At 36.7% G+C, this 72089-nt stretch overlaps 2 non-coding genes across 2 annotated transcripts; both read left to right on the top strand.

The window, feature by feature from the left end:
* Positions 1-10548: 10548 nt before the first annotated feature.
* Positions 10549-10655, top strand: LOC141597965 (small nucleolar RNA R71). Its single transcript, XR_012523171.1, has one exon. It is a non-coding gene; the product is annotated as a small nucleolar RNA R71 (small nucleolar RNA).
* A 33371-nt stretch (positions 10656-44026) lies between these two features.
* On the top strand, positions 44027-44133 carry LOC141597955 (small nucleolar RNA R71). Its single transcript, XR_012523162.1, has one exon. It is a non-coding gene; the product is annotated as a small nucleolar RNA R71 (small nucleolar RNA).
* Positions 44134-72089: the final 27956 nt, after the last annotated feature.

Genomic DNA, 72089 nt, shown 5'->3' with positions numbered 1-72089 from the left:
GAACAACTAAATGGGATTCAAATGCAAAAACAATGCAATTTAACATCATTGTTATTTAATTCACCAAGACTCGACCTAAGATAAAGGAAAAACATGTTTTTGTATTTTGAGATTTATAATTTTTATGGATTTTTGATATAAATTGCACACAACGGAAATAAAGGCACACAACAGTAATTAAATCATACAACATATTTAAACTCTCCCCCAAACCTAAATGTCACAATATCCTCATTGCGACGCCTACAACATAGCAATCACACAACAAATAGTTTTAGCAACCTAAAGGACACAACTAACAAAAGGAATGTAAAAGAAACAGATAATACAATTAAAGAAGGTACAAGGGAAGACAATACCGGGTAAGAGCGTAGGAGTTCCCTCAAACCAGCTACAAAAATAAGGGAGAAAGATCAACTGCGCAATTCCTATCATCATCTGGCTACGTACGAAACCCAAAACACGTGGGTACTCGATCGAGCCTGCCAGCACTCGATCGAGTACTCATCTGGCGAGCACAAATTCCGCATTTAAAAGAAATGCCCACACAAACCACAATCAATAAAGCGCATAATAGTAAATCAAAAAGTAGCATATGTGCTACACACAAGCATAAGTAGCACCAATAAAATGTCCAAGAGAAAATAAATGACGAATAAACTATTGCTCATCAAACTCAAAGTCTAATATAAAATATGAGCAATGTTCATCGTTCTTCAAGTCATCATCACTTGGTAGGAGATATGGCACTTCATCCGTCATAAAAGCTTCATCAAAAACTTTGACTGGCTCCTCTCTGAAAATCTCAGCTTCTAAAGCATCCTACTCGACTTCTATGACAACATTCTCAGCACAGTTGTAAACCATCTTAGGAGGAGGCTCATCTCCATATATCAACTTCTCTATTTTATCCACCTCCTTGCTCCATAGATATGACGCAACAACAGGGGCGTCAGATGGATTCATGTCAAAACAATAAGAAAAGGAATCATGAATAGTGGGATCAAGAGTATTAATCATATGATAAGAAGCTTTTAAATCAGGAGGACGTTATGCTTTGTCAAGACCAAAAGTGATAGTATCATCTCCAATATTAAACGTAAGACTCGCATGCCTAACATCTATAACCGCCCCTGCTGTATGCAAGAATGGTCGCCCTAGAGTAATAGGAACAAGAGAATCTTTAGCTATGTCTATCACTACAAAGTCGACTGGAATGAAAAATTTACCTATTATAACTGGCACATCTTCTAAAATACCCATAGGGTGCTTAATAGACCTGTCAGCCAACTGAATAGTCATGTTAGTACATTTAAGCTTAGTCATGTTTAATTGATTGCAAATTTTATACGACATTACACTGACGCTTGCTCCTAAATCACATAAAGCATTGTCAATAGTTAAAGGGCCTATAGTACAAGGAATAGAAAAACTCCCTAGATCCTTAAGCTTAGGTGGATAATTGGCTTATAATACGGCGTAGCATTCATGAGTGAATGCGACAGTCTCCACTTCATCAAAATACCGCTTCTTTGACAAAATTTCTCTCAAAAACTTAGCATAAGCCGGCACTTGAGTTACCAATTCAGTAAATGGCATTGTCACTTGAAGATTCTTTACTACCTTCATGAACCTTCCAAACTCTTGTTCAAGTTTAGATTTCAGCAATCGTTGAGAAAAAGGTAGTTGAATTTTAATCGGCTCGGCTTCTTTCGCATTAGAAACAACTTTGGAAGCATTATCGTCAGTTACAGGAGTGACTCGATCGAGACTAATGGTTACTCGATCGAGTCTAGGTTGTACTCGATCGAGGATCCTACTTTTGTCAAATGCCGTAGTTGAAACACGCGAAATTTCATCAATAGGGGGTTCCTCGATCGAGCCCGAGTGAACTCGATCGAGTACAGGTGATCCTCGATCGAGCCCGTGTTTACTCGATCGAGGAACCATGCTTTGCATCCTTTTTTTGCTTTTCGTCCTTTCCCGTGTTTGATCTTTGTAAATTTCTTTCTCGTCATCGTTCGACTCGAGATTGCGCAATCCCTTAGGATGCATATAGGGAACTTGATCATCATTAATGGACACGTCCGGACTTTGATAAGTGGTACCGCTCCTCAAAGAAATAGTATTAACTTGCTCATGTGCTTGCTTACCTTGAGGAGGAAGACCGGTCTGTTTTGATGGATTTTGAGCCGCCATTTGAGCAACTTAAGTATCCAACATCTTGTTGTGAGCCATATGTTAGGAAATCTGAGCCATTTGCTTTTGTTGAATCAATAAACTTTGTTGCAAGAGAGCTTTCATCTGGGCCATCTCATTACTTGGAGCTTGAGGAGGAGGTTGCATCTGTTGAAAACCTCCTTGAGGTTCTTTGTGGTTGGTTACCACGATTTGGAGAAATATTATAAGCATATTATGGAGAAGTTTGCGCAAAAGCATTCTGACTCCTTTCAGGTAAGAAGTTAGAATATGAAGTACCTTGCTTGAAAGATTGGAAGGCATGAACTTGTTCAATGGTACTCATACACTTGGTCGCAGTGTGGCCATCTATCCCACATCTCTCGCAGGACACTACTTGTTGAACCATGTGAACCGTTTCTTCCTTACTACCCAAAGACCGAATAGTCTTTAATTTGGCTATTTGAGCCGTTAATGCCTCCAGCTGCTCTGCAATAGCATTGTCTGAACCACTTCCTCTCTTATTTCCTCTAGGGTTACTATGCTCAACTGTGTGAGTAGCTATCTGATCAATCAACTTCCAAGCATTACCGTCATTAGTATTATCCTGGAATCTCCCAATAGCAGCTGAATCAAGCAAGGCTCTATGATCGTCATACAACCCGTTGTAAAACTGATTGCAAAGGAACCAAATCTGAAAACCATGGTGAGGGACGGATCGAACTAGCCGTTTGAAACGAACCGAAGCTTCATTAAAATCTTCTGTGGGACCATGCTTAAAACTTTTAATCTGGCTTCTAAGAGCATTAGTTTTCTGTGGTGGAAAATACCTCTTGTAGAATACAAGAGCTAATGAAGTCCAGTTAGTAATTGCGTCGGTCTCCATATCCAAGTCACAAAGCCACTCAACTTCATCATCTCTTAAACAGAAAGGAAATAAGGTCTGTTTGACTTGATCTTGAGTCACCCCAGCTGTCAAAGGAATAGAACAACAATATGTAACAAATTTCTCCATGTGCTTTGCGGGGTCCTCTCCAACTTTTCCTCCAAACATATTTCTCTCTACTAAGCTTATATAGGAAGGCTTGATATCAAAAGTCCCCTTATCAGTGGTAGGGAGCTTGAAGCCTTTAGGAATAGAATCAACCGTGGCTTCGGAATGACTTGCCAAGGTCGACATCTTTGATGTTGGAGAAACCACAGCTGCAGAAATAAGTGTGTCCTCTTCTAAGGACGAATCTTCTGCAAAAGTATATCGCTCATAGTCAAGTGTACTCAAGTCTTCCACCTGACTTACTTCTTTTTGAAATTTTCGTTTGTACCGAAAAGTCTTTTCTGGCTCGGGATCAAAAGGTATAATCTCTAACCTGTTAGACCTGGGCATACACGAAAACAACAAGAAAAGATAAAACCGTCTCAAGGAACTGATGCTCCCTGAGACAAAAGACAAAAATAAATAAAAACAAACAGAAAACTTGTTGCCTCTCCGGCAGCGACGCCAAATTTGATAAGGTTATTTTAAGTCGTTTGGCCTCAAAACAAAATAAATCCTATAATACTACTAACAAATCGCTAGTGGTAAGTAAGGTATCGTATCCATAGGGAGGCGAGATAATTAATCTAGTTTGTTTATATTTAGATCGTCTTAAAGTAACCAATTTTATGGGGGTTTTCTTTGTTTGATATCTAACAACTAATTGCAATGTAAATAAAAGATGAATTCAAATATATTAAAAGAGTCTAGAGATCAGGTTCACTAGGTAGTCATCCAAGGGTAAGGTTTAATTCATTGATTGAACAATTTATATTGTTCAAAGTCATATGATCGGTCGATTCTAATATGTCTTTTTAGATCTAATCTTAACATGCAATCGCTATTATTAAGTCGGTCAAATTCAATTATCGTGGCCTATACTAGTCTTAACCCTATCAGTGAAAATCCTAGTTTATGTAAGACTAATTAATCAATTCTGATAAGTAATTAATCAACTAGATTTAAGACTATAATTAAACAACAATCAAAAGCAATTTAACAATCAATTCATAAGTAACCCTTTTCTAACCACCTAAATCCCCTTTCACCCTAGAAAATAAATTTAGCTACTCATAATAAAGGGAATAACAATAATAGCAATAATAAGAAACATGATAAACAATAATAAAAGATGAATAACGATTGAATTGTAATTATTGAAGAAAGATTAGAAACAATACCGTAATTAAAGGGCAGTAGATCGGAAGCGAAAAATAAATAAACTAAATAAGACTATTCTAAGAGAGTTTTTAGATACGTTCTACGAAACTAAGGAAAATAAGCCGTAAAAATAAACTAGGTTACGATTTAGGTATTTATAATAAAACATAACCGACTTAAGGAAAATTGCGGAAAATATAGAAACTAATGGTTTCTCGATCGAACCTCGAAGTACTCGATCGAGTACATGCTTCCTCGATCGAGCCCCTTTACACTTGATCGAGAATCTCCCCTGCTTCAGCTCCTTTCTTCGTGTTATCTTCTTAACTTCTCTTCCTTCATTCTTATGGATTCCCATGCCATGCTTCGTGTATTCCTTCATGCCCACTCTGCGATGCCCATTTCATTTCTTTGCTCCTCAAATGCATCATTCCTGCATTAAACATCAAATAGCGAAAGTATCATCGTTCTAACATAAAAGGCATGTAAATGATATAATCTAGCACGAAAACCGTATCAAAAGCAACTAAGGGGAGGCATAAATATGTATATAATTATGACTCATCAACGTGTTTTCCTCTTTCAAATCGACGCATCATGTCGGGATTTTGGCCAATTGACTGTTATGCTTGTGTTCCTCATCGAATTCTTGGTCTTCTTCCAAGTGACTACCCATCACCAACTCAAATTGTGCCAAGTACGATGGTTTCAAATTCTCCCATTTTCTACCTACATGTATGCTATTTACAAAAAATGGTGGTTCTTGAGGAACTCCCTCAAACCTATCATTTGAAGTTGCTTTCAATCCGACTCCTCCTCGGGGAGTGGGTCCCCGAGGTAGAGCACTTCAATTGTTCCTTTCTCATCTCCATTATAGTACCGTTTCACCCTTTTGCCATTGACTTTGACGCTACCACCATCCTCGCCCCATAGCTCGAATGTGCCACAAGGGGAAACATGAGTCACTTTGAATGGCCCCGACCAACGGGATCGAATCTTTCCCGGAAATACCTTGACTTTCAAATTTAAAAGGAGCCCTAGGTCTCCTACACTCACATCCTTTTTTACAACCATGGCATTATGTCATTTATTTGTTTGGTCCTTTAAGATTCTAAAACTTTATTATGCTTCCATCCTCAATTCTTCAAGCTCGTTCATTTGGAGAAACCGTATTTCATCAGCCGCATCAAATTTAAAGTTTATTTCCTTCAAGGCCCGCCATGCTTTATGTTCTAGCTCCACCGGACAAGTGGCAAGCTTTCTCATAAACAAGTTTGTAGGGTGTAGTGCCAAGAGGTGTCTTAAATGCCGTTCTCAAAACCCACAATACATCCGGTAGATTTTGACACCAATCCTTGCGACTTTAATTGGTCACTTTATCCAAAATAGCCTTGATTTGGCGGTTAGAAACCTCCACTTGTCCACTCATTTGGGGGTGGTAGGCAAGTGCGGTTTTGTGCCGCACCCCATGTGTCTCTAGCAAAGCCTTGAATGTGCTCTTACGAAAGTGAGATCCACCATCACTTATCACTACCCTTGGGGTTCCAAACCATGGAAAGATGGTACCTTTGAAAAGATTCATCACAACCTTGCTATCATTTGTTGGGGAAGCCACCGCCTCGATCCATTTGAATACATAGTCCACCGCAACTAGGATGTACTCATTTCCTCAAGAGTTTGGAAAATGGCCCATAAAATCTATACCTCAACAATCGAAAAGCTCGACTTCTAAGATGTTTGTGAGTGGAATCTCATTTCGCTTTCCGATATGGCTGGACCTTTGACATGAATCGCAATATTTCACCACCATATGAATGTCCATAAACATATAAGGCCAATAAAACCAGCCTTGCAACACTTTGGCAATGGTTCTTAAAGTAGCCAAATGTCCATCATAGGCTGAGTTATGTACCCTATCAACAATCTTAAGTACTTATTCTTTGGACACACATCTCCTAAACATACCATCCCCACACTTTAGGAACAAGTGAGGATCTTCCCAAAAGTATCTCTTCGCATCATGATTCAATTTTCTTCTTTCCCTTGCTTCCATTTCATCGGGAATGAAGCCACTAACCACATAGTTTGCCAAATTCGCAAACCACGGTACCTTGATACACACTTCCATTAAGGAATCTTCTCTTAGCCATTCATCAATTGGTCCACTCTTATCAACTATCCTATGGTCATCTACTGTAAGCCTTGACAAATGATCCGCCACCACATGTTCGGCCCCGGTTATATCTCTTATTTTGAGATTGAATTATTGAAGCAATAGAACCCATCGCAATAGTCTAGGCTTGGCATAATTTTTTACCATTAGTTGTCTCAAGGCGGTGTGGTCGGTGTAAACCACCACCTTGGACCCCATAAGATATTGCCAAAATTTCTCGATGGCATGAACTATGGCTATCATCTCTTTCTTCATTGTTGAGTAGTTGCTTTGAGCTTGGTCCAAGGTCTTTCTAGAATAGTAGATGATGATTCCTGTCAACCACTAGACCAAGTTCCGCTCCCACAGCATAATCTGATGTATCACACATTACTTCGAACGGGCGACTCCAATCCAGAGCCCGGATGATTGGAGTCGTGGTGAGAGAAAGCTTTAACCTATCAAAGGACTCAAGGCAAACATCATCAAATATAAAGAGGGCGTCTTTCAGAAGGAGTGAAGTCAATGGTTTTGCTATTTTTGAAAAATCTTTAATGAATCGCCTATAAAAGCCGGCATGTCCTAGGAAACTCTTCACTCCCTTCACATTTGTGGGGGGTGACAAGTTTTCTATGACTGAGACTTTAGCACCATCAACTTGAATCCCCCTCTTTGGGACAATGTCACCAAGTACAACTCCCTCTTCCACCATAAAGGCGCATTTTTCCCAATTGAGGACTAAGTTGTGCTCCTCACACTGTCTCAAGACGTTAGAAAGATTAACCAATCCATGATCAAATGAATCTCCATGGACACTAAAGTCGTCCATGTAGACCTCCATGCACTTTTAATAAAATTCGCAAAGATAGCCATCATGGACCTTTGAAAGGTGCCGGGTGGATTGGTACTTGGAAAAACCAGGAATAACCAGGAAAAACCTATGGTAAGCATAAACACCAACGGGACACGTGAAAGTTGTTTTTTCTTGGTCTTCCGGGTGAATTGGTACTTGGAAAAACCAGGAATAACCATCCAAAAAACAATAGTACGCGAGTTCCGACAACCTTTCAAGCATTTGGTCATGAATAAAAGGGATGAGGAATTAGTCTTTAAGGGTTGGGGAGTTTAGCTTCCGATAATATATGCACATACGTCACCCAGTGACCGGGCGTGTAGCCACACAAGTTTCGTCCGCTTGCTCTACCATGGTCACTCCACCCTTTTTGGGAACCACGTGAACGGGACTCACCCATTTACTATCGGTGATTTCATAGATGCTTCCCGCTTTAAGTAATTTAAAGACTTCATTCTTGACCACCTCGACCATTTTGGGGTTCAACCTTCATTGACCCTCAACCGATGGCCGACTCCCCTCTTCAAGGTTTATGCGGTGCATACAAATTTGGGCTTAGTCCTTTGATATCATCAATTTTATATCCTAGAGAGGCCTTGTGAGATTTAAGAACCTTTAAGAGTTTTTGTTCTTGGTCTTCACTAAGATTAGTATTGATTATGACCGGATAAGTCTCTCCCTCACCTAAAAAAGCATACTTAAGTAAGGGAGGAAGGGTTTTGAATTGTACCTTTGGAGGGAGCAATCCCTCAACTTTCTTTAAGAGCTCATCATAAACCTCGTGGTCTTCCTTCATTTCTTCATCATGGAGGGAGATTTGGAATACCTCCTCCATCTCCGACTCTTCCTTTGCAACTTCATTAACAACTTCCTCAATCGTTTCAACCGTGCAAGCTTGATTGAACTTTGTTCCTTTCACCAGATTAGGAAGGTTAAATTCAACCTTGTCACCCTCGATCCTAAGAGTTAGCCTCCCATCTCTAACATCAAATAAGACTCCCCCGGTAGCCAAAAATGGTATACCTAGGATGATGCAGGTATGGCTATCTTCCGGGATGTCAAGGATGACAAAGTCCGCGAAGATTATATACTTGCCAACTTTGACGGGTACATCTTCAAGCACCCCCTAGGGGCGTTTCACGGACTATCCGCCAATTGGAGGGTCATATTTGTCGGAATTAAATCACAAATAACAATTTTCTTGGCAACCTTTAGGGGAAGCACACTTACACTTGCCCCTAAACCACACAAAGCTCATGATATTGGGACACCACCAACCACAAAAGGAATGGAAAAGCTCCTCGGGTCACCAAGTTTATTTGGCATTTTGTTTAGCAGTAGAGCACTATACTCTTCCTCCATTGCCATCATTTGTTGGTCACCCAAGATTCTCTTCTTTGTTAAGATGCTTTCTAAAAACTTGGAATAGGTTGGCATGTTCAATATTATTTCGGTAAAGGGTAGGGTCACTTCAAGTTTTTCCAAAATTTCACAAAACGTGGTTTACTTGAAGTTTTCCGTGGACTTTAAGGCTCTTGTGGGATGGGGAATTCTAGTGACAAGTTGAGATTTAGAGGATACCTTGGGAGAAGTAGGCATGTTTGTTACCTTGGTATAAGGTTGAAGAAGGACTTCTTCACCCACCTCCTCGTCATAGGGGAGGTCTTCAACCAAAGCATTCTCATTGCTCTCTAGAGGAGCTTTTTCCTTTGATGTCCCCTCACTTGTAGTCTTCCCCTTCTTGGCCTCACTAACCCTTGTCGATGGAGTCATTGGTGGGCTTTCCCCACCACCATCCATTTCCAACCGCTTCCTCTTGGGATCTTCATCCACTTCAGTTTTAAGGTCCTTGTAAGGGTCTTCAAGCTCAACACCACTCCTTAAGATTACCTTTAAATTTTATCGAATACTCTAACTGAACATGGTTCCACCTTTTAGTCAAGAATAATAATCGAACTGGAGGAGCTTGCTAGGATGGCGCTCATTTTAAAATTTCTTCTTTGTTATTCTCATGGGCTTAGTGGTTTGACGAGGCATCTTTTAAACTTTGGCCTTAGGCAAGGAAACCACCCGACGGCTTTTGAGGGTTTACAAGTGCTTGTGATGCCAATTGAATTTCCATGTCCCTCTTCATGTTGCTAAGTTCTTGTTGGTGTGAAACTTGCATGGTCTTTACCACCTTCATCAAGTCACAAAGTTGAGATGCCAACGTTGGATCTTGATGCGGTTGGTTAGTTAAGGGTAAAGGGAACCCATAGTCTTGTCGGGTGCAGGGACCTTCATTGTTTTTGTTGTTGTGTCTCCCTTGGTAGTTCCCTTAGGACCTTGGTTGTTGAAATTGGACCCTTGCCCTTGCTCTTAAAAACCTTGGACAAAGCCTTGGCTAAACCCTTGATTTGCTTGATTACATTGGTTGAAGCTTTGACTATCTTGATTACCCCCAAAATCTTGGTATCATTGAGGTTGGTTCCCAAAGTTTCGGTTTCGATTGCCAGAATTGTTACTTGGATTTTGATATCCACCCCTAGGTTGAGCAAACCCGGGTGGATTGGTGTTTTGCACTTGTGGTTGGATGTGTTGAGGATTTTGCACATTCGTACTCTTGTATCTTAGAAGTGGGCTATTTCTCATGTCCGGATGATAGAAGTTGGAGTTGGGATTGTAATTTCCTTGGTTGTTATAGGGTTGCCTCGGTGGCCTCATATTGTTGTTGTTATAACTTTGAAAAGCGTTAACATCTTGAACATTGTCGTCAAACCCCACATTAAAAGCATTATTGGCACACACTTCGAAAGTATGTCCATTTCCCCCAACACAATTCGCAAGAAGGGTTAGGAATGACCTCTTCCATGGGTGGTCCATGGGAGGCACTAGCTCGGTACACTTGATTCCTTTGCATTTGCACAAGTTTCTTGGTGAGAATATCAAGTTTAGCATTGGTTTCAGCAATTGCGATAGAAGAGTTCTCTTGAGGATACCGGCTATTTCTTCTCAATGTGTTACCTCTCGAACCATAGTTAGCTTCCGACTCGACCATCTTTTTTATAAGGGCCGACCCTTCTTCATCCCCTAAATGGTCGAATCTCCCCTCCCCTCGCGGAGTCATTCACCATTTCGTTCATTTGCGGTAACAAGGTTTGAAAGAAAGTTTAGGCTATGTACCGCACCGGGATCCCATGGTGAGGACAAATCAAGATTAACTCTTAATACCTATCCCATGCCTCCCCTAAGGATTCCCCATCCTCTTGTTGGAAGGTGTGAATTTTGTTTCGGAGCAAGGCAATTTTTGATGATGGGTAATAATTGGCTAGGAACGCCTTGGCTATCTAAGGCATCCTATGTAGTAAATGTGTTTGGAGCATGCACATTCAACCAACGATCCGCTTTATCTCGTAAGGAAAAGGGAAACAACGTCAATCACAATGTTTCTTCGGACACCCCGTTCCATTTCATCATGGCAGCCTTGTTTTTGAACTTCCTTAGATGTGCATGCGCATCTTCATCAATATGTCCACCGAAACTATCCTTTTCAATCAAGCTAACTTGAGCCGGATGCATTTCGAACTTGTTTGGGGCCAAGGTGCCAAAGTTAATCGGATTGCAAGTGTCATTGTCATTTGGGCAGTTGTGGTCGCGTAGAGCCGCCATTTGTGGTTTTGGAATTGGTATATATGGAGGTGGTGTATTTGAATTTTGGAGATCGTGAAATGGGTTTTCTAGTAGAGGATAAACGGCGTTGTTTGGTTGTTGAGGTGTTGTGTTTTCAATGAAAAGTTGGGTGGGTGAATTTGATTGGTTCAAAGTAGCTTGAGAAGAGGTTCTAACCCTTGCAATGGTCCTATTCCTTAAGGCTCTAAAAACCTTTCGGGATCGGAGTCAAAGAGCAAATCTTGGTGATTCCTCTTAGACATGCAACTTCAGAAACCGTAAGGCTCCTGCTTTTACACACTAGGGTAAGGCAAAAATCACACACTATACAAGAAGCACACAACTACTCAAACAAACAAACAATTAAACTAAGACTAAAGCTATGACCTTGACAAACTAGCTAAACTCTACAGCCATCTCTGATAACAGCGCCATTTTGATGACCGAAATTAAGTCGTCGATTTCCGCACCAAAAGTTAACCTAACTATAGTAGTATAATAGGGGTCGAACCACAAGGATGGGGTGAATTTGCACCTAAATTGTCTAAGTCTAAGTCTAGTCGAAAAAATAAGTAGGTTGGTGTAATCGATTAAGCTATAACCAAAGCAATTAAAAGCAAGTAAACTAGGTTAGTAAGATGTAAAATATTGTTAAAGGATAGGGTTGTCGGGTTCCCCTAAGTAGGCTAAGATCAGTATGGGTACTAAGGAGTAGCGGGTAATTTTTTGCCAAGGGAGCTAATCTCTTAGATTCTCCTAAAGGCGGACACAAAGTTCTCACAAGGCATCCGAATTCAATGTAAACATGCTATCAAGTATCCATATAAACTTTCATTCAACAAGACAGTAAGCATAAGTTGTAGAAAGACATAAACTCTCATTCATACATTTCTACAAACACCTTCTATGCATGTTAACAAAAGCCGAACAATTTACCCATTACCAACATTAACAACCCACTATTAACCCTTGAGTCTTACTTAGGTTCCCCCTAAACCCTAGGGTGTCACTACTCATACATACTTAGAAGACAAATGTAAACAATTGGAGAAAAGCAAGCAAACATAGTGATAAACAAGATATAAAATGAAATAACAACTAATTAGGAGATGGAAATGTACAGAAATGAAAATTAAAACTAAAACTTGTACCAACCAAAGGAAAGATTGAATCTTTGATTGATATATGGAAGAGGTTCTTCAACAAACTTGAATTACAAACCAAGTACCCAAATGCAAACTATTAAAACTAAGTAGATCTATGCTAATTAAGTAAGTAATTAAGCCTAAATTATGAAAAAATTAAAGCTTTGATTAAGGAATGTTGCAAAATTTAGGGAGTATTTTCAGATCTAGGGTTGTGTGTCGAAATGATTAAGATAGGGAGTATTTATAGTTTACAAGGAAAGTAGGTCAAAAATTACAAAGGAAGTCAAAATTGAAATGTGTGTCCCAGTTGGTGGCTCGGCCGCCAGTAGGCTGCCCGACTGAGAGTCTTCTGATAGTTGGCACTTGATTTTGGCTCATCAGGTGTGCACAGTCGACGGTGGGGTGCCGACTGGGAGCTCACTGTAACCCTTCTTTCCTTTTCTACCTTTTCTTCCTTCTTCCTGTTTCCTCGGCCGTTGCACCGGCTGCCAGGAGGCTGCCCGGCTGGGAAATTCTTGTAAATAGTTCTAAAATCTTCAAGTCTTCAAGGGGTGGGGTTCCTAGCCGGCGGACCGGCTGGCGGCCTACCGACTGGGTACGCACTCTCAGCTTTTTCTTCTTGCCCCTCCACCATGCTAGCTTCTAATCCCGTCTTTCTTGCTCCCATTCCAACGTTTCCCTCTCAAATCGTGCAAGGCAAGGCACGAGTACATAGGATAGGGAATCGGGAGACAAAATACAAGCAAAGACATGGAAAACCATCTCAAATGGAGTCAAAATGCATGAGAATGAAGAGGGAAAATGGCCGAATAAACGCGTATAAGTACATATTAAAGAAATGTAGTCTAGTAAAAGTACAAGGGAAAATGACGAAATAAGATAGATTATAAACACGAGAAAAAGGTTGTTGTATATAAAGGAGCACCGCTTTGGAGACAAAAGGACGTACGTTTCAGCTAAGTTACTGCTTCCCCGGGGAGGTTGGGATTACTATCCCTGATCGGGGATGTAGCCATCTCAGTTGGGGCTTGAAATTTGCGTGCTTCAGCTAAGAGAATGCCACTCTGGGCTGGGCTGATCTGTTTTTGGATTCTCCACGCCACGGCCCCTGTACTCACCATGCACATCCATTTTTGCTTAGCTTCTTTGGCTCGGGCTTGTAACTAGCATCAACATGGCACAATCCTGTCATTTCAGTGTGAAAACCCGTCCCAATTGCGCTTTGTTACTTGCCTTTATTTGACCTTAAAACATGGAAATGCGCATGGTTCCTCCAATACTTAAGATTGAAACCCCGCTTCATAATTTCAACATGTAAACTTGTCTTTATAATAGCATTAAAACATCGTTGCAGCAGATGGCCATTGTAATTTCGTCGCTAGTTATTTCTTTGAACTTGAAATGGCATGAAACTCGTTTCCCTTGAGTTGGGACTTGTAAATTAACATGGCAAGCCAAATTAAGCTCCTTTACTCGTAACTTAGCTCGACCATACTCGGGATTCTTCTAAGTGTTAGGAAATAACGGAAAACCCACTACAAATCCTACATAAGACATTAAAGCACAAGAATACCCTACAAGAAGATATTAACTCATAAAGTCGATCCTAAGAGCGGATAATAAATTTAAAACCAAGCTAAAATGAGGATAATTAATGTATAAGGATCAAGTGAGTCCTTCTATATATTTTGAGTCCCTAAGCTAGACCTTCTATGAGCCCGGGAATGGTGAAGACGGATGGCTGAGATGAATCCACCAAAAAGGCGTTTAATGGGCTAATTAACACACTCTCTCTTACTCTCACTAATACCCCTAATTAATCACTAATTCACTATATATGTTTTTTCCTCTCACTCACTTCCCTCTCATCACACACATTTCACTCCACTTTTCTCTCAAAAACCCAAAAAAATCAAAAAATCAAAAACTCCAAAAAACCAAATAAATCAAAAACTCAATAAACCCAAATAAATATCTCACGAGTCTCTTCTTCATTCACAACCACCACCCACCGCCACCCCACCCGCCACCACAACCCACCACTACTACCATCACCGTCGCCGCCGCCTACAACACCACCACAGAGTATTTTTTTTTCGTTCTTTTTTTTTCAAATTTGGTGTTTATTTTTTATGTTTGGGGTCGGTTTTTTGTTTTGTTATTTTTTGTTGGTCTTTATTTTATTCATATATGTTATTTTTTTCGTCTTGCTATTTTTTTTCATCTTGTTTTTTGTTATTTATTTTCTCAAATCTTGTCTTCTCATACATTTTTTTTTCAGATTTCTGGTTTTTCAAATTTAGTTTTTTTTTTTGTAAGATCCTTTTATTTTGACTCTAGATCTAGTAAAATAGATCTCATATAATGCGTTGCTTTTAATCCTAGATCTACTAAATAAAAAATAGTTTTTTGAAAAGTTATTATAATTAAAAATTTTTATATAAAAATGACTTAATATGACTAAAGTTACACCGTCTTGAAATAAAGTTCTACTATCATGTACTAAATTTACATTAAGACTAAAATTATATAAACTTGTCTTAAAATTACATAAGTTACATTTAATTTATCAAAAAGGACTAAAGTTACAGTATTATGGACTAAAGTTACACTGTCAGTGGACTAAAGTTACAATCAGAAAAAACTAGAGTTACATAAATCAAAATAATGTATAAAATGGACTATACGACTGAAGTTATAGTATTAATGATTAAAGTTACATCCTTAAAACATTAAAGTTACATGATTTTGAATATATAAAATTGAATTTATATAATTTTAAGTCCATTTGATGTAACTTATGAGTTTGACGACTGTAACTTTAATGCAAATTTGTATAACTTTTTTATTTCATAGGTGAAACTTTAGTTCTTAAGAGTTAGTTTGATACCTTTATGTTATATAAACTCAAAATAATGAATTTAAATCAAGGAGATTTGAAAATAAAATAACCAATAAAAAATGACTTAATATGACTAATGTTACACCGTCGTGGACTAAAGTTATACTATCATGGACTAAAGTTACACCAAGACTAAAGTTACACCGTCATGGACTAAAGTTATACTATAAATTTGATATAACTTTTGAGTTTGACGGGTGTAACTTTAGTACAAATTGATATAACTTTTGTATTTAGTTCTTGACAGTTAATTTTAAACCTCTGTGTTATATAAACTCAAAATAATGTATAAATACTATACGACATAAGTTATAGTATTAATGACTAAAGTTACACTTTTAAAGCATTAGAGTTACATGATTTTGAATATATAAAATTGAATTTATACAATTTTAAGTTAATTTGATGTAAGTTTTGAGATTGACGAGTGTAACTTTAGTACAAATTGATATAACTTTTAAAGTTACTTAACTAGTTTTGTTTCCCGTGATATTCACGTGTCATTTAAGTTTTATTGAAGAAGACAATTTTTTTTCTTTGACAGTTTAGTTTAGCATTACTGTACCCTATTTTACCTTGACTCAAGTTTATTATATTATAAAAGTGGTCCTTGTTTTAATAAAAGAAATGGCCAGAACAAAATGAATTATTTAGATAAATTATTTCTTAACACCCATCACTGCGACATACATTCAAACTATTAAATATTACACAAATACAAATGTGTCCTGATTTTCGCAGTACACATTTTACTTATCTCAGTACAATGTTGACAATTATACCCCTTTCATTTCTTCCGTTATTTTCCCTCTCTAACTTCTCTCTATTGTATTCTCCCTTATTTCCAACCTTCATCCCCTCTAATTTTACAAACCCACTATTTTAAACCTACATTCCGCTCTAATTTCAAGCCTTATTAGATCGTCGGCGGTGTAGCAATGTGTACTACATCACTACTTTACTACATACGACATACATATGCACTACTTATTCAAATCGAACGGATGTTAGTAATATGTTTAATTTATATATTAGGTTGTATTGCATACTAGATACATATGCACTAATGCTCTGTATATGTTTGCCGGCGTGTGTACTACATTGTTTCTTGACTACTTTGATTTTATTTTTATTTTTTAAATGTACTACTTATATATGCCTTTTGAACGGAATCCGGCGACCACCGTAGTCCTTATCGCGGGCGACATCCGACTAGACTAATATCCCCATCATCCCACACCGGCCAATTAACAATAATTAATTTGAGCATAAACCCTAATTAAAAAATACCAAACTATAACAAAGAGTCGATATGTCAGTTTGATTATTAGTATTGGATTAGTGAATAATTTGACGAAAGTTTAAGAAAGTTAAGGATGAAACAATAGACTAATAGAGAGAAGGTAGAGAGAATTAGGTTGATATTTTTCAATCAAGGGTAGAAAAATTGAAAGATTAGAATAAAATGTACTGAGATGAGTAAAATGTGTACTGCGAAAATAAACTACGATACAAATACACCTTATTACGAGATATTTGGCTTGAAAAAATAAAATCGCTACCGTTTTTTGATCTCATAACTAATAAAAGTAATGATGAGTCCAAAATTTAATTTTTCATGAAAATACTTTTCTAGGTGTTATATAATACGAAATACACCTCACATATATTAAACAAACGTATGAAATCAAACCGAGAGAAGGAAGTAATAATAAATGATCGAAACCGAGGAATATGATTCATGTCTTTTAAATGTATGCCTACAAAATTGACAGGCTAAAATCGATCGGGTATAATATATATAAATCTATTAATAAGAGTATAAAAATTCTTATCAAACTTCAATTTGTGACAATGTTGAACCATATAGCTTATATGTTTATGTTTTGATGATGTCAAGGTGTTTTATATATATACTTGTTGCGTGTAATCGTTTGTCAAAGTGTTTTAGAATCAACTTATTACAAACAAGCAACAAAGAAGATTGTGACAATTGTATGAAAAGTTCAAGCCTTCATTCAAAGATCAAATAGTTTAAAGATTCATTCAAGAATTATGTTAAGACGAAGTTTGTCTAAAGATTAAAGAAGCTTGGATGATGATGTAGCCTATACTCGAAGATCTCCTTGAAGATTAGAATAGTATAGGTGGTAATCTCTTAACGGTAATCAAGAATGAGTTTCTTGATTTGGTAAAGTTATAGCTTTGCAGCTATAACATTACTAATAAAAGAACTCAATGTTATAGCTCTCCTACTATAACATTGAGATGCTGAGTTTTATACACGACTTTTATAGTTTCGAAAATTGTTTAAAGTTTATTTTAAATGTTTAATAAAAGTATTTATATAATAAAGCTTGGTTTAGTGCGGAGTTTGGTTTTATGTTGGACGTGGACTAGTAGCTATTTTGGATCAACTTATGAGTTGGACCATGCTACTAATTAGGGTTTCAACATAACCTCTCTTAAAACCTAAATTCTAACCCATATGTTAAGACTAGGTTTTGCACGAGTCACGAGGCATATGAGCCGTGACATCTCGTGTTACCTAGGGTATGTTTGGTAAAGATTTTATTCTATAATAAAATCTTTACATATCTTATATATCCTACTTAATATATTTGTTTATGATAAAAGATATTCTTGTTTTAGAAAATCTTATCATAATCTTGGAATTTATAGTAAAGATAATATTTGAATAGATTATATTCTATCTCTTGGAATATTCTTTATTATCTTTTAAGGCTTTTAGGAAAGAGATAATAAGAAGATATGATTTGCTTACATATCTTATGATTTCGGCTATTAGGGTTTGTGCAAAACCGTGTGGCCTACTCTTTCCTTCCCTATAAATACTTTGCTATTTACAACATCTAAAATAGAGACCTTAAGCATAAAAATTGATTTTAATTTTACAAAGCAAATCGTGTGTTTTCACAGAAAAACCGATTTGTTATTTTGAAAGGTCGTGTGTTTTAAAACTCGCATACTTGTTCTTATTTTATCGTTATAAGGTAATAGTGCTTAGTTGATTTCTTAACTTGTTCATTAACGTGAACCTTTGTTAGAATCATTAGTGCTTTCTTATTAGCGTAAGTTAGTCACTCGAGTATTTAATGGTACTCATTGAGTTACAGCTAGAGTTAGTTGTACGAGTTGGGTTAGTAAATTTGTAATCCGTAGAAAGGTACTAAATTTATTAATCGAGAATAGTGGACGTAGGTTTCGACTTGTGAAACTGAACCACTTCAAAAACCGTGTGTCTCTTCGTTCTTTCGTTTGTTTCGTTTATCCTGTTTACTTTCATTAGTTGATTAGTTAAAGTTTAATCAATAAACTTTAAATAATCAATTACATACGCATAATCGAAAAAGCTTTAAAAAGTTTTAAATCCTCGATTCACCCCCCCCCCCCCCTCTTGAGTATTTTGGATCAATAGACTCTTCAATTGGTATCAGAGCCTCGTGCTCTTGATTGCCTAACCGGAAAGAGGCTGATCTATCTTGTTTTTCATTTATCTTATCGTTTTATATTCCGCTGCCTATCACGTGATAAATGGATTCCAAATATCTCAAGTGTTCCGTCTTTGATGGGAAGAATTATGGATTGTGGAAAAACATGATGACTCACTATGTGAAAGGTCACGATTGGGAGTGCTGGAGGATTATTCAAAACGGACCGCACAAAATTCTTGTGGCATCCGAGGAAGGCACTACCTATGAAAAGAAAGAAGAGGACTATGTCGAGGCCGACAACAAGAAGGCCGAAAAGAACTCCAAAGCAATAAGTCTCCTGCAAAATGGAATGACTTCTACTGAGTTTGATCGGTTCTCTTCATGTTCCACGGCCAAGGAGATATGGGATGGGCTTGATTTAGCTTATGAGGGTACTTCCATTGTTAGGAAGCATCGAATAGTTTTGCTTATGCAAAAATATGAGCTATTCATTATGGAGCCTAATGAGTCCTTAGATAGCATGTCTGCAAGGTTTTCAAGCATCATAAACGAACTGAAAAACCTAGGTAGGAAATTCAGTACTGAGGACATTGCTAGAAAGTTTCTTAGGAGCTTTACTAAGAAGTGGCGTGCTAAGGTCACTGCAATGGAGGAATCACGAGATCTTGAAACCCTATCCTATCAAGAACTCATTGGTGCTCTCATGGCCCATGAAATTAATCTTAACAAAGATGACGCTGAACCAAGCCGCAATAAGAGTATGGCCTTAAAGAGCGAAGAAGTTGACTCTGAACTAGAGGATGAAACTGTTCTGTTTGCACGCCGTTTCAAAAATAATATATTTCGAAATAAACAAACAAAATCATCCTATAACAACAATAACAACAAGTCATTCAAAAAAAAGGTTACTGACTCAAAGTCGTCCTTCGCAAATAGAGGTTGCTTTAAGTGTGGAGAGTCTGGTCATATGATCAAAGATTGTCCAACATGGGAGAAGATAAAGGACAAGACAAAACGTGAGAAGACAAAAAGAGAATTCAAACAAGTTATGATGGCGTCGTGTTGGGGAGACCTTGACTCAGAAGATGACGAGGAATCTGAAGACGACGAAGTAGCAAACCTTTGTCTCAGCAGTGTTAGTCTTGGTGACGATGAAAGCACAATTTCTCACTCAAACTATTGCTTTCTTGGAGAATCAGACGAAGATGACGATGAAGAGGTAAGTTATCTTGAGCTTAAAAAACGTGTTAAGAAATTATCTAAAAGTGCTTTAATTGAATTCTTTGAACAATCTCTTGATAAGTGTCACGAACAGGACTTGGAATTAAAAGATCTGAAGGAACAGATTCTCGAAATCGCAGAAGAGAATCATACTCTCAAGGCCAAAGCTAAGAAGTTGAAATCTAAGGTTATAGTTGAGAAAGCAACAACGTTAGATTCGACTATGGCTTAAAAGAAGGAATTAGAGTCCAAAGTTATAGCTAATGAAGCTATAACTTCAGACCTAAAGCTTAACATCAAGCACCTTCAAGCCAAAGTTATAGCTAATGAAGCTATAACTTTAGAACTTAGAAAAGCCAGAGAACTTTTGAAAACTAAGGTCACATCTGATGAAGCAGTGATCTTAGACCAACAGAAAGAGATAGATTCTCTTTCTAAGCAATTAAAGGAATCTAAGACCGATATGATCAATGTTAAGAAACAACACACCGATGTTGTGTTCATTCTTAACAAACGATTCCAAGACTTTCGTGATAACTTTAAAAAGGACAATGATGTAGGTCACACGAAATGTCAAGAGGAAATTAAAAACCTAAAAGACTTACTTCTACACGCTAGAAAGGTCCATGATAAGTGGGAAGGTAGCACAAAAGTCCTAAACTTCCTAACCGAACAATCTGACAATAATATGAAGATAGGGTTAGGACATGAGTGCTACAGCCGTAGAGATCACTCTAAATGCAAATCAACACCTTCGGATTTCGATTTCAGAAAAAGGAAGTATGCTGATCTTCCTGAATACCTGATTTGCAATTACTGTGGTCATACGGGTCACATTCGAATCAACTGTGTCAAAAAGGCTCATGACATACGAAAAAATGTCGACCATGCTAAAACCGCTGACACGGTTGACGAGAATAATGAAAACCCCATTAAAGAACCTAACGAAGAAAGGAACAATAAATTTCGTTGGTTCTATGACATGGCCTTCGATTATAGCAAGAAACCTAGCACCTCACAAAACCTTTGTCGATCTCAACCTAGTAAACCTATTCACAAGGGAAATAGTCATGAAAGACCTAGAGAAATTCCTAGACCAAGAGAAAACCCAAACCCTAGAACTCCTCCCAAGCCAAATAAACCAAGGGTTAGAAAAACGGTTATTAGACGAGTTTGGGTTCGAAAGGATTTAGTTTATAGAGTAACTAATCACAAGGGACCCAACTTAGCTTGGGTACCTAAAAACTGTATCTAATCCTTTCTGCAGGAAGAAGTGAAAGAAAACAATCAATGGTATCTTGATAGTGGATGCTCAAGACACATGACCGGAGATAAGAATCTGTTTCTTTCACTCAAGCCCTTCAACGTAGGAAAAGTAACGTTCGGGGACAACAAAAAAGGAAAAGTTATTGGTGCTGGTAAAATCAGAATTTCTAAGTCTCACGCAATCAGTGATGTTTATCTCGTGGATGGTCTAAAACATAACTTGCTAAGCATATCTCAACTATGCGACAAAGGTAACAAAGTAGTTTTTCATACTAATAGTTGTCGCATTATTATTGAAGTAACTAGCAATGTTATTCTAGAAGGCCACAAGAAAAAAAATGTTTATATGGTAGATTTAAATGCTGTGCCTACTAACTCTTTTTCATGCATGAAAGTTACTCTTGATGATCCTTGTTTATGGCATAAACGGTTTGGTCACATTAGCTCACTAACCTTAGACAAACTCAAGAAGTGGGACTTGGTAGAAGGATTACCTAAGATCAAGTTCGACCAAGAAAAGATGTGTGACACGTATGCAAGGTGCAAACAAGTAAGATCATCGTTCAAACCGAAAAGAGTAGTAAGCACAAATCAAGCCTTGGAATTAGTACACATGGATTTATGCGGACCAATGAAGGTAAGGAGTAGAGGAGGATCCAGGTTCGTCTTCGCTCTTGTAGACGATTACTCAAGGTATGTATGGCCTATCTTTCTTCATTCAAAAGACGAAACTTTTGATGAATTTGAGTGTCTTATGAAACGTGTTCAAAACAAATATAAGACTAATATTGTATCTATTCGTACGGATCATGACACCGAATTTGACAATCAAGCTTTTATAGAATATTGTAGAGTTAATGGTGTAGGGCATAACTTTTCTGCACCAAGAACTCCTCAACAAAACGGTGTCGTTGAACGTATGAATAGAACTCTAGAAGATATGGCTCGTACAATGCTTTTGTGTAGTGAGTTACGTCGTAATATTTGGGCTGAAGCCATTAGTACTTCTTGCTACATCCATAATCGTGCTATGATTCGACCTATTCTTAAGAAAACTCCCTACGAACTCCTTAGAGGTCGAAAACCTAATATCTCCCATCTTCGTTGCTTTGGGAGCAAGTGCTTTGTTCATAATAACGGTAAAAACCGTTTAAGTAAATTCGACCCTAGGAGTGATGAGGCAATTTTCATAGGATACTCAGATCATAGCAAGGCTTACAAAGTCTTCAATAAGAGAACTCTATGTATTGAAGAAAGTGTCCACGTTATTTTTGATGAAGATAACGTGTTTGATAAGCCTTTACAGGATGAGGAAGAAGACTTGGATGAACCCGACTTTCGTCTCTCAAGAGACGATCCCCCGGAATTGGAATTAGAGGACAATGAGATTGAGGGAATAAGTGATGAACTTAATCGTTCCTCAAAAGATAAAAAGGAGAAAGCCAAAGTTATAGTTGATGATACTATAACATTGACTCAAAATAAGGACTCCCAAACTAATGTTATAGGTGATGTTACTATAACATCGAATCCAAATCAAGGTGTAGAATCCGAGGTTATAATCAGCTCTAGTACAACACCCGGATTAGATTCAGGGGGAACTTCCTCTAATTCCGAACCAAATGAAGTTGGGTCAAGCTCAAATAACGATGAAGAACCAAGCACTTCAACAAAGTGGAAGTACAAGAGCTCACATCCCATGGACAATATTCTAGGGAATATTAAGAAGGGTGTTCAGACTAGACGTTCCTTGAATAACTTCTGCTCTTTGTACTCTTTCCTATCCATGATCGAACCAAAGAATATCAATGAAGCTCTTGCTGAATCTGATTGGATTATAGCTATGCAAGAAGAGCTACAACAGTTCGAAAGAAACAAGGTTTGACATTTAGTTCCTAGACCAAAAGATCGTTCAGTCATTGGAACAAGGTGGGTCTTTAGGAACAAATTAGATGATGCCGGAGTCATTGTCAGAAACAAAGTAAGATTGGTGGTCCAGGGTTATAATCAACAAGAAGGAATAGATTATGACGAGACTTTCGCACCTGTCGCTCGTCTTGAAGCTATTAGACTTCTAATAGCCTTCGCTGCACACAAAGGGATGAAGCTCTTCCAGATGGACGTAAAAACAACATTCTTAAATGGATATTTACAAGAAGAAGTCTTCGTTGAACAACCTCCCGGTTTTAAGAATATCAAATTTGAGGATCACGTTTTCAAATTAGATAAAGCCCTATACGGATTGAAGCAAGCTCCTAGGGCATGGTATGATAGATTATCTAAATTTCTACTTGACAGTGGATTTAGTAGAGGATCCGTCGACAAAAGCCTATTTCTAAAAACTGAGGGTTCTGACCTTTTGGTTGTTCAAATTTACGTCGATGACATTATCTGTGGATCGACCAATTGAAGCCTATGTAAATATTTTTCCGAGTTGATGACTTCCGAGTTCGAGATGAGTATGATGGGAGAACTGAAATTCTTTTTAGGTCTACAAATACAACAAACTGAAGAAGGCATTAAAATCCATCAACAGAAATATATTAAAGAGTTAATTCGGAAATTTGGGATGGAAAACTCTCATGCAATGCCTACTCCAATGGTCGAGACAAGAAATTGACATTGGATGAAAACGGTAAATCAGTTGATGAAACTACTTACCGTGGGATGATTGGGTCATTGTTATATTTGACCGCAAGTAGACCCGATATTATGTTTAGTGTGTGCGTTTGTGCGAGATATCAATCATCTCCCAAAGAATCGCATATGACGGCCGTAAAACGAATTTTACGATACTTGATTGGAACGGCCAACTTATATTTGTGGTATCCAATGGAGTGTAATTTTGATCTAGTCGGTTATTCTGATACCGACTACGTAGGATGTTCTCTAGACAGAAAAAGCACGTCGGGTGTCGCCACATTTGTCGGACCATGTATCATTACGTGGGGTTCGAAGAAACAAAATTCGATGCTCTCTCAACTGCTGAAGCCGAATATATTGCTGCAGGACTGGTATGTACTCAACTTTTATGGCTTAAGCAACAATTACGTGATTATGGTATTGATGTAGGATGTATTCCTATTTTATGTGATAATACTATTGCAATAATTATTTCTAAAAATCCGGCACAACATTCACGTACCAAACACATTGAAATAAGACATCATTTTATTCGAGACCATGTTGATAAGGGGAATATAAAACTTGAATTATGTAGTACTGAAAAACAATGGGATGACATTTTGACAAAATCATTAGCTAGAGAACGATTTGAGACTTTACGGTTGGAAATTGGTTTAATCAGTGGTACCTAAGTTTCTATATACGTTCATTTTCCCTATGACTGACTAGTTAAGATAAGATTGTATGACTGTGTCCGTATATTGCGTTACATGAATAATTTCGTTATTGGAATATATATTTGTTATAAATTTCTAATTGTTATTTAGAGTTTTATTATTTATACAAACTTAATTCCTTTTAAGATAAATATGGCACACCATATCTTTTATATTTCCAATTTACAAAAATCTTTCCTAAATTGCTATTCTTGGTACACGGCTAAATACACTCCTCATACAATTCTATTTCCTAATTCTTATCCTTTACCTTATTAATTATATCACTTAATTTCCTATACCTACCATAACTCCTATTCCTAATTGACACTTACCATAATTGCTTTCCACTTGCTAAACTTAGACCTAGACTACTCCTATATCTACCCCTCCCTTCCATGTAACCCGTCCAAACAACCCCACTTGCATACTTTTTATCCTCTCAAACATTTACCATCATCACAATCTCCTTCTTTACACAACCATCACCTCCTTTTTCAACTATCACCATCATCATGAATCCAATCCATGCAAAAATCACCCGATCATCAACACATCACCACCAAAACCGTCACTTTCATAACCAATCTTCACCACTACCACCACATGATCCCAATTCCACTGATTTTCATTCACCTCAACCAAACCCAACTACGCCCCTGTTTCGTGGTCGGGACGAGTCGATGTCCGAAGGTAAAAGACGTCGTCTTTTCAAAGGAAAAAATAAGGTAGTTGTCGATGAAAGTGAAGCTGTGGAGGAACCTGAGGTTATAGTTCGGAATGGTGTTGCTCGTACCTTGCTTCGGGATGTTTCGAAAGCCGCGGCCAAGGAAGGGTTAAATCGTGTTCGGCTTACTCATGACGAAAGCATCCTAGTTAATCGAGTTTTGAGGTATTCTATTCATGGTGGAAGGTACTATCAGAAATCTTGGTTGATTAATGTTCCCGCTCTTAAATTCTTTGTTGATTTTCTTCATTTTCAAGGGTGGAGTCACATTAGTCAGTTTTCGGGTCCTATTTATACAGTTGAGGTGGTTCAATTCTTTGCTAGTGTATCAGTTAAGAAAGGAGTCTTGCATGCGGTTGTTAATGGGGTTGGTGTGACGGTCTCTATTTCGGATTTTTGCTCTGCTTTTTCGGTTCCCGATGACGGAATCGAAGTAAATTCGAGTCTTGAATGGTCTAATGTGGTGAGCGAAAAAGGGTTGTTAATTAAAAGGTATTTTGAGGAGGTTGGGACGGATGGAGGTAATTTTGTGGTTCGTCCTCTCTCGGCAAAAATCAAGTTCCTCTTGAACTTTTTGTGGAACACGGTTGTGCCGAGGAGAGGAGGTCGTGATAAGATGTCGAGTTATGAAGCTATCATGGTTTATTCTTGGTTGGAGGGACAGAAAGTGAATTTGGGTAGTGTCGTGTTGCACCGTATAATCCAAACAAGTCTCACGGTAACAAAAGAGAAGTTGAGTACAACAATCGATTTACCATATGGGATGTGGGTGTCTCGGTTGTTGGAGATAAAGCGAGTGGTGGGACAAGATAGTTACGGTGTGAGTCACGAGATTGCATGTGTGATAGGTTGATCAAGCTTATGGGTCTTGTTGTTGATGGACCCGAGTTACTTGTTGTTAAGGATGTTGAGAAAACCCCGGGTGATTCGGGTTTGGGAGCTATGGAGGCGAAATTAGAAGGTTTTATGAGTGGTTTAATGGAGAAGTTTGAGTAGCATTCAACAAATTTGGCTACGGTATTGTCACGGGTTGGACCCTGTCGGTCTTTAGACTCGGGTTTGGATGCTTCTCGGGTGTATTCTTGGATGGAGGAAGTGGATAAGAGGTTAGCGGGTTTTGAAAGGGAATTGAAGGCAATTCGTGGGGAAGTGTTCCCACACGGTGATTGTCTTACTTTCCTTACGAGTCAAGGTGGAGCATTGGTCATGCACGGGAAGGCTATGGCAAGTGATCAATCGCTTACATTGGAGGCCACGAAAGCTCTCTCCCTTAAAGTGCTTAACTTTGAAAGGAGTATCCAGACTCTTTCTCAGCTTGTGCGGATTTCTTTCGATCGTCTTGATGCTTTAGAGCATCGTACTCGGCCCGACTATGTGAACCCGTACCGTACCCGCAACATTTGATCTCTCTCTGCCTTACCATATCTAGTCCTTACCTTATTTAGCTTTCTTTTTATTTTCTATTGGTGTGTTCAAACTCCTCATTCGGCCCACTTTGGCAATGCACTTGTGGTTATGGCCCAAGTGTTTCTCTAAACATGCGTACTATTCGGCCCATCGGCTTTATGCGTGTTTTCTTAAGTTTGTTTAATTATTAAACTTCTCGATGCTTTTAGTTATGCATAATAATTTTAATTTCTATGACGTTTTATCTCTTGTCTCGTCTTATATTATTCTAGTCATTTTTGATTTGTTCTTAGCTTTTCGATGATGTCAAGAGGGGGAAAGAACATCTATAGTAAGCATCTACCTAAGCTTGCTCCTTGTCAAGACCGATTGTCTCTTAAAGTCCTTAAAGTTTCGGTTTTTGATAAATCGTTTTGATCTTGCGTTGATCTTTATTATTAAGATGACGGTGTTATATTGAGGGGGAACTACATACTTAGTCACAATTTTAGGAGGCTTTCCATCATCAAAAAGGGGGAATTTGTTAAACCATATAGCTTATATGTTTATGTTTTGATGATGTCAAGGTGTTTTATATATATACTTGTTGCGTGTAATCGTTTGTCAAAGTGTTTTAGAATCAACTTATTACAAACAAGCAACAAAGAAGATTGTGACAATTGTATGAAAAGTTCAAGCCTTCATTCAAAGATCAAATAGTTTAAAGATTCATTCAAGAATTATGTGAAGACGAAGTCCGTATAAAGATTAATCAAGCTTGGATGATGACGTAGCCTATACTCGAAGATCTCCTTGAAGATTAGAATAGTATAGGTGATTATCTCTTAACGGTAATCAAGAATGAGTTTCTTGATTTGGTAAAGTTATAGCTTTGCAGCTATAACATTACTAATAAAAGAACTCAATGTTATAGCTCTCCTACTATAACATTGCGATGCTGAGTTTTATACACGACTTTTATTGTTTCGAAAATTGTTTTGGAAATTGTTTAAAGTTTATTTTAAATGTTTAATAAAAGTATTTATATAATAAAGCCTGGTTTAGTGCGGAGTTTGGTTTTATGTTGGACGTGGACTAGTAGCTATTTTGGACCAACTTATGAATTGGACCATGCTACTATTTCAACATAGCCTCTCTTAAAACCTAAATTCTAACCCATATGTTAAGACTAGGGTTTGCACGAGTCACGAGACATATGAGCCGTGACATCTCGTGTTACCTAGGGTATGTTTGGTAAAGATTTTATTCTATAATAAAATCTTTACATATCTTATATATCCTACTTAATATATTTGTTTATGATAAAAGATATTCTTGTTTTATAAAATCTTATCATAATCTTGGAATTTATAGTAAAGATAATATTTGAATAGATTATATTCTATCTCTTGGAATATTCTTCATTATCCTTTAAGGCTTTTAGGAAAGAGATAATAAGAAGATATGATTTGCTTACATACTCTTTCCTTCCCTATAAATACTTTGCTATTTACAACATCTAAAATAGAGACCTTAAGCATAAAAATTGATTTTAATTTTACAAAGCAAATCGTGTGTTTTCACAGAAAAACGAATTTGTTATTTTGAAAGGTCGTGTGTTTTAAAACTCACATACTTGTTCTTATTTTATCGTTATAAGATAATAGTGCTTAGTTGATTTCTTAACTTGTTCATTAACGTGAACCTTTGTTAGAATCATTAGTGCTTTCTTATTAGCGTAAGTTAGTCACTCGAGTATTTAACGGTACTCATTGAGTTACAGCTAGAGTTAGTTGTACGAGTTGGGTTAGTAAATTTGTAATCCGTAGAAAGGTACTAAATTTATTAATCGAGAATAGTGGACGTAGGTTTCGACTTTTGAAACTGAACCACTTCAAAAACCGTGTGTCTCTTCGTTCTTTCGTTTGTTTCGTTTATCCTGTTTACTTTCATTAGTTGATTAGTTAAAGTTTAATCAATAAACTTTAAATAATCAATTACATACGCATAATCGAAAAAGCTTTAAAAAGTTTTAAATCCTCAATTCACCCCCCCCCCCCCTCTTGAGTATTTTGGATCAATAGACTCTTCAGACAATAATATACTTCTCATTCAACCATCAATATGCTTAGATAACATTATATAAAAAGTGAAGAAAAAAACACCTACCATACAATAATAAAATTGTAGGGGATTAAATGTTTAAATACACATAATATTAAAACGGGAGATATCAAGATAGGGATAAGATGAGAAAACAAAGAGAGGCAGAGAGGAGAAATTTAATATCTAGTCATTGCCCGCCATAGAATTACTAGATTTGAACTCGTGGTAGGCAAAGGGATATGGTGGTGTAACTGTTAGTTATTTAGACCATATTAATACTCATCTTATGATATTAAAATTACAAATTAATTTAATATGGTATAAATCTACATGCATGCAAATAAAAACAAGAAAAATGGTATTAAACCATCTTAAGACAAGAAAATCCTTACATTGTATAAGGAAAGTTTTGGGCACAACTCAAGGACTCCTTCCTTGATGTTGTTCTTGAGCTATGAAAATGGATGATCCTCCTAGACAACTAACCACCAAAATAGATGGTCTCCTAAGGAAGCACCCAAGAATCAACCCAAAATACTACTAAAATACTAACTAGGTATATGTAGTAGTAAACCTTGTTTATTGTATATTTGATGTAATAGATAATATTATTAGTTTATTTTATATGTGTTTTAAATGTTTTAAGATGAACAAAATAAGAAGAAAAATGGTCTTTAAAAGCTCCAAGTGAGCCTTCCAAAACAACAAGAAAAGATCAATTTTTCTTCTAATTTTTCCAACAAAAAAAAATGGTGGAGTTTGGTGGTATTTATAGGCAATTTGGGGGGGGGGGGGGACAATTATTATGGAAAATGCCACCAAATGAACACTTGTAATGCCCTAAAAAATCCGTCCATATGGACCATTTTGGGTCCATTTCGATTTTCGACATTTGTCCCACAAATGCTTATAAGTCTTATATTTAATTATCTTACATAATTAAATATTAATTTTATTATTTAACACTTAAATAATACAAATTAACTACTAATGACTACTTAACTATTAAGTGGTCATAAGACTATTTTATCAACATACAATGTGTCAATATTATCCCACATAGCTAATTTTACAACCTCTTGTAAAATTTAATAGCTAATTAATTCCACGTTAAAACATATACACATATGGTATAAAATTAATTAATTAACTATTAATTAATAAATTTTAATTCATTTATTTATTATTTAATATCACATAATTAAATAATAAATCTCCTTTTCCCGAGTTCGTAACCCGTCATCAAATAATAAATTTATGTGACTAACTAAGTCAAATAATACAAGGAATTAGTTATCTCGTATCTCATACAAATAATTAATTCATTCTATTTGGGCGTCATCCTATAGGTGTGACCTAAAAGGATCAGCTGATCACCGCCGTCACATGACAGTAATGTCAAACTTTAGTCAGCCAATCATTACCGATTAACGATGACCAGCTGACAAATAAAAAGATAAATCCCTGATATTCCTTTTACGAGATTTTATATGTAAACGCACTCATTGTGGAGGACACTACTCCAACAATCTCCCACTTGTCTGACACAAGTGTGCGTTACCAATTCTCTTGTCCAATAATATCTCCCACTCAATGCAAGATGTCTTTCAGGTCGTTCTTGCACGTGGTCATATCATAAAGTGGTTTCCTCGATCAGGAGAATGACTTTCTGACCGGATAATCTACTATAGACCGAATCCGAGCGTGGCCACGCATTCACAGTCATCTCTCCTCGAGTGGCCTTGAGATAAATATGACTTAAAAGGACAATTCCGTTGACCTATTTTCTTCATTCGATACAGATCACAATGACCCAGTAAATGCTCATCGGCCTCCTTTTACGGTGCGACCTAGAACAAAAACCAAAGCCACCGGAAAACCGTACCAACTCAAAAAAATAGTCACCAGTCTAAAGAATTGACTCAACGGAATAAATAGAAATCCTTGCCACAACCTAGCAACAAAAGGACTTTATAAACGGTCACTGTCCGACAAATTGTCTCACAATATGCCTATGTAATCTACCAGTCATCACTATGACCATACGACAGTCGAACCTGTCATCTATCGCCTTACAATCTAGTCACTCCGAGATGTCACCTCATTAAGTAACTAGGGACAAAATACAATGTTAGTCCAGTTCACTTATTAGAGTTCGACATTGTCTTTACAACCTATTTGGAGAAAACAAAGTATATAAATTCAGACATAAAATAAAATATAATGATAAATGCAACTTATCATATATGAAATAATAAATACAATATTTTGATTATTACATATCATATAATTAACAACAGTTCTGGCATTCGTCTCAACCCCATCGAAACTACATGACTATCATGTTTAGCTTGAGACAAAGGTTTGGTTAAAGGATCAACGATGTTGTCAGCTGTCCCAACCTTACAAACTGTAATTTCCTTCCTTTCGATTAAATCTCTAATTACATGAAATTTCCTAAGTACATGTCTAGATTTGTTACTAGACTTGGGCTCTTTTGCTTGAAAAATTATCCCACTATTATCACAATACAAAGTGATAGGATCCTCGGCGGTAGGAACTACCTTCAGTCCCTCTAAAAATTGCCTAATCCAAACAGCTTTCTTTGCAGCTTCAGAGGCTGCAATGTACTCAGCTTCCGTTGTAGAATTAGCAGTCACATACTCCTTGAAACTTCTCCAGCAAACCGCCCCTCCGTTCAACAAAAAGACAAAACCAGCCCGGGATTTCAAATCATCCCTATCGGTTTGGAAACTGGCATCCGTATAACCTCTTATACGTAATTCAAATTCTCCTCCAAACACTAAGAATGAATCTTTAGTCCTTCTCATGTACTTTAGAATATTCTTGACGGCTATCCAGTGACTCTCACCTGGAGTTTTCTGAAAACGACTCGTCATACTCAAAGCATACGAGACGTCAGGACGAGAACACATCATAGCATACATGATCGATCCAACAGCGGAAGCATAGCGAATCGATTTCATGCGTTCGATATCCTTAGGCTCAGTAGGACACTGTGACTTACTCAAAGTGATCCCACTGCCCATAGGTAGAAAACCTCTCTTGGAGTTTTTCATATTGAATCGGTCAAGAATCTTATCGATATAGGCTTCTTGACTCAATGCTAATATCCTTTTGGATCTATCCCTATAGATCCGGATACCCAAGATGCGCTGAGCTTCTCCCAAATCTTTCATTTGGAAGTGATTTCCCAACCACTTCTTAACAGAAGCAAGCATATCAACATCATTCCCAATGTGCAATATGTCGTCCACATAAAGAAGCTAAGTAAGAAAACAACTCCACTCCCACTAAACTTCATGTATAAAAATGGTTCCTCAACACTTCGAGAAAAACCATTCTGTTTAATAACATGATCAAAATGATGATTCCAACTCCTTGACGCTTGCTTAAGACCATAAATGGATCTCTTAAGTTTGCATACTTTGTTAGGAGTTTTAGGATCCACAAAACCCTCAGGTTGTGTCATGAACGCTTCCTCTTCCAGAAACCCGTTCAGGAAAGCGGTTTTGACATCCATTTGCCATATCTCATAATCATAAAATGCAGCAATCGCTAACATTATCCGAACAGATCTAAGCATAGCAACTGGTGCAAAAGTTTCATCATAGTGTAAACCATGAACCTGAGTGAAACCATTTGCCACCAATCTAGCTTTTTAGACATCCTTATGTCCATCCATGCCGATTTTAATCTTGAATATCCACTTACACTGAAGAGGTCGGACATCTTTAGGTAAATCAACCAGGTCCTATACCTGAATATCGTACATGGAATCCATTTCGGATTGCATGGCCTCGAGCCATAGCTTAGAGTCAGAACTCGTAATAGCTGCTTTATAGGTCTTGGGTTCATAACTTTCTAAAAGTAAAACTTCATAGTCACCATCTTCCTCGATAATACCAAGGTATCTATCAGGCTGGCGACTAACCCAACAACTCACTAGCTCGAGATCCTTTTCCTAGAAAAGGTGAACGAGTCATCTTGCCAAGAAGACAAGATTCGCATGTACCAAATGATTCGAAATCAAAAGGTTTAATTATACCAGTCGACACTAGTCTTTTAATGCGTTTCTCATTAATGTGTCCTAATCGACAATGCTATAAATAAGATTGACCAGGATCACCTGTTTTGAGTCTTTTATTATCTAAATGATAAACATCGTTGCAAGTGTCTAGAATATAAATACCATTGATTGAAATAGCTTGACTATATACAATCCCATTAAGGGAAAAAGTACAACACTTGTCTTTAATTACAAAGGAAAACCCTTCTGTGTCTAACACAGATACGGATATTATATTTCTAGATAGCGTTGGTACAAAATAACAATTATTAAGATGCAACTCCAACCCTGAAGCTAAACTAAGTACATAAGTTCCTACTGAGACGGCAGCTACTTTAGACTCGTTTCCCATTCGGGGATCGACATCACCCTTGTTTAGCTTTCTTATGCTTTTTAGGCCCTGCAAATGATTGCACAAATGAGAACCACAACCAGTATCTAAAAACCCAAGTTGTATTTGAAGCATAATTTATGTCTATCATAAAAGATTCGGTTAATAAATTACATGTTGGCTTCACAATGCCAGCTTTGATGTCATCCAAGTATTTCGTGCAATTACGCCTCCAATGTCTCTTGTTATTACAATAATTACAAGTATCTTTAAGAGGATTACCCTTTATAGGTTTTCGCTTGGTAGAGCAATTCACAATTGCTTTACCTTTGCCCTCCACCTGAACGGGCTTCTTACCTGCGTTCCTCTTAAACTTCTTCTTCCCCTTCACGTTAATCGCAAGCACATCTTTCCTTGTACTCCCACTCAATCCCATGTCTTTCTCTGGTTGCACGAGTAGAGAATGGAGCTCATGTAAACTCTTTCTCATATTTGTCATATTATAATTTACCCTAAATTGGGTAAATCCTTTGACGTGAGAGAGAGAGAGAGTGGAGCACTCGGTCCACCACTAGTTCGTCGGGGATCTTACATCCCAACCTCTCTAAAGTTTCCACGTACTTAATCATTTTAAGTACGTGTGAAATTACAGGTTGACCATCTTTGAGGTTAGCCTCAAAGAAACGAACTGTGGTGTCATATTGAATTATTCTCGGGGCTTGAGAAAACATAGTTGAAAGCCTCGAGAATACTTCATGTGCATCACGAAACTTGACACATTGCCTTTGTAAAGCAGGATCCATTGAAAAAATCAAAACATTTTTAATTGCAGCGGATTCTTTTTGATAATTTGAAAAAGCCTCCCTTACATTGGCAGTGGCCCTAGTACTAGGCGAAGGGGGAAAGGGATCGACAAGGTAGCGTAATTTGCCATCACCTGCGGCAGCTAATCAAAGTTGTTCCTCCCAATCTTTAAAATTACTACTGTCGGCTTTTAATACATATTTGTCCATAAAAGAACGTAGCCATGAATCTCTAGCTATGGTGACGGTTTCACTAGTAGAAGTCATCGTGATTACTACAAAGGAAATAAAGGAAAGATTAACATTTATCGTCTAAAATTTTTTTAACTTGTGAAACTATTTTAACAAGTTCCTATTTATATAATGATCTCCCACTGAATTATATAAATGATTCCAAGATCCAATTTTATATAAACACGGGCACGGTGGACCGATTCAACCCATATTTATATAAATTTGGTGAGTCAACATTTTGACTGATTCTACTACTAGAACTCTTGGTTGACGGATTTTCTTAAAATCTATCTTTTTGCCCCAGAATAAATATGGGCACGGTGGACCGATTCAACCCATATTTATCCCGTTGAGTCCAACCAATTTTCACGCGTAATAAATTTTATTACCCTACTTACCCAACGTAAAAAGAGTGTACCTCGGTGATCCGAACCTACCTCTAATGAAGAAGGGATTCATAGGTGCTATTATTTGGTAAGGCTTAATCTCAATTTTAAACAAATGTGAGAGATCTTATCAATTTCATTGTCTATCACCTTTAAGTGAACAAAATTAGTGAATACTAGACGATTAAATCGATAACAACAAAATAAAAACATGTAGTGACGATTTGGCATGAATGCATATAAGAATTAAAACAAACAAGTCCTAATATGGCCACCTAGTTAATCTAATTAACTAAAATTATTACACTTCGGAAACCAACTCTTTGGTCCCTTAAGTCTTCATAAATTGGCCTCCTTCTTTAGGATTTCGTAACGCCTTTCCGAAAACACCGTCTTCATGAAAACTCCGTCTTTAGATGCTTCATCTAATAACTAATAATTAAATTACATAACAATACCCTATTATAAAATTTGTAATAAAATTAAAATAAAAACTATTAATTAATTACAAATTAGGCGATACGAAATCGCAATTAATTTCAAAACAAATCGATATTCCCTTACATTACGGGAAATACCAATTTCTACCTATGGCCATATTAGGAAAAAATACATAATTATAATGCTAAAAATAAATATTCATCTAAATGAATAAGAAAAAATGCATTATGTAAATTATGACATGCCAAATCGTCTTACTTACCAACAATGATCAATTGAGCTTGTTTTGACGGAATTTTTACCAATAAAAATTCATAATCAATTCTTAAAAAAATTTTAAGATATTCTAATGATACTAATCTGGTCTAATATCAAAATAATTATTCTCAACAATTATCTTGAAGTTATATGGGATTTAAAGCATAAATTATGACAAAAAGACATAATAATTCACAATTATTATGGAAAAATTCTATTTAATTATAAAATTAATGGAAAAATAAATTTTAAAATTTTTTACATTCTGGTATTTCACCAAAATGACATGCATGTGAAAATTTTTGATTTTAAAATTTATTTAAAACAATTTCATAATTTACTTGGTAAAACCACAATTTTTACGATTTAATTTTAAATCAAACCATAAAAATAGAAATGACTTAAAATAAATTTTTTTACATTTTGGAACAATTTCCAAGAGCTAAAAATTCAAAAATTTCGAGCCCAAAAATTAAATCAATATTTATTTACAAAATAACCATTATTTACCAATTTTTATCAAATAAAAATCAATAAACTATCTAAATTAATCACATTAACTTAAAGTATCTACTTATCTTATAAATAGAACATGCATGTGGTTATTTATAAATAAATATGCATAAAATTAACATGCAACCCAATTTAATTAACTCTTAATTAATTTTAATGCATTTTTACTCAATTTTATGCCATTTTAAGTTATAAAAAGTGAAAAAATTTAACAAAAATCAAATTTTCATCCCATATCATCCTAAGACCATATTATTTACATGCAAGACCATATTATGTGATAAAACTAATTTTAGTAACATAATATCAATTTTATTAATTTATCTCATAAATTACTAAAATCGTCTTAAGACAACATGCATGTACTTAACAATGCTCTGATACCACTTGTTAGTTATTTAGACCATGTTAATACTCATCTTATGATATTAAAATTACAAATTAATTTAATATGATCTAAATCTACATCCATGCAAATAAAAGCAAGAAAAATGGTATTAAACCATCTTAAGACAAGAAAATCCGTACATTGTATAAGGTAAGTTTTGGGCACAACTCAAGGACTCCTTCCTTGATGTTGTTCTTGAGCTATGAAAATGGATGATCCTCCAAGACAACTAACCACCAAAATAGATGGTCTCCTAAGGAAGCACCCAAGAATCAACCCAAAATACTACTAAAATACTAACTAGGTATATGTAGTAGTAAACCTTGTTTATTGTATATTTGATGTAATAGATAATATTATTAGTTTATTTTATATGTGTTTTAAATGTTTTAAGATGAACAAAATAAGAAGAAAAATGGTCTTTAAATGCTCCAAGTGAGCCTTCCAAAACAACAAGAAAAGACCAATTTTTCTTCCAATTTTTCCAACAACAAAAAATGGTGAAGTTTGGTGGTATTTATAGGCAATTTGGGAGGGACAATTATGAGTGGAAAATGCCACCAAATGAACACTTGGAATGCCCTAAAAAATCAGTCCGTATGGACCATTTTGGGTCCATTTCGATTTTCGACATTTGCCCCACAAATGCTTATAAGTCTAATATTTAATTATCTTATATAATTAAATATTAATTTTATTATTTAACACTTAAATAATACAAATTAACTATCAATGACTACTTAACTATTAAGTGGTCATATGACTATTTTATCAACATACAATGTGTCAATATTATCCCACTTAGCTAATTTTACAACCTCTTGTAGAATTTAATAGCTAATTAATTCCACGTGAAAACATATACAGATATCGTATAAAATTAATTAATTAACTATTAATTAATAAATTTTAATTCATTTCTTTATTATTTAATATCACATAATTAAATAATAAATCTCATTTTCCCGAGTTCGTAAGCCGTCATCAAATAATACATTTATGTGACTAACTAAAAGTTAAATAATACAAGGAATTAATTATCTCGTATCTCATACAAATAATTAATTTATTCTATTTGGGCGTCATCCTATAGGTGTGACCTAAAGGGATCAGCTGATCACCGCCGTCACACAACAGTAATGTCAAACTCTAGTCAGCCAATCATTACCGATTAACGATGACCAGCTGACAAATAAAAATATAAATCCCTGATATTCCTTTTACGAGATTTTATATGTAAACGCACTCATTGTGGAGGACACTACTCCAACAGTAACAATGGAGGAGGAGGGCTCTTCTCTTAGATTTCTTTGTTGTTTGATGATGGTCTCGACTTGCTTAGAAACGGGAATAAGGTGGTTGGTCCGGTGGGTGGAGATGCGACAAATCTTGCTCGGTAAGACAATGGAATTGGCATCCTTGATGAGCCACTCATAGGTATGGTCTAAGTTATATTGCTTGACCCATTGAAACTTGTGAATAAAATTGCGCATGTCAAGAAGGTGCCTTCCTTTAACCGATATATAAGTGTTATCCTTGTTGAAATCCAGGTTAAAATGCCTTGCCAATTTCGTCACCAAGCCTCCATTAACAATGAAAGCCGCTCAATCTTTTCCATTCTCAATATCCAACTATCTCTTGATCAATAGTTGAAGAACATTGTACTCACTTTTGGGCTTCCCACCAACATTTAAGAAGGATTCAAGGTAAACAAAGTCTAACTCTGTCAAGTGATTGGCTTCTTTTCTAACAATCAAAGTGTTTGCCACGAACTTGTGCCAATACCTTATACCCGCATGATGAATGTACAAGGCATGACACTTTTTGAAAGTCGTGAACTCACGACCGGAAATAACTTGCCAAAGTGGTTTGGCATCAAACTCCAAAGGTTTCTTGTTGAATCGATCATGGTTCTTAAGCCCAAACACTTTAACAAAACCACTCTTGTGCATTGTTCTAGTCTTGGTTTCGAGACGGAATTCTACATAATCTCGAGCCTCAATTTTATAATCCCTCAAGGAACTAATGAATTCCAATGTCAAGGAAGGGTATGTCAATTCATTCATTTCAAAGAGGGTTGATAACCCCATGGACTCGAAAAATGCCTTTGTTTGCTCAAGGACACCCAATTTCCTCAAAGCATCTTAACATATAAATTTTGTAGCTAGAGTCTTTTTCTTGGCTAGGGATTCGAATGCAAGCTTATGCTTATCGGATATGAAAGTTACCTCTGAATAATTCTTCAATTGTTCCACCTCCTGGATAGAATTAGTAGCTTCCTCGATAGCATTGACGGTTGATGGAGTTTGCTCCCTTTGTTGAACCAAGACCATTGCTTTGGATGCTAGAGCTTGTTGTCTTTAGGACAATGTTGGTGTTTTTGTTGCCTTGATGCCTCCCTTGGTCCTTGCCATTTCTATTCTCCTTTCAAACTAGTACCAACAAACCAAGTTTATACTTGAATGCTCCTTTCTTCTCCAAGTTTCAATTCAATGCCCAATCAATTTGGGGATTTTGGATTTCTCCTAACCCTAGAAGAATTGATTGATTTTGTGAAGAAATTGTTATTTGAATGGTCTTATTGTTGATAAAGGAGTGATTTGTTTTTTATTTGAGCAAGTTTGGACTTGATTGTGGTGAATTTGGATGGGAAATTGTTGTTTTTGGATAAGGGTTTGAAGGTGGAAGTGAGGGAAAAGTATTGTGTTTGTGTTAGAATGAAATGACATGAAATGAAGAAGAGGTGTTGGTCCCGTGTTTTGTTGGTATAGCAGGTCGGGACGGGCGACTTAAGGTGGAGTCGACCGGATTTTCATCCAGTGGAAAATCAACAATCTGCAACGCTTTGAAGACGGGCGTCATGGAGGCAATTCGGGCGGATTTTCATCTGGCTCGCTCGACTTGAGCTGTAATACCCCGTATTTTTATATAATATAATTAATTAAACGGATATTATTTTATATTAATTATTATACATTTTATATTACAATTATGTCGGGTAAATTGTTTAGTCGATAATTATGTTAAGTTATTTTATTTAACTCGCGTCGTATCGATACAAGTTAATTAAGACGGGTTTTATAAGAAATACGAATTGTGAGCTGACCCATTTAAATTGGCCCAATATATGTTCAGCCCATTAAACCCTAAAGCCCATTTATCCCTTAACCCTAAACCCTAACCCTAAATAGTGCCTAACCCTAACCCTAACAGTCCCCTAACCCGCCTCCCTCCTCTGATTCACTCAACCCGCCTCCCTCCTTCACCAACACCAAAGCTTCAGCCACACGCATAGAGAGAGAGAGAGAGTGGTCGTGGGCATTAACGGAACAGCAAGGAAGGGATAGGGACGAATGTCGACGACCGTGGGTGGCCCTGGTGGCCGTTGTGGTGGCAGGAAAAGGTAAGCACAACTCCTCCTCCTCTGTTTTTCGAATTTCAGTCGGGTTTTTGGGGGTTGTCCGTGCCCTGTTGAGGCTTTGTTAATGGTTGTTGTCAGGTTATATGAGTAGTATGGTGAGTGGCGAGTGTCGTGGTGGTGGTTAGGGTAGTTCTTGGTGGTGTTAGTAATAGTAAAGGGCGGCAGCGATATGGGTGGTCAAACGAGTTTATAATCTGGGTTTTCAGGGTGTTTGTGACGGGTAGGTTGGGGTGGCACCACTGTGGACTCGGGGGAGGTCGAAACAGTGGTGCCATGACATCTGGGTTCGTGGTCTGATGGCGAGCAAGGCGGTGGTGGTTTGGCAGGGGCTAAGTGTCAGCTGCGGTGGTGGTGTGTCGCGTAAAAGGGGTGTTTGGTGAGGATTGGCGGTGAACCAGGCCAAGTGGCGGCCCTGGTTCGACTCGCCGGCGACGGTCGACCTCCTTGGGGTTGGTGGTTGGTGGTGGGGACAAAGTGGGCAGCAGGTCAGGTGGTTGTCGTGGTGGTGTAGGTGGCGCGTGAGGAGTGTGAGCGTGTGTGAAGGGACGGGGGTTGATGACGGGTTATTCAAGTTGTTTTTGAAACGGGTTTTCATAGTTAATCGTTATAATTCGTTAATGGGTCGTATGTTTAACTAATTAATTTAATTCCGAGTTATTTAATTAATGAAAGACGGGTTTAAGTCGGGTTGTTGAATTGTTTTATGTTTGAGTCGGGTTTTCTTAAAACGTTTAATTCGTTCAATATTTTATCTATCATATTAGTTATTTAATTTAATTCCCGAGTCGGTTAAATAATTCAAGTCGGGTTTTGAGTCGGGACTGATTAAAGTGGAAAGTTACTATTTCGGGAAAGTTTCTATTTTGGGAAATTCTGTATTTAGTAGTTAGTAATAATAAATATTATAATTCGTTTAGGTGACGGATTCGTGAAGGATCGATAATCAAATTCATTGCTTTATTTTTCGGGACTGCTTGAACTGCTTAATTGGATTTGCTGGCACTTTGAGGTAGGGAAATACACTTACTCTATTAACGTTGTTGAATTGTGTTGATTTGGATTCTGGTTGTTGATTTACGTTATCATTTATATTCGGAAAGGTGATTGACTGATTTGATCGTATTGAGTATGATATCACAACATCGGGTAACTGGCATGACTTTATGATTTATCAGTTCAGTGATTTATATACATATTGCATTGCATTAATTACTGTTGAGCATTTCATATGCATTGGAGTTGGAGGGGGATGTGGTGGTGACGATGTTGAGATACGATGTGATGTTGTGATAAGGCCCAGGCGGGTTCTGCAGGACTTGCCCTGGTGTCCTCAGCTGTTGAGCTGGCAGATCGACTTCGGTCGATATTTATAGTCTACCGGGGATCGGTATGGCTGGGCGTTCCGGGGTATGAGATGTGTGTGATGAGTTGAGATGGAGATGGAGGTGACGGAGTATCATGCATATCATATTTTATTGTTTTATTGTTTTCCCTACTCAACCTCGTGGTTGACCCTGTGTATTCGTGAACACCTGTGATGAACCGTTTTATGGGGAGCAGACTTGACGGGTTTAAGAGATAGAACGGGGGAGTTTGGATGGGCGTGAGACATTGGATCAGACGACTTAGTAGCTAGATCATCATCTAGAAGTCTTTCACTTTTATTTATGTCAGTTCTTGTAATTTGAGTTGAAAAGAGGATTTTTAATAATTAAGTTCAAATATTATATAAATTGCCTTGGAGTTTAATTTGTTATTCACTACCTCGGGAAACCGAGATGGTAACAGTCCGTTTTATTAGAGAATGTCTTGACGAGTACTTCTTTTATAAACCGGGGTGTTACATGAGCTGGAGACGGGCTGATTGTCATCCACTGCAAAAATTTATAATTGAGAGCTCCTCTAAGACTAACGACCTGAGCTGAAGTCGAGTGACTTGGGCAGTGAGACGCTCGGGTTGAGGTCGGCTCGGGCATATTTCCTTCCAGAGTAAAATTTCAATATGCACTCCTTTCCCAATCCCCACGAACTCAGGTCTGCCCATGGGGATCTTCTCCCCGTGTCAATTCTTCTTCTTCTCTTCTTCATTCCTTCATGGGTAGCATTAAAAAGGTTAGGTTAGCCTAGGCATGTGCTTCCCCACACTTGATCATCAAACACTACACATTTAAAGCACATTAAAATCCCTCCCTCACTTGCTCTCATGTCACACAAATTCGTCAAACAAAGCATGTAGAATACAATGCAAAAATTGAGTAATGTACAAGTTAAATGAAATGCAAGTAAAGAGGTTAGAATATTTACAAATGGTGGTTTAGGGAGGACTCTACCAAACTCTCCTTCTCTTGAGAGGTGTCAAGGGGGCAAAGCCAAGGTGTTGTTGATGTTGCTCAACACCTTGTAGAAGTAGTCAAAGACTTGTTCATTTCCATGGTAAACGTCTTGCATAGACCTTTGTACATTGTTGTCTTCATTGTTGTAATCTGAGTCAAAGTGTTGACAAGGTTCCATCAAGCCTTGGTCTTGAGTCATAGCATTCCCAATGTAGGGATTAACCAAACCTTCAAATTCATCGTCCCATAGACCATACACTTCATTTGCTTTCTCCCTTATGTAGAGTGGATCATTAGTTGACAAGAGCAACTCTCCTTCATTGTTATCATGGCCAATGAGGCCTTCATCTATACTTGTCATGGTTGAGATTTGCAAGCTCTCATTCATGTTGTGAAAAATTCCATGCTCTATGAATAGAGCCATTTCAACATCATAAATATCTTTCTTCCAATTGGGTGGTGTTTCTTTGCCCTTCTCTTTGAGATTTCCATCTTTCCCTTGTTCTTTGAATGGAGGTTCCTTCTTCTTTTTGTCACCCTTCCGAGTATAGTGATCAACCATGAAGCATGGCTCAAACAAGTTGGGAGCTCTCATAGTCTTATCAAGATTAAAGGTGATTGTTTCATCACCTACTTCAAGGGCGAGCTCTCCATGTTTCACATCGATCACTGCTCCAGCGGTGTGTAGGAATGGTCTTCCTAGAATGATTGGAATGTTAGAATCCTCCTCCATATCAACAATGACAAAGTCCACCGGTATGAAAAACTTTCCAACTCTCACGGGTACATCTTCCCATACCCTTAGTAGTTTCTTTGTTGAACGATCCCCTATTTGTAGGGTTATGTTGGTGTACTTAAGCTCTCCCACTCCTAGTCTTTCACATACCGAATATGGCATGACACTCACACTTCCACCTAGATCACATAGTGCCTTGTTGATTGTGGTATCACCAATGGTACATGGAATGGAGAAGCTCCCCGGATCTTTGAGCTTTGGAGGGGAATTCCCTTGTAGTATTGCACTACTTACCTTAGTAAAGGAAATGGTTTCCAATTTTCGGAAAAAAGTCTTCTTCTTGGTAAGGATATCTTTCATGTACTTTGCATAGGCCGGAACATTGTGGATTAGTTTCGTGAATGGTATAGAAACCTCCAACTTCTTCACAATCTCCATGAACTTTCCAAGTTGCTCATCAAACTTAGGCTTAGCTTGGCAACTTGGGATTGGAAGTCTAATCACAATAGGCTCTTTCTCAACTTCTTTAGCCTTTTCTTCACTTCTCCTTTGATGAGTCATTGGTAGTTGTCTCCACCACCTTAGGATTTCTCCTTAGTGGTTCAATCACATTACTTTGCTAGTCATTCTCCTCAAGAATATCTCCTTCAATTGGCATCTGTGGTCCCTCATATCTAGTACCAATCCTCAAGTGGATAGCACTGATGGTCTCATGTCTTGTGGAAGGATTTCCTTGAGGAGGTAATTGGCCCTTTTGTCTTTGGGAGCTAGAACATGCCAATTGAGACAATTAAGTCTCCAACATTTTGGTGTAAGCAAGGATTTTGTTGATGGGAGTCTCTTTGGGTTGATTATCCCTTTGTATTTGAGAAAAGATATCTTGTTGGCTCTTTTGCATTTGGAGGACCGCTTTTTGAACATCAAAAGCTTAGTCATTGGGTTGATTGTATTATGGTCTTTGAGTATGATTTCTCATTGGAGGAGGTGTATATGTGGGTTGAGGGTTTTGGACATTTTGGCTCTTGTATGAAAGATTTGGATGGAATTTGGTATTCTTATTGTAGTAGTGGGAATAAGGTGTACCATTTTTGAATGCTTGGAAAGCATTCACTTGTTCATCTACATTCGTTTTGATCATGTCCCAAGGTTCCACAACTTTCATACACTCCATTTGGGATTGAGGAAGTTGCCATCATAGCATTAACATGTTGTTTGGGTGATTTGGAAACTTAATCAAGCTTGGCCATGGCTTTTTCAAACTTCAACTTTATGGTGTTGATATGAGCACTTAGTTGAGCACCCAATTGTGTGATGGAATCCACCTCATGCCTCCCTCCTCTAGTGGCCTTTCGTGGCCTACTATATTGGGAATTATGAACCGACATCTCTTCGATTTTAGCCCATGTTTGGTTGTCATCAACCTCGGTGAACCTCCCACTGGAACCCATATTAAGCACATTTTGTGAGTCTTCATATAAGTCAATCCAAAACTGTTGAACAAGGAACCATTCACTAAGTCCATGGTGAGGACAAGAGCGACAAGTATCCATAAATCTCTCCCAAGCTACATATAATGATTCCTCATCCCTTTGTTTGAACCAGGTGATTTGGGCTCTCAACATGTTAGTCTTCTCCGGAGGATAGAAATTCTTGTAGAAGGCAAGTGCTAACTTCTTCGATGAATCAATTCGAAGGGTAGCCTTGTCTAGGCTCTTTAACCATTGCTTTGTGGTTCCGATCAAGGAAAAAGGAAACAACACCCATCGAATTTGGTCTTAGGTCACTCCGGTTTGAGAGATTGCATCACGATAGTCACAAAATTCTCCATATGTAGGTGATCAGGATCTTCACTAGGCATCCCTCCAAATTCACTTCTCTCCACTAGTTGAATTAATGCGGATTTGGCAATGAAATTACTGGTTAAGTGTGGTGGTATTGGAGTACCATTTGGTAGGTTCTCCTCGGTTGTTACGGAATGAGATGAAAATTTAAGCATCGTGGGTTGATTTTGTGGTTGATTTTGAATTGGGTTCTCCTCTCCTTCTCTTGCAAAAGGGTTGGTAAACTCAACACTATCCGATTGGACAATACCAATGTCCACAAGTTCTCCAATACCCAAACTTGTTGAAGTTCGTCTAAAAACTCTTTTAATATTGGTCAAGGTCCTTTCAATCTCGGGATCAATAGGCAAAAGTATACCTTGTGATCTCCTAGACATGACAAAAGCAAACAACTAGAAAACAATTAAAACTACCTTGAGGAATTTGACTTCCCCAAGGTTAAGAAAGACAACTAAAAACAACAAATGTTAACAATTCAATTGAACACCGTCCCCGGCAACGGCGTCATTTTTGGTTCGGTTCAAAACTTTGTCGTCTAAGCTAACCAACCAAAACAATATTTATAGGGTAAACAAACTACTCTTAGTAGAGTGGTAAGTAAAGGTCGGATCCCAAAGGACGGGTATTGAATTAAGTTATCGGTTGTAGAAAGCTATGTCTTAGGGTGTCACAAATTGGGTTGAGATTTGAGGTATCAAACTACACTACTTAACAATGAAATGTAAGGAAATGAAAGTAAAATAAGCAAGTAAAGTAGGGGTTTGCAAACAATAGATTAAGGCACTAGGGTGTCATGGGTTCATAGGAGATTCATGGTGGTGATCATACAAGAATGGTTACATAGTTTCAAGCAAGTTATTGTTGTAGTGGAATCGAGTTAGTTTATGTCTTACAATTCCTAGGAAGATTTGGGTCCCCGAGCCGAGTCGGTCAAAACTGTACAACAACTACAAGTAGACTTAAATTCTTCCTATTCACTTTTATGCATGGTCTAACAAGACTCGAGTTAGTTTATATCTTACAAGTCTTGTTGAATAGATAAGAGATGTATGCATGCAAGGTTTTAAATCAAGCAATTTATCAAGCATAACATGTGCATAAGTTGACACTACGACAAGCAAACAATCTTATGAAAACATATTAGATTAAGTATTGATCTACCCCCATGTTTTAGTTCCCCTAATCCCCCATTAACCCTAGCTAGGAGACTACTCACTCATGATTATGGTAGCATGCTAATAAAGGTGTTAATCATATTAGCAAAGTTAAACATGATGAATGAGTAAACAATAATTAATTAAGCAAGGGTAAAAGGAATTATACCAACTTAAGGATGATCCAAATAATAAGCAAAGAATAATAAAAGAACACTTGATGAATGATGAAGAGTTGTCAAGTCTTCAATAAACCCAAATTGTCTTCAAATTACCCAACTAAACTAAGAACACTTGAATGATTATTAAAGAGGAATTAAGATTTGATTAATATTGAATTAAGTAAATACAACTTGATTAATAATGTCTAAACTTGATTAATGCTAAATTCTAACTTGGTGATTAATCCCCTAACACAATGGGGTATTTATATTAAGTACAAATATTAGGGTAACTAAAGGCTTAAATGACGATTAAGTTCGTAAGAAGAAGATTAGTGCTTTGCAAGTACCATAAAGAGCCATCCGGATTGACATTGAAGAAAACTCGTGCTGCCCAGGGATCCGCTCGACCTGAAGGTGAGACGCCCGGATTGAGGCTTAAGACGTCCGACCTGGGCTCGGGACGCCCGGATTGAGGCTTGAGACGCCCGGATCTTTGATCATCTCTTCTTCTTCTTCTTTGACTGCCTAAGGATCCGTGGGGATCGTTGGGAGGTCGTGGTGGGTCTTCATCATTGCTCATTCTACGTCATTTATTCACTTAGGCCTTTAGCAATGGTCTCCTCTTTGACGCTTGGTCATTAGATGCACTCCATTTAGCTCTACTTTGCTTCATAAATGCAAGGCTAGCAATCCTCTTCTACCAAGGACACAAAACCTCAAAGAATATGCAAAGTAGGGAACTAAACATAAGAAACGATCCTAATAAGTGCTAGAAAGCATAGGAACGAGGCTAGTTCGGGGACTAAATGTGCACAAATATGAGTCACATAATCCACCCCCTCACATCTCCCTTAAACTTCTAGACTCGACTTCCTAAGTCACAAAATCGACACGTGTTTTCGACCTACCAATCGAAAACACAAGCCTTAAACATTTTGTTTGGTACCGACGTGAAAGGATACATAAAACCCTCAAAATTAAACTCTTTAATTTTATATCTAATTACTCATTAATTAAATGTGATGATCTTATACATGCATAACAAAATAAAACAAAGATAAGAAGAATGCTCCTTACAATATGAAAATCGGATTTTAAGGGCACACGTAAGAACTCCTTTCTTACTTGTTGTTGAGCTTAAATTATAAGGATGATCCTCCTAGTCTCAATATTGTGAGATCCTCCTTTCAATTGCACCAAGACATACCCTTAATACTAATTTATATATTAACTGGATAAGTAAATTAGTGACCTGAAAATGATTCTAATAATATTCTTATTACTACACTAGTAATCTAATATTGTGATTAGAATTTAGGATGAACAATCTTTTGATTTTCTAAAACTAGTTTAGAGAGAAGTGAGAGAGAAGGAGATAAGAATGCATGTGAATAATGAATGGATGAATGAATAGCAAAATAGAGAAAATAATTTCTCTATTTTTACTAAGGGGAGTCGGTTTTGGAGGGCACCCAAAGCCAATGCATGGCTCTTACTTTAGCTTTTGTTCTTCACAAGAAATAGCATGTGTAAGACTAGTTAGAGTAGGTGTGTAAGGCTAGATAGACTAGGTTTGATTATATATATATATATATATATATATATATATATTATCTCATAAAATAAATCAACCACAATCCACTACTACCTCTCAATTTCGGTCCATATATATAAAATGGACTACCATTTTATTTTGTCAATTTGTCATTTGTCACACAATATGTTACATGTTATTAATTAATTTAATGCGTATTTATCAAATAAATATCATTTTATAAATTAATTAAATTACATACAACAAATTGACTAGTGATTCTTGATCACATAAATAAAACGGGTCATATAATTATAATTCTCAACATATTGTAATTATAATTAACCATTCATTCTTATCTCAATTGTTTCACAAACAATAATCGATTTTAGTAATAAAGTATTTCAATTACTAAAATAAATCTTATTTAATCAAATTACAATAAGATATAAATATTCTCTCTCGCAAATTGAATTGTTCAATTTTAAGGAATTGATTAACTTGTATCGTCGTACAATTAATTAATTTGTCTATTAAGGGAATTTGTCCTATAGGTGTGACCTTGAGGGATCAACTGATCACCACCGTCAAACGACAGTAATGTCAAACTCTAGTTAGCCAATCATTACTGATTAATGTTGATCAGTTGACTATATAAAAATGAATCATCCCTTTACGTATTCTTATTATGAGTTTTAATAATGTGATCGCACTATTGTCGAGGACACATACTCCAACAATCTCCCACTTGTCCGAGACAAGTGTGCGTCACCAATTCTCTTGTCCTATTACAATCTCCCACTCAATGCAAGGTGTCTTGCAAGTCGTTTTTGCAAGTGATCATATCAAGAGTGGTTTCCTCGATCTGGGGAGTAACTGTCTGACCGGAATTATCTACCGTAGATACCTTCCGAGCGTGGCCACGCATTTTCAGTTCACTACACCTCGAGTGGCCCTGAGATTTTTAAATGACCCTGACAAGGAGATGGACAATTCCTATTGCACTATTCCCTTTGTTTAGCCACATTTCTCATCATGACCCAAAAGATGCCCATTAGACCTCATTTACGAATATCGTAGAACATAATTTAAAGTCGCTCAGAAACTGTGCCAACTTGGGGGAACAGTCTCTAGTAAAACAACTGACTCAAAAGAATACTATAGTAGCTCTCGTCACGACCAGGCTATATGAATTACCAGAACTCTATAAGCGGTCACTGCCCGACAAAGTGTCTCTTACAGTCTGTCTATGTGATCGACTAGTCATCTCTTATGACCCTATGGCACTTGAACTTGCCATCAATCGACTCACAATCTAGTCACTTAGAGACGTCACCTCATACAAGCAACTAGGGGCAAATACTATGTTAATCCAGTTCACTTTAGTGGTGTTCAATATTGTCTCAACAACCCATTTGGATGTAACAAAGTACAAGATGAGTTAACGATAACTCAAACAATAAATGTGATTATTACATACGAGTAGTCAATACCATACTACTACTCTATGTCTTATAACCATAAGTGTATTTATACACTTGTCAAATGCAATAAAAGTTTAACTTGTGAACATACCAGGTGTCCAAGTGTTCAAACTTTGTGAATTGCGATTTCCTTCAATTTCATGTTATCCCTTATAACATGAATTTTACTAAGTACATGTCTAGACTTCATACTAGACTTAGGTTCTTTAGCTTGAAAGAAGCTCTTTCTGTTATCTTATAACTTGAGATGTGGGTTCCGGTGGACAACACTATTTGTAGTTTTAAAGTACACCCCTAATCACAACGTACTTAGGTTCATTTCGTAGAATCTTGCAATGGATGACAACAAAATACACTTTTCTAGTCTCTTACTCCTTATGCCAATAAACTGCCCAGGATTTTCACAAATCCAAATGAGTTTGGAAACTTGAGTTCGTGTAATCTTCAACACACAACTTAATATTCTTCCAAACTCCAGAATAGACCATTAGTTCTCCTTGAGAATTCATGACGGTTCCTTAAGGCTAACCAATGACTCTCATATGGTTTAGCTTGTTATCGACTTATCATGTTCCAAGCATGTAATTCATCTAGGACATTTGCATTATGGCATACATGATAATTCTAATGGCGGAAACATTAGTAATTGATTTCATGTAGACAACAGTTCTTAGGTTCATGTGAATGATCATGACTTTATGATAATTCATTTATTCATTAATATGAACAACCTACTTAACTTGTTGACATTTTCAAGATGAAAGATCATTATCAATATACGATACTTATCTGAGTGTCAATCCAACATCCCATGCTATAATAGATTTGCATAATGTCCAATTTCATCCAGAATTGAAAACCTATTTGCACGTCATTTCCAATGAGTAATAAGTTATGCAATTCATGAAGGGTGATAGCTCCCACTGAACTTCATGTCTAAACATGACAGTCACTTGCTCCCACTCAATTTCATGTACACACATGTTTCTTCATCGAAACATCACATGATTGGAATGATCATTTTTTTTCTAAGTATTAGTTAAAACCATATATGTCATTCACATATCCCTTTCAAAATGCCCATTTGGAAAGTGGTTTTAATAGCTTACTTATTTTCATAATGAGGTATAGCAATGATTTAAATATTTAGCATAGTTAACAATTAACTTAGCTTTCATAGACATCGTCATGCCTCTCTATGCAACTCTTAATCATAAATTTTTATTTACTTTGGATTGGTCTCAACAGTCCCAAATAAATCCATTTACTTGCATAGATACCATTTTAGTTTCATAAGGCTCTTAAATAAAATGTCGAATTTTAAAATCTCTAGTTATATTCACTTCATAGATCATTATCTAAATTTCCCAAAGAACGCTTTCTTTTGGTGTCTTCACGTAGTTTCCTCAAGGACATCTTCTTTTGGTCTCCTAACGTAGTTCTCTCAAGAACATCTTTTTTTGGTCTCCTCACATAGATCCCATCTAGTCAAGGTTTGTGGCTAAATTCACTCCCACTCTATCTTTTGGAAAAATGCACTTTTTCTCCAAAGATAGCTTTTGAGCCACAAATAATGATGGAAAAGGAGGAAAACATGTCACACATTAACTTTATAGTGATTTATTCGAGACACGTTGAAAAGATAATATAGACTAGACGATATAAATTTGATAGGTGTATCAAATAAGTTTGTTAACGTTCCCTAGTGTGAGTTCAATAACTCAATATAACTTCATAATTGATCTTACATAAGTAAGTTGTGACTTTAGTCACAATGGCATAAGGAGAATCGAATTCATAGCTCATGGACATATAATGACTCGATCATTATATTTGTCTAATGATCAATTTAAGTTGATAAAATCTTAATGTTTCACGATGCAAGTAGTGTATGATGACAAATTTTAGAACAAATGATACGAGAAAGTAAGTGACTTGGGTTGCAAACCAAGTCACTAATATCCGAAATACAACCATTGTTTAAGGAAACAACCAAATTTCCTAGTCGAACGAGGAAATCAAAATAGTTCTAAAATTTCAAAATACAATAATAAAATAAAGACAAAGCAAAATAAAGCCAAGCTTCCATCGATCTAGCACCATGGGCGGCTACATCTAGCTTCCCTCAAGATCTTATAGGCTTACTTTTCTTTGCCCTTGTTCTTGCTTGGATGCCCTAATTACAATAAAAGGGTAATCATCACAACTTGTATCAAAATAGCAAAGTTGAGATCGAAACATAAAAGATAGGGATAGTTATTTACCTACTGGAGTAACTTTTCCAGCCTTTATATCGCCAAGGTACTTTGGACAATTTCTCTTCCAATGCCCAACGCCATTACAATAGTGGCATTTGTCCCCAGGCGGGGCACCCTTCTTGGGCTTAAAGGAGCTAGCTTCACAAGCCTTTCCTTTGTTCTTGTAGGGAGTTTTCTTCTTTCCCTTACTGCCACTTTTCTTGAAATTCCCTTTGCTCTTTTGATTAACATTGAGCACATCCTTGGTGGTGCTAGCATTTAGCCCCATGTCCCTCTCGGATTGCACAAGCATTTTGTGCAATTCATCGAGAGATACTTTCAAGTTTTGCATATTAAAATTCACCCTGAATGGAACATATGCCTTAACCTTATTCAAGGAATGAAGAATTCGATCAATGATGAGTTCTTCGGGAATCTCTACCTTTTGCATTTTTAGAGTCTCAACATGCTCCATCAACTTGAGCACATGAGGGCTAACTTTTTGGCCCTCCTTAATGTAGAGATCGAAGAATGCGGATGCCGCTTCATATTGAATGATCCTCGGAGCTTGTGAAAACATGGTCACAAGCTTCGTATAGATCTCATAGGCGGTGCTAATCTTTATAACACTCCTTTGGAGTTCGGCCTCCATAGAGAAGATCAACACATTTTTGATCGCGGCCGACTCCTTTTGGTAAGTGTCATAGGATTTCCTAGCGGCGGGGGTAGACCTAGCGTTAGGTGCGGCGGGAGAGGCCTCGGTAAGGTAACGAAGCTTGTCGTCACCCTCCGCGGCCAAGCGAAGTTAAGCGTCCCAATCGGCGAAGTTGGACCCATTCTTTTCTAATTTACAACGATCCATAAAGGATCAAAGCCATGAAACATTGGTGAGAATGTTCGAGCTAGTGGTTGCGGATGAATTTGGAGTTGCCATTGCAATTGAGAAAACAAATTGGACTACAAAATTAAAAGTAAAGGAATTAATAAACATTTATTGTTTTAAAATTACTTGTAAACATTTTAAACAAGTTTTAAACATTTATATAGTGACCTCTACCCAACTATTATAACTGATCCCGAGATCCAAATTCATATCAATTCGGGCACGGTGAGCCGATTCATCCCTTATTAATATAACTCGGTGGATTAACTCTTTAATCGATTCTACTTCTAGAACTCTCGGTCGATAAAATTACTTTAATATTTATCTTTAGCCCGGAACACATGCGACTACGGTCACGAATACTTCCGTTGAGCTCAATCCAAATTTCGATGTAATAACAATTTACTACCCACTTACCCAACGTAACAAGTTTAGCATCCCGGTGAGCCGAGCCTACTTCCTTATGAAATTGGGACTCATGGTTCTACTATTTGGTAAGACTAATTCTCAATTATTATTTAGTGAGAGGTCATGTCAATTTATTATCTATCTTGTTTTAAGTGAACTAAAGCGGTGAACTACGATAATTATAATTGACACGGTCGATGACTCGATAAAATAATATGCATGTGTAGTTATGGCGATTTGGCTATGCATGCAAACATATAAAATAAATGCAAAGCAAAAGATAAAATCCTAGTATGGCCTTCCTAAAGTAGTAAATCTAATAAACTATTTTACAAATTCGGAAACGAACTCCTTTGGTCCCTTGAACTTCATTTGGCACGCACTCCAAGGCAACACCGTCTTTGTTGGACCGCCTTCTTGAATGGCACCGTCTTTAAAGAACTCCGGAATAAATAAATTACATAGCTTTTCTACTTTATACAATATAAAAAGAAAAGGAAAATAAAATAAAAGTGATACGATATCACATAAATTACAACCGAATCGATATCTCCATTCATTTCGGGAAATACCAATTAAAAACTAAGGCCATACTAAGTACAAATTACATAATTCAAAAAAAATATATAAAATAAAATATGACAATCATACTTAAAATACAGCATTAATATGTGTATGAAACATGCCATGTAATGTGCTAAATCGCCCTATTTAAGTTAATATCATATATTTGGTCCGGTTTTATGGATTATTGTGACAATTAACCTTTTAAAATCACACAATATTACATAAATCAAATCTATGTCCAAGTTAAATACCCCAACCTTCTTAGGATTCAAAAATTTAGTCTTCACTAAATATTTGACAATAATTCAACTTGATATTTTATTATTGCTCTTTAAACACTATTATTCTTAATAATAAAGAAATAATTCCCAAAAAGTCATAAAAGTTCGAAAATTTCAAAATCAAAATTTTGTATATTCTAAAAAATTCCCAAAATTCCAAAATTATTACAAAAATTTGCCCTTAGATTATTTTAATTTATTTCACAAATAAATCGTATTAAACATAAAATTATGCAATAAATCAAAATTAAAATTTTGAATATTCTAAACAAGTTTCCAGTACCTGTAAATGACAAATTTTAAGCCCAAAATCTAATTTTTATATTAATGGCTATTAAAGTTGCTATTTATCAATTTATAACTCATAAAAATCAATAACCATTTAAATCATACGAAATTTAACATGGAACTTTAGATCTGATGTTCATATTATATATTCAACATTGGGAAAAAATTTCATGCCATAAAATTCATTTTAGCTATTTTTGCTAAAATAGTCACTATTTATGTGATTTTTACATCTAAAAATCATAAATCATGCAAAATAAAACCATTTTATCTCAAAATTTATATATAGTGTGTAAATATTGCATGTGACAACATACTAAAATTTCATGGACAGAATCGAAGTCTAACCATTTTTAACAAAATACCTCTATTTAATCAATTTTTATCATGTAAAAATCATAAAACATGCAATATAAAACCATTTTATACGAAATTTTACATACAATGTGTAAAATATGCATGTGAGGTCGTGTAAAAATTTCATTGTCAGAATCATAGTCTAGCAATTTTAGCATTTTAAAAGTCATTTTATTCAATAAAATGTAATAAAAATACTAAAAATCATATTAAAGAGGAATAAAATACCATAAATCATCAAAATGACCTAAAATCAATTTAGGACCAGAATGTTTAACATGCAAAAATTTCGTGGCCTTTATCAACATAAATCACAAAATACAAGTTTTATATGTTAACATTTTAACTCGGAAAAATAAAACCGATTATACATGCAACAACACAAGCTCTGATACCACTTGAAAGGATTCATAAAACCCTCAAATTAAATTCTTTAATTTTATATCTAATTACTCATTAATTAAATGTGATGATCTTATGCATGCATAACAAAATAAAACAAAGATAAGAAGAATGCTCCTTACAATATGAAAATCGGATTTTAAGGGCACAAGTAAGAACTCCTTTCTTACTTGTTCTTGAGCTTAAAATATAAGGATGATCCTCCTAGTCTCAATATTGTGAGATCCTCCTTTCTATTGCACCAAGACAAACCCTTAATACTAATTTATATATTAACTAGATAAGTAAATTAGTGACCTTAAAATGATTCTAATAATATTCTTATTACTACACTAGTAATCTAATATTGTGATTATAATTTAGGATGAACAATCTTTTGATTTTCTAAAACTATTTTACAGAGAAGTGGGAGAGAAGGAGATAAGAATGCATGTGAATAATAAATGGATGCATGAATAGCAAAATAGAGAAAACAATTTCTCTATTTTTACTAAGGGGAGCCGGTTTTGGAGGGAACCCAAAGCCAATGCATGGCTCTTACTTTAGCTTTTGTTCTTCAAAAGAAATAGCATGTGTAAGACTAGTTAGAGTAGGTGTGTAAGGCTAGATAGACTAGGTTTGATTATATACATATTTTATCTCATAAAATAAATCAACCACAATCCACTACTACCCCTCCATCTCTGTCCATATATATAAAATGGATTACCATTTTATTTTGTCAATTTGTCATTTGTCAGACAATATGTCACATGTAATATGTTACATGTTGTTAATTAATTTAGTGCATATTTATCAAATAAATATCATTTTATAAATTAATTAAATTACATACAATAAATTGACTAGTGATTCTTGATCACATAAATAAAATGGGTCATATAATTATAATTCACAACCTATTGTAATTATAATTAACCATTCATTGTTATCTCAATTGTTTCACAAACAATAATCGATTTTAGTAATAAAGTATTTCAATTACTAAAATAAATCTTATTTAATCAAATTACAATGAGATATAAATATTCTCTCTCACAAATTGAATTGTTCAATTTTAAGGAATTGATTAAGTTGTATTGTCATACAATTAATCAATTTGTCTATTAAGGGAATTTGTCCTATAGGTGTGACCTTAAGGGATCAACTGATCACCACCGTCAAACGACAGTAATGTCAAACTCTAGTTAGCCAATCATTACTGATTAATGTTGATCAGTTGACTATATAAAAATGAATCATCCCTTTACGTATTCTTATTATGCGTTTTAATAATGTGATCGCACTATTGTCGAGGACAAATACTCCAACACGACGCCGTGCATTCGACCGGCTCATTCGACCAACTCAACATTGATCAATATGTTTTTCAACATCATATTTTCAACACATTTTCAAAACAAAATCCTTTTTTAAGGCACTCTTTTAAATTTCTTTGATCGTGAGTAGTCACATACGAGAAAACCGTCTCTAAAGTCGTCTACCTCGCAAACATCAAAATACGTAAGTTTGAGGGTGTAAACAACTTATTTATTTCATGTCTTTACTGTTTTTTTGAGTTTATAAGTATGAACAATGCATAACACGATTCAAATATAGGTTAGATGAGCCAAAATTGAGTTTTGGCCTGAGACAGAAGCTCTTTGCAATGCAAAGAGACTCGCGCCTCTTATGGCTTCTCGGGTCAGACTCAAACGTGTTTGAGTTCGTCTTTGCTCCATTTCATTTCTTATTTGCAATCGCTTTTTACCATTTCAAAGGTTTCAAATCATTTTTAAGACAAACTTTTTAACCATAAATCATAATCACCCTTGGTTCTATATACCATGACGGTTTAATCCGTTACTCGGTGATATTAATTAGTTAATTACATTTTAAAGGAAATTATTTTCTTTTATTTACCATTTTTTCTCATTCATTTACATTTGAAAACATATTGGTCATAATTCATAATCATCTTTGGTTCTTTATACCATGTCGGTTTAATCCGAGTACGGTGATAAATATCGACTAATTACAAATAAATAAACTTAACATAATTAGTTCAAATCAAACATTTTCCTTTCACTTTTATTTCATCTTTGTCTGGACCATAACATGTGTCATCCTTGGCTAATATATATGCCATGTCGATTTAATTCGAGTACGGTGGCGAAACGGTTAATGTAGATACCTCATTTCTGCACCTCCCGCAAACCACCCGCTGATGATTGGGCCGCATGTTTGGTATACGGAACGATTTGTGACAGTTCATAAGTTTATCGTCAAGTGGTCGCTCAAACACTTGTCTCTACCTCTTAATTGTCATCTACGTGCCGATACGGTCGTTTTGGCAGTAATTAGAGTACATTTGGAGTCCGAGTCAGAAAACCGTCTTCATTTTCTAAAACCGAGTCAGAATGTTCTGGAATGTTCCGGATATTTCTATTCCATATTTTCCAATCTTTCGATCTTTGGTAAAATATCTCCCGTAATATTCACACAAAATATTAAGGAAACGAGATTAATCCGCTATTCCATAATAGAAATGCGGAAATCTTTCTTCCGCAGGAGGAAACCACTGAGGAAAGGACGCAGCAGGTGCTGCGCCTCTTCCAAGGGACGCAGCGACTGCTGCGCCTCTTCCTCAGTCCTTTTCCGCGTAATTTCCGTATCTTTTCGAGATTCACTTCCAAAGTTTCTCCGAAAACCCTACTTCCTCCGTGTGATTAGTATAAATAGAGACCTTCGGTCTCGCATATTTCTCACGCGAGTGTCTGCCCTTCTCTTCTCCCTTTGCATTATAGACCACGTTCTTACTTTTTGGCGTCTACGTGCTTGAACTTTCGACCACTTAAGCTCGGATCCTTCTGAGTACCATCCTCGTTTTGCATGACCGACCAATTTGACCAACTCCACAATCAATCAACTTTAATCAATCTTATTCGTTTTCCTCCTAGAGGGCACTTTCGTCGTACATTCGACTCGAGCATCACTAAACGTTAACTTAGTCAATCTCGTTTCGTCAAACATGTAAGTCTGAGGGTGTAAATCCTTCTTTATTGTAAGATTTATGTCGAAAATACTCTTAAGACCGATTTGTAAAACCTTTGTTTCAACCCCTTTTTACGGATTATTGGGAGACAACCGTCGAGAAAGGACGCAGCAACTGCTGCGCCTCTTCGTGAGGCTGTCGCAGTTCCTGCTTCCTTTCTTCTTCCTTCGTCTTTTGTTCGTCCCTTTGTTTTGTTTCGTTTTCAATTGTCCATGTTTCTTTTAACATAATAATTTGAGTATGATAATTTTAACATGTTAATAATTAATATTTAATTCATCTTTAAAATACCCGACTTAAATCCCTTATAATCCATATTTGCGGGTTTTCGTCATTAAAATCAATTTCGGTTTTTAGAGGTTCGATTTACCCATATTGAGTCTCTGGAATTCATCTTTGATATATTTGTATCTATTATTTACCGTCACCGCCGTTAATTCATCATTAATAACTTGTTTAACCTAATTAATTCGTCTTAGTTAGTTTAACTCGTTTAATTTGTAAATAATCTTATGAATCTTGTAAATAATTCATTCTAATTAGTTTCATCCGTGCTTTATCGTTTTTATGACCTCATTCACATGTAAATAATCTGTAAATCACTTTCATCCGAGTCAATTACTCATAATCAACCATTAAATTCACCAACGAACATTAACGAGTTGCGGTTCCGGCTTCACAGCCAGAACTCAACCCAGGAACAGACGCAGCGACTATTGCGCCTCTTCCAAGGGACGCAACTTTGCTGCGCCTATTCCCGGTTGATTTCTGTCCCTGAAGTCCTGTTTCTACTTTGACCTAGGTTAATTACATATTTAATTAACTATTAATCGTATTATCACCTAATAATATGTTCGTTTATTTATTTATTCCTTCTTTTCTAAAACCATCCGTTTTAAATGTATTTTCGACATAAATCAATTAATCCAATGTAATTATTGTAATTTTTTTTCTTTATTGTATTATTATTGTATTTCTTTTATTGTATTGTTTGTATGCTCTCACATTCAATTAACCTAAATTTCTACCTCGACATTAATTGTATGTTAAATTACGTGTTTACCGACTTAGTTAATTCTCACATGCTAGGATTAATTTATTGGATGTTGCATTGCATGCATATAACCGTCAATATATTGAATGTATACAATTTCCCTAATCATTAGTAGAGGCCGCTATCTAGGCGGGCGGGATTAGGTGTTCGATCAAAAGAGCTTCCTAATACGTATCCTCACCCCTTACTCCAGATCTCTGTGAACATCCGTGTTCATTGACATCCACGAGAGTTATTCTAGACATAGAATGCTAAGGGTAACGAGTGCTTGGTGTTCATGTCATTACTTTGTGTCTTGACATGCCACGAGGTATTCGAACGGTTTCCAATTTTCCACAATAAATTGGTGGCGACTCCATAAATGCAAACAAACAAAGAGTGAAAAGCTTGCTTCGCTTTTCGCCCCCGTGGGCCCGCGTCCACAGTTTGGCGACTCCGCTGGGGATAATACACTTACGTGTAGCCAAAAGGGTGAAACTTGAACAAGGTTAGGGAATAGTTTGTACAAGACAATTGTCGGTTTTCATAACTCGGTCTTCCTAGATCGTTTCATTCGGCCTTCCTAGGCCCAACCCAACCCATTCGACCAATCGTCCCGTCTAAACGGTCCTAATTCTTATTTGGGCCTAAGGATGGATAACGATTGACGTCATCCATACCATGGTACTTACTCTTGTTTGTATCAAGGACTTTCACTACTTGAGGAAATGGACTAGGAATCGTCCTTACTCTTGTTTGGTACGAGCCTCTCCACAGACCTCGGGTTTGATTGTTCGGTAGGGCAACCCACCCTTTAAAACCAAAACCCTTCTAAATGCACTCAGCATCCCGTTATAATGATTGTATAATGTTTGTACCATATGTGATCACCATTTCTAAACAAACCATGACGATTTTTGTAAAATCAAAATCCTTTTTTTTTAAAAAAAAAATGTAAAGATTTCGAAAATTAGGCCTAATATTAGCGCAAAACCAGTCGAAACTCTGTCCAATTGTCAAGTCAAAATTCGGGCCTCCAAACCCATTTCAAAACCTCACTTCGAGTCCACTCCTACAACTACACTAAAGTTGACTAGGACCAACTTTTTCAAACTTTGTCATTTCAAAACTCACTTGACACAAGTGGCACACTCCCACATCACGAGTCAAAACATTTCTTTTCGAGTAAGTGTGCTAGAATGGTCGATCGTGTTTTGATTCGTCGTCGATATCTTATTTAGTTTCCAAGATCCCTGAAACAAGCGACGTGAACTTCAACCAACTCCAGAATGGTAATGATCAAATCCTAGCCGCGCTAGCTCGTCTCCAAGTCACTCAAGACCAAGTGTATGATCGCCTTGACACAATCTAGGGGCGAATATATGCCGTGAAAACAAGGATGCCTCCTCGAGAAAGTGAAGTGTCTGATGAATTTGTGAATAACTTCGGGGACGAAAACCCTCCCACAGGTATGACTACAGCTGAGAAACGACTCCAATACTTGGAGGAACAATTGATGTATCTCAAAGGGGATGACATTTATAGGGAAAATAATCGCAAATATGAAGCCGTGAGTTCCAAGTTGCCAACCAACTTCAACATGACAGATATCCCTAAATTCAAGGGGCATGAAAACCCTTTGAACCATATTCGTGCTTTTAAGGACTACATGTCTATCAAAGGCATTAAACCCGAGATATTCTTAAGGATCTTTCCTTCATCTCTTGACACCATCCCAAAACAATGGTTCTATTCTCTAGAGCATGAGAAGATCGCTACCTGGGATGATGCCGCAATTGAGTTTGCCAAGCAATACGCGGATAATGCTGAAATCCAAGTCAACATGCGCACTTTAGAGGTTCTTACCCAAAATGACAAAGAAGGTTTCACCGACTTCCTAAGTAGATGGAGGAAGACTAGTACTCAACTTGATGAACGTCCAGATGAAGCTACCCTCGTGGAAAAATTCGTGGACAACCTAAAACCCATCTATGCAAGTCATTTGAGGTACCAAAACATTAAGACCTTCAAAGACTTAACCGTACTAGGAACAAAGATCGAAGATGACATCCGTAAAGGGCTCTTGTCCAAAACGGTAGGTCGTGGATATCAAGGCTCAACAAGTCGTTCTTACGGCTCTACTACCAAAACTGATGAAGTTAACCTTCTCGAGCCATCTAAGAAGAGTACCCCATCAAGGAAATTCACAAATCTTGGGGACACATATTCCAATGCTCTGAAAAGGTTGATGAAACTGGGTAAACTTCAACCCATAGGCCCTACACCCGAACCAGAAAAGAAATCCAAGTTCTGGGATGAGAATTCGTACTGCGAATACCATATAGGCAAGGGACATGATAAAGAGAAATGCTACAAACTGAAAAATGTACTTCAAGACATGATTGAAGACGGTCGCCTACCAATACCACCTAGAGGCAAGCCTAGCAATACTCAGAATCCTCTTGGAGTTCTGATGATTATAAGTGACGAATCTACCTTAGATTGCTCACATCTTATCGCTCCAAAATAGGAGGTAATCAATGGGATATGGACAGATAGTGAGGAAGATGTCTACCTCCAGGATCTTCCCTTAATCAAAGAAGCCGAACGCATCATGGATGAGATCATTACCACGCTAGACACCGCAACTATCACCAATCAGCAAAAAGGGTGAAGAAAGTCGATCAAGTGGACAAACAATCAAGGAAGACTCTTCAAGCTCACAACTAGAGAAGGAGAGATGTTTAAAGGAGAACCAAAAGACGATGAATTCAAGTCAGAGTCAGAGTCGGAGTCTAGAGAAGTTCCTAGAGAGTCTCCTCCCGTCGTCATTCCCACTCCCCTTGTTTCTCCTAGCTTAGCATCAAGTAGTAACAGTAGTTCGGGAAATATCCCAACGGATGTCCCTTTACCGCCACTGACTACAGATCAGATGGCTTCTTTGTTTCAACTTTTCTCAAATTTTAATATGAATAAATCAGGTTCTGCTTACTGTTCGTGTTATCTTGAATGCAATTCTGTTTACGATGATAATGAGGATGACCCAGACCAAGACTCGATCGAAATACCTACCTACATAGCCAAAGAAATACTACAAGAGGGGGAAGGGGGACCAGTAATAGAAAACACTGAACCCATTAACGTAGGAACCGAACTAGAACCCCAAGAACTTAGGATAGGGACGACCTTGAGCCCTACCGAAAGGGCCAGTTTCATAGACCTCCTACATGAGTTCAAAGACGTTTTTGCTTGGTCCTACAAAGACATGCCATGGATCGACAGGGATATCGCAGAGCATAGAATCCCAATCAAACCAGGTTTCAAACCCGTGAAACAGAAGCTTCGTCGAATGAGGACATAATGGGCTCTCAAAATCAAAGAAGAAGTCAATAAACAGTTCAAAGCCGGGTTCATCAAAGTTTTCGAGTACTCAGACTGGGTAGCTAACATAGTACCCGTAACCAAAAAGGATGGGAGAATCCGCGTTTGTGTTGATTTTAGAGACTTAAACAAAGCGAGTCCCAAGGATGACTTTCCTCTTCCACATATCGATATATTGGTGGATAATACAGCAGATCACGCGTTACTATCCTTCATGGATGGATACGCAGGGTATAACCAGATCAAGATGGCCATAGAGGACATGCATAAGACCGCCTTCGTCACTCAATGGGGAACCTATTGCAACACAGTTATGCCGTTCGGGTTAATAAACGCCAGAGCTACATACCAACGCACCGCAACTACGCTCTTACATGACATGATGCATAAAGAAGTTGAGGTATATGTAGACGACATGATTGGCAAGTCCAAGGATAGAGAGGGGCACATTGCGAACCTTCGCAAATTCTTCTCAAGGCTACGTAAGTACAACATGAGGCTCAATCCTCAGAAATGCGCATTCGGAGTAACATCTGGTAAACTCCTGGGATACATTTTTAGCCAACGAGGAATAGAAATAGACCCTTCAAAGATCAAAGCTCTAATCGAAATGCCGCAACCTCAAACGGAGAAAAAAGTTAGAGGATTCCTAGGCAAGGTGCAATACATAAGTCGATTCATATCGAAACTCACCATGATCTGCGAACCTATCTTCAAAAAGTTAAAGAAAATAGATCACACCATGTGGGATGATGACTGTCAGAAGGTTTTCGACTGAATCAAGGAGATATTAGCCAAACCACCAGTGCTCATGCCACCTCAACGAGATCAACCTCTTGGTTTATACCTCACGGTAACTGAAACGGCCATGGGCGCCATGCTCGCTCAAACCGTAGGAAAATAAGAAAGAGTTATCTACTACCTTAGTAAGAAGTTCTTTGAGTATGAGTGCAAATACACACCACTCGAGAAGACATGCCTCGCTCTTGTGTGGGCAACGAAGAAACTACGCCATTTTAGGCTTAGTTACTCCTTCAAAATATACTCCAAAATGGATCCTGTCAAATACCTCTTCGAGAAACCCGTTCTCAGTGGACGCTTAGCAAGATGGACTTTGATGCTCTCAGAGTTCGATCTCAAGTATGTACCTCTGAAAGTTATAAAAGGGCGCGCCGTTGCCGAATTCTTCGCAGAAAATCCCATTAATGATACACAAACGATAGACACCTGGTCGTTTCCGGATGAGGATATACTCGAAACCGATGTAGACTCCTGGGACCTTTATTTTGATGGAGCATCGAACTTAAGAGGACTTGGAATATGAGTGTTGCTCATTTCTCCTGAAGGCGAGCATACACCAATCTCTGTCAAACTTGACTTCGAGGTAACAAATTGAAGGAAATGTAGATTCATATACATTTTAACATACTCAAATATGTCTAAATTAATTTGTCATAAAATTAAAACGGATTTTATGCATGCAAACAAAAATATAATAGAAGAGAAATAATGTCCTTACATTGTAGATTTCGGATTTAAGGGCACAAAAGAGATCGCCTTTCTCTTTTGATCTTGAGCTTTCCCTTATGGATGAACAAGATCTAAGTATAAGATCTCTCCCCAAGCTTTATACCCAAGGCTTAACACTTAATCTAATTAATATTATAAGTACTAGTATAATATTAATCTTAGTAGAAAATAGACCCAAAAATATTATGTACTCTTAATATTTTCGGTTTTATGGGAGGAAGAAGAAGAGAGGATTTTGTCTCTCTAAAACTCTAAATTTTGGATGAACAAGTGAATGAATATTATACAAAACATTTTGTATATTATTAGGTAAAAATATGAGAAAACCATCATGGTTTCCTCTTCTCAAAAACCGGGTGGTAGGGGGGCTTTTGGGGTGAGCCAATGCATGAAGTTGTTGCTCTTAACAATGTTCATAGGCTTGCATGGCTAGACTAGTAGATAATCATTATGTTTACTTAATAAATTAATCAACACAATGTTAATCTAATACCCCATTATTTCGGTACATATCATAATATGGTGTCCATATTATTTTTGTCAATTTCTCAATATGTAACATGTCACATGTAACATAATTTGTAATGTATTTTTAACATATTAAAAATCAACGTATTAATAAAAATACGTCACATACAAAAATCGATTTAGTAATTCCATAATTACTTGTGCCGAAATATTTTTACCAATTTATAAATCGCATTTACAAAAAAATTCATTCAATTCCGATTGTTTCCTTAAACAATAATTTCATCCGAGTAATGAAACAATTCGATTACTCAGACCGTATCTCATTTAATCACATTTCAATATGATACGTAAATTTTACTTCCAAAATCGTCCGTCAATTTTCAAGTAATTTAATCAACTCGTAACGTTATACGATTAATTAAATAATCAATTAAGTGTATTGCCCTTTAGGTATGACCTAGGGGTCAATCGATCACCACCGTCACACGACGGTAATGTCAAACTCTAGTCAACCAATCATTACCGATATGTGTTGACCAGTTGTGATAACAAAATTACTTCCCAATTGTATTCTTCAAAATGAGATTTAATAATGATATTTAAATCATGTGATCGCACTATTGTTGAGGACACATTTCCCAACAATCTCCCACTTGTCCTCGACAAGTGTGCGTCACCAATTCTCTTGTCCTATTACTATCTCCCACTCAATGCAAGGTGTCTTTCAGGTCGTACTTGCAAGTGATCATATCGAGAGTGGTTTCCTCGATCTGGAGAATAACTGATTGACCGGATTTATCCACTCTGGATACCTTCCGAGCGTGGCCACGCATTTCCAGTTCATTACTCCTCGAGTAGCCCTGAGACATTGTTATAACCCTGACTAGGGGTGGACAATTCCTATTGCACTCATTCCCTTCGACTAGCCACAGCCATCATAACCCAAAATATGCCCATTTGACCCCATTTACGAAGGTCGTAGTAACACAAATCAAAGTTAATCTGAAACTGTGCCATCTTAGGAGAATAGTCTTTAGTCAAAAGAATCGACTCATTTGAATACTATAGTAGCTCTCGCCACGACCAGGCTATATAAATTTGCCAGAACTCTATAAGCGGTCATAAGGCCCGACAAAATGTTCCCAACAGTTTGCCTATGTGATCGACTAGTCATCTCACATGACTCTATGGCACTTGAACTTGCCATCAATCGTCTCACACTCTAGTCACTTCGAGACGTCACCTCATACAAGTGACTATGGGCAAGTACTATGTTAATCCGTGTTCACTTTGACGGGGTTCAATTGTCTCTACAACCCGTATGGATGTAACAAAGTATAAATTAAAGATAAAAGACAAATGTGATTATGAACATGAACAAAAACAACACTTTTATTTCATTTCAAAATCTAACAGAAATTTGGTACACGTTTAAGTCCCATGGACGTAACATGCCCATCATGCTTAGCCTGCGATAAAGGCTTGGTGAGCGGATCGGCTATGTTGTCATCCGTCCCAACCTTACAAATCGCAATTTCCTTTCTTTCAATGACATCTCTTATTACATGATATTTTCTAAGTACATGTCTAGATCTATTACTAGACTTCGGCTCCTTAGCTTGGAAGATCGTCCCACTATTATCACAATAGAGAGTGATGGGATCATTGGCGGTAGGTACTACTTTTAGTCCTTCCGTGAATTGCTTGATCCACATAGCTTCCTTAGCAGCTTCGATCTTTGCTATGTACTCGCCTCCGTTGTCGAATCATGATTCTGACTTCCTTGAAGCTTCTCCAGCTTACGGCACCACCATTGAGCATGAAAACAAAACCAGCTTGTGATTTCATGTCATCTCTATCTGTTTGAAAACTTGAGTCCGTGTATCCAGTAACACACAACTCAGTGTCTCCTCCAAACACAAGTATAGAGTCCTTAGTTCTTCTCAAGTACTTAAGGATGTTCTTGACAGCAATCCAGTGACTCTCACCTGGATTTCCTTGATATCTACTCGTCATGCTCAAGGCATACGAGACATCGAGACGTGTGCATATCATGGCATACATGATTGATCCAACGGCGGAAGCGTAAGGGATCAACTTCATGCGTTCAACATCATGGGGTTCGGAGGGACATTGAGTCTTGCTCAATATCGTTCCGGTTACCATAGGTACCAAACCCCTTTTGGATTTGTCCATCTTTGAATCGTCGAAGAATCTTATCAACATAAGACTCTTGACTTAGCGCCAATATCCTCTTGGATCTATCTCTATAGATCCGGATACCTAGTATGCGTTGTGCCTCTCCTAAATCCTTCATTTGGAAGTGGTTACCTAACCACTTCTTAACAGAAGACAACATTGGAATATCATTTCCAATGAGTAGTATGTCATCGACATACAAGATTAGGAACACAACATTGCTCCCACTAAATTTCATGTATAAACATGGTTCCTCAACATTTCGAGTGAAACCATTTTCTTTTATTACATCATTGAATCGATGATTCCAACTTCTTGATGCTTGCTTAAGACCATAAATGGATCTCTTAAGCTTGCACACTTTGTTAGGATTTTTAGAATCAACAAAACCTTCGGGTTGTATCATGTACACCTCCTCTTCTAAATGCCCATTTAGAAAAGCGGTTTTGACATCCATTTGCCAAATTTCATAATCATGAAATGCGGCGATCGCTAACAAAATCCGTATGGATCTTAGCATGGCTACGGGGGCGAAGGTCTCATCATAATGGAGACCTTGGACTTGGGTAAATCCTTTTGCCACTAGCCTAGATTTGTAGACATCGTCATGTCCTTCTATGCCATTTTTGACCTTGAATATCCATTTGCATTGGAGGGGTCTTGCCCCTTTAGGCAAATCTACCAAGTCCCAAACTTGGTTTTCAAGCATAGAATCCATTTCGGACTTCATGGCTTCAAGCCATAAGGTGGAATTAGGACTAGAGATTGCGGCCTTGTAGGTGGCGGGATCGTCACTTTCCATAAGCAACACATCGAGCGTTCCATCTTCTTCGATAAGTCCCACATATCGATCAGGATGGCGAATAACTCGGCCCGTTCTTATCGAGGAGTAGGAACAACCGTGTTAGATGACGAAGGAACTTCTTCTTGCGCCTCTATTTCGGTTTGTGGCTCTTGAACTTCATCAAGTTCAAAATTTCTCCCACTCTGTCTCCTAGAAATAAAATCACTTTCTAGGAAGACTGACATCATGAGACACAAATACTTTGTTCTCTTGAGGCTTATAGAAGTAATAGCCTCGTGAGGCCATGGGATATCCTACAAAAATGCATTTTTCGGATCTTGGGGCAAGCTTGTTGTCGTTCTTAGTTTTGACGTAAGCATCACATCCCCAAATCTTCATGTGGGATAGATTTGGAACCTTTTCTTTCCATATCTCATATGGAGTCTTTTCAGTTGCTTTGGTTGGACTCACGTTCAAAGATTTTATTGCGGTTTGAATTGCAAATCCCCAAAATGAGTTCGGTAACTCAGTTTGACTCATCATGGATCGAACCATATCAAGTAAGGTTCGATTCCTCCTTTCGGCAACACCATTGAGTTGTGGTGTTCCGGGTGGAGTAAGTTGTGATATAATGCCACAACCTTTCAAGTGTGAATCAAATTCAAGGCTAAGGTATTCTCCACCACGATCGGATCGTAGTGCCTTAATCCTTTTGTTCAATTGGTTCTCTACTTCGTTTTGAAATTCTTTGAATTTCTCAAATACTTCACTCTTATGTTTCATTAAATAGATATACCCATATCTACTTAAGTCATCGGTGAAGGTTATAAAGTAGTCATAATTACCACGAGCGGTGATACTCATTGGTCCACATACATCGGTGTGTATGAGTCCCAATAGTTCACTAGCTCGTGTCCCTTTACCACTAAAAGGATTACGAGTCATCTTGCCAAGTAGGCAATATTCGCATGTACCATATGATTGATAATCAAATGGTGTAATCACATTAGTCGAAATTAATCTTTTGATGCGATTCTCGTTTATGTGACCTAATCGACAATGCCAAATGAACGCTTCACTTGGGTCACTTGTTTTGAGTTTCTTTGATTGTATGTTATAAATATCATTAATTGGATTTGAGGTCTCTAAAATGTAAATGCCATTGATAGAAGTAGCTTGGCCAATAACCAAATCATTCCAAGAAATAGAGCAACGATTGTTCTTAATGACAAAACAAAAACCGTCCACGTCTAGCATGGCGATTGAAATAATGTTTTTAGAGAGTGTAGGTACATAAAAACAATTATGCAAATACAACTCAAATCCGTTCGGCAAAGCTAAAACATAAGTTCCCTTGGATTCGGCCGCTACCCGAGCTCCATTTCCAAGGCGTAGATCCACATCTCCCTTGCTAAGCCTCTCCACATCTCTTAAACCCTGTAAATGATTACAAAGGTGAGAACCACAACCGGTATCTAGTACCCATGTCGTAGTGGAAGTATAATTTATATCAATAACATAAATTTCTTTAGGAATTGTACCTTTTGGAGCAATGAGTCCTTCCCTTATATTTCTCAAATACATGGGACAATTCCTGAGCCAATGTCCCATGCCATAGGAATAATGGCACTCATCATTAACTTGCTTGAAGTTTTTGACTTTCTTTCCTTTCTTCTTGAACCTCTTACCCTTTGATGCAAGAACTTGATTGCTAGAGCTACCACTAGCTTTGGCATCTTTATCTTCCAGAGACAAAGACCCTATAGATCGTATGAGGTAGTCTTCCTGAGACGAACTCACACGAGGTCTAGTAGTAGTGGGTGGTTTAGAAGTGGTGATGAAATTAAGGTTTCCATCCGAACCTATCCCGAAATGAAGTTCTCTAGTTGTATCGAAATTATTGTTGGAGCATATGTCGTCAAGAACATGGTGATATGACTCAATAGTTATTGGTGCGGTAGCATATGTTGGATTCATTGTAAAAACTACAAATATGGAGGAAAGGAAATATTAACATTTGTCTTTTTAAATCATACTTGCAAATAAACAAGATATGAACATTTATATAGTGACCTCTACCCAACTATAATAAATGATTCCAAGACCCAAATTCATATTAACTTAGGGCACGGTGTGCCGAATTACCCTTTATTAACATAACTCGGTGGATTAACTTTTTAATCGATTCTACTTTTAGAATTCTTGGTCGATGATGTTTACATTAATATTCATCTCTAGCCCGAAACACATCCGGAAATCGTCGTGAATACTTTCGTTGAGTACAACCCAAATTTCGAATAAATGTGTCCATAATCCAAACCCATATCAATTTAGGGCACGGTGTGCCGAAATACCCCTCATTAACATGAACTCGGTGGATAAACATTCATCACCCACTTCCCCTACGTAACAAGGTTTGTACCCCGGTGTGGCCGAGTGCACTCCCTCGCGAAATAGGTTTTCATGGTTTCTACTATTTGGTAAGGCTATGTCTCAATTGTTTTATTTAACGAGAGGTCATGTCAAATTATTATCTATCACGTTTTAAGTGAACTAAAGCGGTGAACTACGATAATTATATTTGACACGGTCGATAAACTCGATAAAATAAGGATGCATGTTTTAGTTATGGCGATTTAGCGATGCATGTGACATAAAATAAAATGCAAGCATAAAGATAAATAAATCCTAGTATGGCCTTCCTAAAATAGAAAACTATTTAACTATTACAAATTCGGAAACCAACTCCATTGGTCCCTTGAACTTCGGTTGTGGCACGCATCTCGAGGTAACACCGTCTTTATGTATCGCCATTCTTGAAGAAATCCGTCTTTTGGAACTCCGGAATGAATAAAATTACATAATAAATTACATAATTTCCTATTATACATTTGTAACTAAAATAAAATAAATCTATTAAATTACAAAACGGTGATACGAAATCACAATAAAAATTACAACCGAATCGATATTCCCATACATTTCGGGAAATACCAATTAAAATCTAAGGCCATACTAAGTAAAAATTACATAATTCAAAATTACATAAATAGAAATTATGACAATCATAAAGAAAATGCAGCATTATAATATGTATGAACATGCTCAATTTTTATGCTAAATCGCCTTTAAATAGCCAATATCATATATTACTCGGTTTTTACGGATTTGCGTGATTTCAACATTTTAAAATCACAAAAATACATAAACTCATATTTATGGATAAGTTAATTACCCTAACCTCTTAGGACTCAAAATATAGTCTTCACTAATAATTTGACCATAATTAACTTTTATTTACAAAATTGTTCATAAATGGACCAAAAATTACAAAAATAAGCCATTAAACTTCAAATAAATCACAAAAATTCCAAATAAATTCAAAATTTGAAATTTAAATTCATGAACATTCTGGAAAAATCCATGACACTCATAATGTTCAAAATCTTTAGGTTAAAAATTTCGAAATTTTTCCGGAAAAACAATGTTGCGGTTTATCGATTTATAATAAAATAATCATAAAAACATGGAAAATTATTTTCATTAACTTTTCAATTTTAGATCTGAAAAAATATGATGAAATGCAACATTAGACGTTTTTCCTAAGTCATAGATTATGTTTTATTAATTTTCCACTAATAATGTCACTATTTATGCTATTTTTCTTCAAAAATTCATAAATCATGCAAAGAGACTTCTTTATGGCCAATAATTTTACACACATCTTGTAAAATTGCATGTGACAACATATTAATTTTCTATGACCAGATTCGAAATTTAACTCACATTAACCTATTTTTCACTCAAATCCGAATTTAATAATGAAAAATCCATTTTTCGAGCATAACAAGTCCAAAAATTATGAAACTTTACAGGTTATCTCAAAATAATATATGTAACAACATATCCAAAAACCAAGTGAAAATTCGAAGTATAGCTAATTTTAGACCAAAAATGACATTTTTACTCATAAAATCACATTTAAATGCCATTATTGTAAATTATGAACAATAAAAATCCGAAAAATTAACCAAAATATCCTAAAACATTTTAGGACCAGAAATATTAACATGCATGTAATAATTTCGTGATATATCATAATAACACAAATTTTACAAGTTTTATTTGCTATTCATATAACTCGGAAAAACTTTTAACCAATTTGCATGCAAACAACCGTGGCTCTTGATACCGATTGAAGGAAATGTAGATTCATATACATTTTAACATACTCAAATATGTCTAAATTAATTTGTCATAAAATTAAAACGGATTTTATGCATGCAAACAAAAATATAATAGAAGAGAAATAATGTCCTTACATTGTAGATTTCGGATTTAAGGGTACAAAAGAGATCGCCTTTCTCTTTTGATCTTGAGCTTTCCCTTATGGATGAACAAGATCTAAGTATAAGATCTCTCCCCAAGCTTTATACCCAAGGCTTAACACTTAATCTAATTAATATTATAAGTACTAGTATAATATTAATCTTAGTAGCAAATAGACCCAAAAATATTATGTACTCTTAATATTTTCGGTTTTATGGGAGGAAGAAGAAGAGAGGATTTTGTCTCTCTAAAACTCTAAATTTTGGATGAACAAGTGAATGAATATTATACAAAACATTTTGTATATTATTAGGTAAATATATGAGAAAACCATCATGGTTTCCTCTTCTCAAAAACCGGGTGGTAGGGGGGCTTTTGGGGTGAGCCAATGCATGAAGTTGTTGCTCTTAACAATGTTCATAGGCTTGCATGGCTAGACTAGTAGATAATCATTATGTTTACTTAATAAATTAATCAACACAATGTTAATCTAATACCCCATTATTTCGGTACATATCATAATATGGTGTCCATATTATTTTTGTCAATTTCTCAATATGTAACATGTCACATGTAACATAATTTGTAATGTATTTTTAACATATTAAAAATCAACGTATTAATAAAAATACGTCACATACAAAAATCGATTTAGTAATTCCATAATTACTTGTGCCGAAATATTTTTACCAATTTATAAATCGCATTTACAAAAAAAATTCATTCAATTCCGATTGTTTCCTTAAACAATAATTTCATCCGAGTAATGAAACAATTCGATTACTCAGACCGTATCTCATTTAATCACATTTCAATATGATACGTAAATTTTACTTCCAAAATCGTCCGTCAATTTTCAAGTAATTTAATCAACTCGCAACGTTATACGATTAATTAAATAATCAATTAAGTGTATTGCCCTTTAGGTATGACCTAGGGGTCAACTGATCACCACCGTCACACACGGCGAATGTCAAACTCTAGTCACCAATCATTACCGAGCATATGTTGACCATGTTGTGAATAAAATTACTTCCCAATTGTATTCTTCAAAATGAGATTTAATAATGATATTTAAATCATGTGATCGCACTATTGTTGAGGACACATTTCCCAACACAAATAACGCTACAGAATATGAGGCTTGTCTCATTGGATTGCAAGCAGCAGTGGGTTTAGGCATCAAGAATCTTCGAGTGCATGGGGATTCATCTTTG

Source organism: Silene latifolia, chromosome 8 (genome assembly GCF_048544455.1).
Source record: "Silene latifolia isolate original U9 population chromosome 8, ASM4854445v1, whole genome shotgun sequence".
NCBI lineage: Eukaryota > Viridiplantae > Streptophyta > Magnoliopsida > Caryophyllales > Caryophyllaceae > Silene > Silene latifolia.
Note: the sequence above shows the minus strand (reverse complement) of the source record. Positions and strands in the feature narration are given on the sequence as shown.